A 68,759-nucleotide genomic window follows, 5' to 3' on the forward strand; every position below is an offset into this window, starting at 1 on the left:
TGATGCCGGGCTCGAACTCACGAACTGTGAGATTGTGACCTGAGCCGAGGTCAGTCACTCACCCGACCGAGCCAGCCAGGCGCCCCTCGTCTACACTCATCATACAAGTCGCTATATTTTCGGAGGCCTTTGGACATTTTGGGGACATGGACTCATGGACTCAGTGTGGCCACAGCTAAAGCTGTCCCGTCATCTCCTCCCCACCCCTGCCCCACCCCTGCCCCACCCGTTCACTCCTCAGCTCCCAAGTTCTGTTTGTTTTACTTCCTCAGCAACTCTTAAACCTGCCTGCTTCTCTCCGTCTCCCCTGCCACCTCCCAAATCCAGGCCACCGTCAGGCTGCTGTGGATGGCTGCCGTGGCCGCCTCCCCTATGGTCCTGTGTTCACCCCTGCTGCCTGAGTCCATCGTCCACGCAGCAGCCAGAGAGAGAGCTTTTCAAAATGGAATTGAGGGGCGCCTGGGTGGCTTAGTCGGTTAAGAGTCCGACTTTGGCTCAGGTCACCATCTCACAGTTCATGGGTTCAAGCCCCGCGTCAGGCTCTGTGCTGACAGCTTGGAGCCTGGAGCCTGTTTCAGATTCTGTCTCCCTCTCTCTCTCTGCCCCTCTCCCTGTTCATGCTCTCTCTCTCTCTGTCTCTCTCTTTCTCAAAAACAGACATTAAAAAAGTTTTTTTTTTTTTTTAAATAAAGGAGAATCGGGGCGCCTAGGTGGCTCAGTCAGTTAAGTGTCTGATTTGGGCTCAGGTCATGATCTCGTGGTTTGTGGGTTCCAGCCCCGCGTCGGGCTCTGTGCTGACAGCTTGGAGCCTGGAGCTGCTTCCGATTCTGTGTCTCCCTCTCTGTCTGCCCCTCCTCTGCTCATGCTCTGTCTCTCAAAAATAAATAAACATTAAATAATAAATAAATAAATAAAAGAGTGTGAAAACATTTATGGAGGGACACTTAGGTGTCTCAGTTGGTTAAGTGTCTGACTCTACTTCAGCTCAGGTCACGATCTCCCAGTTTATGAGTTCGAGCCCCAAGCCGGGCTCCGTGCTGACCGTGTGGAGCCTGCTTGGGATTCTCTCTCCCTCTCTCTCAAAGTAAGTAGCCTTAAAAGAGAAAACATTTGTAGATTTTGTTTGTTTGTTTGTTGTTGTTGTTGTTTTACTTTAAGTAAGCTCAACACCCAACATGGGACCTAAAGTCATGACCTGAAGCTCGAGAGTCACATGCTCTACAGACCGAGCCAGCCAGGCACCCCTTGTGGGTGTATTTTTAAAAACCGCATTTTCCCCCAGGGACGCCTGGGTGGCTCAGTGGGTTAAGCGTCCAACTTCAGCTCAGGTCATGATCTCTCAGTTCGTGGGTTCAAGCCCCGCATCGGGCTCTGTGCTGACAGCTCAGAGCCTGGAGCCTGCTTAAAATTCTGTGTGTCCCTCTCTCTCTGCCCCTCCCCTGCTCACACTGTCTCTCTCTCTCTGTCTCTCAGAAATAAATAAAAAAGAAAAAGAAAAAAAGAAAAAAAATCACAACACATTCCCCAGCCAATCGCTTGACGAATCCCACTGGGTCCACGGTTAATGTCCTTGCAGACTCTTACTCTGTCCGTCATCACCACCCTGGTCCACCAGCTGGAGACCCGGCCGATGGACGAGCTGGTGTGGTCCATTCACACGGCGGAGGATCACTCAGCCTTACAAAGAAAGGAAACCCGAATACACGGTACAACATAAGCATGGAGAACATTGTGCCACATGAAGTAGGTCAATCAAAACGGACAGGTCCTGGGGCGCCCGGGGGGCTCAGTCAGTTAAGCGTCCAACTCTTGGTTTCAGCTCAGGTCATGATCTTGAGGTTCCTGAGCTTGAGCCCCAAGTCAGGCTCTGTGCTAAAGGCTCAGAGCCTGTTTGGGATTCTCTCTCTGTCCCTCCCCCACTTACGCTCTCCCTCTCTCTCTCTCTCTCTCTCTCTCAAAAATAAATAAACCTTTTTTTTAAAAGGACAAATCCTGCATGATCTCACTCACAGGGGTCCCTAGAGGAATCTGATCCACAGAGAGAGTACATGGTGGGAGCCCAGGGTGGGGTGGGGGCGGGGAGGCAGTGTTTCAGGGGGACAGAGTCTCAGTCTTCATTTTTAATCTTTGTTGTTGAGAGAGAGAGAGAGAGAGAGAGAATGGGGGAGGGGCAAGGAGAGGGAGACCCAGAAAATGAAGCAGCTCCAGGCTCTGAGCCGTCAGCACAGAGCCCGACGCGGGGCTCGAACCCACGAACCGTGAGATCATGACTGGAGCCTAACCGACGGGGCCCCCCAGGCGCCCCTATAATACCCAAGCCTACACGGTCCCTACTGCGGCGCAGGCACCGAGCCGAGCTGTGGGCGCCTTGCTGGATCCTCTCCGTCATCTGTGAATCAGAACAACAGTCACCAGTGTCATCACTGCCCCCATTTCACAGATGAGGCAGCAGAGGCTCAGAGAAGTGTGGGGGGTGGGAGGGCGGCCAGGCTCACAGAACCAGGCTGGGCGCCCCTAACCGCCCCTCTGGGCCCCGCAATCCACAGGGACTCTTATTTTTATGGCTGCAGATAAGGAGGAAGGGACCCCTCTGAGAGCAGCCGAGCTGGGGCAGGTGACCAGCTGGCCAGGCTGAAATGGGGACCCAGGGGTGTGAGTCCCCATCTACATCTCCCCGCCTGGTAAAGCTTACAGGGCATGATGGAAGCGGCCAGGAATAATGGGGCCCAAGAAGGGCTGGGAGTCTGAACCACAGACATCAGTTTTCTCATCTGTACAATCTGTAAATAATTATTATACTTAAAATAATGTGACGACTGATAATAGCCATGACTGCTATTAAATATTCATTATTATCACTCACCTCGGCACCACTTGACCTGTGGGGCTGGCTCCCTCTCTGTGAGGGCTTCCCCGGGGACGGTGGGGGCTGGGCAGCCTCCCTGCCCCCCCATGCCAGGAGCGCCCCTAGTCAGAACAACCACAAATGTCTCCAGACACCCCAAGTGGAGGCAGAAGCCCTGAGGGCTGTGCTGTGCGGGCAGCATCACCCCAGGGGGTAACTCCCACCCCCCACCCCCCTCCGAGTTATGGGGTCGGAAGTCTGTGAGGAGTTAGTGTATCTGATATAGTCAACGCTAGTGAGATTTCCAGCTCTGCTACTTACATGCTGTGTGACCTTGAGCAAGTCACTTCCGTCTCTGCGCCTCAGTATCCCCACCTGTAAAACACAGAGTCATCATTCGACCCCCCTTTCCCAAGGATGTGGCTTAAACAGCCCGTGCTTGTAAGCGCACCGGCCGAAGCAAGCGCTCACTCCCACACGCCGCAGCTGGGGGCTTCTGGAAGATCCTGATGCACAATCGCGATGGGGCCCCTGCCCCCCGCCCCACTGGCTGCCTCCCCTCCGGGCCCCAGATTTGAGAGACCACAGGGGCGGGCGTTGGGAGCACTTCCTGTGCGGTGCCCACTGGGACAGGTGGGCCAACGGGAGCACGCAGCTGGGGCCACCCCACTTCCTGCCCCGGGGGAGGCGCCCCTTGCGTTCCTTCGCCCCCAGCCCAGAAATAACACCCTCCCCCCCCCCAGGAACCAAAGCCGCTCCACCAGCTGCAGCCTCCAACTCAGGGGACACAGGACAGGCGGCCCCAGCAGCTGCCCGCGGGGAATGTCCACCCCCCTGCAGCCACCTCCGGCATTCCAGTCCCACGGGGTGACCTGGCCTCCGCGTGGTCCAGGACACATGAGCTCTGAGCCGGCAGGGAGGGCCAGCGGGGGGAGGTGACGGGGGACCCTCCCCGGCCGGAGCCCCCAGATCCGAGGTGCCTCCAATCCTCACCCCAAGGGACTGTTTGAGGGGGAAGGGGCTGGTCACCAGGACAACGGCCCCCCACCTCTTGCTGTGAACAAAGGGGCGGCCGGGAGCACCAGGAGCGGGCTGACCTTTCCCCGCCAACGTGACTGGCACAACCCGGCAGCTGGCACTTGGCGGGCCGCGCCCTGGCCACCCCAGACAAGGCCACTCAGTGTGGGAGCAGTCGGGGGGGGGGGTGGCTGTGGCCCTGAGGGATCTAGTTCCTGGTCAACCGCCCCTAGGCCTCTGTCCTTCCGGCACATTCTGACGAGGAAGTCAGCCGGCTCTGCCTGCAGGACTTCACAGAAAGGCCAGGGGGCCTCAGATGTCTGGCTCTGAGCTGGACGGGCCACCAGAGCCGGCGGGGGTGGGGGTGGGGGGGCAAAGAGGCCATGCGGAGCCCTTCCCGCGGCCGGGCCCCCTGGCCTGGGGCTGGTGGTGCCCAGTGGGGCCCGACTGGCCCGGGAGGGGCTGGCCCAGGGGCCAGTGGGTCTCAGAGCCACTCCCCTCCCCCAAGCCTGCACCTCCGTGCAGGGGACAGCGGGCAGCTGGCGCCATGAGGCCGGGGGGCGGGGACAGGCCAGGGCCTGCATGTTAAAGGCCCCCCGGTTTCCCGCAGTGAGCCAGCACCAGGAGACAAACTGGGCCTTCCGGCCACCGGGCCACCGCTGGTCAGACCATCCAGCCACCAGCGGGAGCCGCGTCCCTGGGGAAGACGGAGGCGGGCCTGCGGCAGCGGGGACACAACTCCCAGAAAGAAATACAGGACTCGCAGCTTAGCTAACGTTTCTTAGCATAAGTCTATCCCTTGCAATACTGGGGACATACTTGTGCTAAAAACTATTATTCACTGTGTGTCTGGAATTCACATTTAACTGGGAAGCCCGTCATTTTATTCGATAAATCTGCAACCTACGGGCTTTCGAAGAGGCAAAATGAAGCTCCCCAATCGGCCTCCCAAACTCATTCCGCACTGGTCCCAGTCCTGGGGACGGGCTGGGCAGCCTCCCCCTCCGTGGTGGGTCCCTCGCCAGAGTGCGACTCAGCCTCACCTTCTGAACCGTGGCATCTCCCCTCCCTCTTGCGGACCTGGTCATGGGCCATCAGCTCCCGCCTGCCCTGCCCTCACCCCTGCCTTTCTCTGCCTCTTGAAGACTCCACCCCCTCCCCAGAGACCTCAACAGGGCCTCCCTCCTCCCAGTCCCCTGCTTCCACAATAACGGCCAAAAGTCTCCACCTGATGAAGCCCCTTCCTCAGCAGGGCTCCAAGCCACCCCTGCCCCTGGTTCCCAGCCGCCTCTCCCAGGAGCCATGGTTGCCCAAAAGCTCCCTGATCTTTCAAGACCCCAGGTATGCGCCCACCTGAGTCAGGTACTCCCCTCCTCTGCTCACAGCCCACAGGGCTCCCCTCACCCTTCCCCCCAGGCATAAGCCCAGGCTCTCCCCTAGCCCACCTGCCTTGTCCCCTCCCCCCCATCACTCTGCTCCGGCCACTTGGACGGGTGTCTTCACTCTTCCAATACTGCAGGTCCAGTGCTGCCCCAGGACCTTTACACAGGCATTCCCGTTGCCTGGAGCACACCTCGTCCAGAGGGCCATTTTCTGTTTCACCACTATTCAGCAAAGCACACAAGAGGTGTTTAATAAATACCTCCTGAGTGACTAATTCATCACGGTGCCTGGAATGTGCTCCCATAGCGCCCTTCCCACCTTTCTCTGACGTTCTCACCTTTTCTGTAAGACTTCCCTGAAGCAGGGGAGCTCATTTTCCCCGTCCTGATTTCCTTTATCCACAGGGGCAGCCCAAGACATTTTCCGATGCTCCCACCGGCCCTTGCTGACCAGGCTTCAGAACCTTCTGTGGCTCCCTAACATCCTAGGGCTCTTATCAGCCTGGCCCCGACTCGGTCTCTCTTCCCTGACATCCTGCCCTCACCACATTCTACCCTCCAGCCTCTCACTCTGCACCATCACACTCTCTGTTCCTCCTGCCTGGAATGCCTCTCGAGGGCCTTCACCTGCCTGACGCGGACTCCTCTCTCTCAGGCCTCAGCGTGGACATTACTTGCTCCTGGAGGCTTCCCAGAGACAGAGAGAGACAGAGAAAGAGAGAGAGAGAGAGAGAGGAGAATCCCAAATAGGATATGCACTGTCAGTGCAAAGCCAGACATGGGGCTCAAACCCATGATTCAGATCAAGACCTGAGCTGAAATCAAAAGCCAAACGCTTAACCAACCGAGCCGCCCCAGCGCCCCAGTGCTGTGGAGACCTTAACTAGCCCTGCGAGTCTCATGCAAGTGCCTTCCTACTGGGTTATAAGTGCCTTGAAGGTGGCAGAGATGGAGGCTGAATCCCCAGGGCTGCCTAGCCTGAGCCTGGTACACTGCAGGTGCTTAATAATTGTTTGCTGAATGACTGCATATGCAGTCAGGTCCTCACGGCCAGGCCTGCCCTAGCTGCCACATAACAGGAGATGGTTGATAAATAGACGGTTGGATGGAAGGAGGGAAGGGTCAGAGTGTAGATGGAGGGGACACCTGGGCCAGGCAGAAACCAATCTGGGACCAGCAGCGCCACCTTGTGGCACAAGCTGGTCTGTCTCTCTTTCCTCCGGGCTCCGTGCAAAAGAACTGGGGAGGTTTCGGAGCCCTTCCACTCGGAAGTGTGGAATGGAGGAGGAGGAAAGGCAGAAGAGGAAGGAGAGGCGGGGAGGAGGAGGAGGCTACATTGTGATCTCCAAGGAATTCAGACTGCCCATTTCTGGCTGTTTGGCCCAGAGCACATTACATCACCTCTTTGACCCTCAGCGTGCCCATCCAGAAAATGGGGGAAATTAAAATCGGGCCTTTGAACGATGTAATAAAATAGCTCTCAGAAAACAGTATGTTTCTCACCTCCCACCCTGGGAACCCTGGACAGGTGTCGCCCTCAAGGAGCCCACCCGGGCTAGGAGGTGACAGAGGTAGGACACGGCTGGGGCAGAGAAAGGGATGTGAGTTTGGAGGTAGAGTTGTCGGAGTTAGCAAAAACAAAAACAGAAAAATAAAAAGGATGCCCAGCTCAATTGGAATTTCCAGGCAACAAGGAATGACTTTTGCATGTTAAGTCTATCCCAAAGAGTGCACGGGACATACTTACACCCCCAAAATGTATTCCTGGTTGAGCAGAAATTCAAATTGAGGTGGACATCCTCTGTTTTGTCCGACAGCCTTTGCCTGCGGGAGACTGCTGAGGTAGGCAGGAAGACTTCCCGGAGGAGGGGGCAGTGGTGCCGAAAAGGGAGTGCTAAGCGCTGGTAGTGCAGTCCCCTCCCCCACACACATGTGCACATGTGCAATGGCCAACGCCCTGGATTGCACCCGCAGGAAATGAACGTGGGGGTTGAGCACCACGCTAGGGAAGAAGGCGAGCATGGCTACTGTCTTTTTGTTCAAAAGGTGTGCTACCAGACATTTCTCCCACTGACTCTTAAGCTGTGTGACCTCGGACAACTCATTTAACCTCTCTGAGCTTTATACGTTCCAGAACTCTTCTCCTCTAGCTCTACCTCTTTCTCACTCCACTCCCCCCACATTGACTTCCTGGATGGAGCGCCAGCTCACCAAGCACAGTCTGCCTCAGGGCCTTTGAACGTGCTGTTTTCCCAGATCTCTAGCAGGTTCTCTCCTTTTCTTCCTCACTTCCGCGTCAAGATCCCAAATGGGAGGCTCCTTTGATCAGCTTGTTAAAAACCACACCCCACATTCTCCATCTCCAATCCTTTGGCTTCTCAGTAACACCACCATGCGGTATTTCACTCATTTCTCATTGATTGTCCGTCTCTGCCACTGGGTGGTAAGCGCCACAAGGCTGGGCTCTGTTTTCCTCACTGTCCCCAGCACCCAGCACGGCAGCTTGGCAGCTCGAGGAAAACTGCTGAGCGAAATGGGTGGGAGCATGAATGGGTCGGAAAAAAGGCCAGCAGCCAATGTGAAACGTGTAACTGTTGAGGCTGATTGCTTTCATCCTTCTGGTGTCTCAGACTCCCTTGAGAATCTGACTGGCTGCATGTGCTTACGGAAATGTGAATATTCAGCTCCTTGATGTGCAAAAGCCATAAGGTGCTAGTGGCCGCCATATTGAATGCCACAGAATTCTAGAGAATTCCCGGCATCTCAGAAAGCTCTGCGGCATGGCGCTAGTGTAGTCACTGTCGAAAAACACAGTCGCGGACACCAATTTTCTTTCTTGTTCTTCCCAAGGCTTCAGAGGGACACACCCCCATAATTTAGCAGAAGTAGCAAACTCGCGGTTCCTGAGGTGAACACAACCCCAGTTGGGTTTTATTTGGCCCAACGGTTTTTGTAAAAGGCAGAGCACTTTCTTGAGTCTAAAATCTGCATGGATGTGGCAATCTCTGGATGGGTCTCCCCTAGGGCAACTCTTTGCCATGATGCCGACACTTTAGCGGAGGGATTTGCCTCCCTTTGGCCCTTGGGACCATGTGAGTTTTGAGACTCTGGTTTATAGACCAAGAGCATAAAGGATTGGGGGGGGGGTGCAAAAAAATCCAAGTGGCTGCTGCTTTAGGGAGGAGTTGATCCAGGAATCTGAGATCTGGGAATTGATTCCCCTGCGCTACCCTTGATCGACCGTCTCTGGGCCTCAGTTTTCTCATCTGTAAAATGGGGATGATACAGGACCAGTTTGGGGGGGATTAAATGGTGCCATGCAGGTCAGAACCGGCAGAAGGCATTCTGTAGGTTCACCTATGTGGTGAAGGCTGCTCATGTTGCTGGGTCGAGCTTGGCTCCATCGCCTTCTCGCTCAGGGTTGGGGCTCGGTTCCTGACGCCAGGGGCCATCAGGTAACGATCTCTGGGTTCTCACGGCTCCTGGAGAAAAGGGGTCCGCGGAGGGGGACGGGTCCGCGGAAGGGGACAGAAGCCGTATCGCACCTCCCTGCCCCGAATTCACAGAATCCCTAGGTCGGGAGGGGCGCCCTTTGCTGGATCAGGCGCCTTGCAGGGGTCGCCCGACTCCGGAAGCAGGGCGGATCGCGCGCGCGGGTCCCGCAAAAGTCCGGCCCTTCCTGGGCTTCACTTGTGGCTCCAAAGTCCCGGACCAAGCGGGGGCGTGGCCTGGCGGCGGCAGCCTCCCAACACAATTGGTCCTCTGGCCCGTCACTCCCGAGCGCCCGCCTCCCTGGAGTATAAAAGCCTCCCCAGGGGGTGGCCCAAGACAGTTTCCGAGCTGTCCGTCGCGCTCTGCACGTCCCGCTGACCGCGGTGAGAGCCGGGGGGGGCCCCATAGAGGGGTGGGGGGCGAGGTTCGCCGAGTCCCGGGGCGTCCCAGGGGAGGAAGGAGCGGGGAGGACCTTCCTGGGGACCCGGCTGGTCTCTGCGGCCTGGGGAGGGGTCTCCAGCCCGGGCTGAGCTTTCTTGTCTCATTCACCGCCCCACCCCCCACTCAAAATATCCAATTCTGGAAGAGAATCACTTTCAAACTTTCCCCTCTCAGTTCCTGAGACTTTTTTGGGGAAGGCGCGAAAGAGCCCCCTAGAAGTGGCAGTATCAGGCGGGGGGCGGGGGGTAGGTCCCCATTATAAAACACATCCTCTCTAAATTTAAAAGAAGTGTGTTTGCTTTGCAAACGCAGTTCGCAGGCGAGCAGCGGCAGCCTGCCCCGCACAGGAAATCGGCCCTCCCCCGGTCTTCTGGGCGCCCCTACCCCTCCTCCCCACCACCCACCCCAACCAGGGGGCTGTCTTTTTGCCTAGCAAATGGCTTTGCCTCCTGGGGGCTTAGCTCCTCCCTCACCCTGGTTTCTGGGTCGCCCAGCTGACCCTGAGGAGCTGGCACGCTGCCCCCGCCCGCCCCCCCCCCCCCCCCCCCCCCCCCCCCCCCCCCCGTCTCCACTGGGTGGGTGTGGCCAGTGGATGGCTCTAGGCGTCCGCGAAGCCTTACCCCTTATCTGAGTCCTTGGGACCTCTGTCAGGGTTGAGTCCAAGGGCCGGGCCTGGGACCTCGGTGTCTGGGAACTTTGGAAGTTGTATCTTAGCGGTCCCTGGCCGCTGGCAGACCCCAAGGATTTCCCGGGGGGTCACTGACCTCTGCAGTGGCCGCCCTTGGTTAAACCCGCCCCAGGGGGGATCGCTGGGCAAAGGGAATGGGAGAATGGGCCTCCAAGGTGCCCAGGTGAGCTCAGGCACCAGGGAAGGAGGGGGAGTAACTGAACTCGTGATGATCACCAGGGGCCAGTGCGCCTTCTCACCCCGCTTCTCAGCTGGGGACCTTAGTAACCAGCAGAAGCTCGTCCCAGACTGGTTTCACATGTGTGTGAGGTGGTTCTGTTTATTGACTACCTACTATGTGCCAGGCACTGAGCTAAGGGCCATACATGCAGTCACTCTGGCAGTCTCCAGGGACTCTGAGCTGGGAATGCTTATCCCCATTTTACAGATAGGCCAAGCAAGGCTCTGAGAGGGGCTGCTGCTTTCACCGGCTCCCACCACTAGTGAGTTCCAAAGCGGAGATTAGAACCAGCATGGACTCCAGAACTGGTGTCCTCAGGACATCGGTTTGCTGGCTTCTGCCTGGGGAATGGGGTGGTGCTGCAGCCGGTGGCTGGGCCCCCTTTCTCTAGAAGGAAATGCTCAGAATCAGAGTCGGGGACTCACCACAGGCTCATCCCAGAAATACCAGAGGAACCAGCCTCCAAGGCAGGTTCTACCTTTAGCTCCGTTTTGCAGGGGAGAGGGCTGAGAGCCGGAGGGGAGGAGGCTCCTTGCTCAACCGAGTATTGCACGGGCCCAGGTAGGACTCCTGCCACCTAGTCTGATGCGGGTTTCCCCACCTCCTCTCACCTGGCCAGGACACGGAGCGCACCTGTGGCTCCCACTGTACCCTGCAGATGTGCGCATTAGACCCCGGGGCGCTCTTGGCCCTGCCTTCCCTCCTGAGCCTGACTTGGTTGGTCTTGCTAATCTGGTTTGTGGGTTGTTGTTTTTTTTTTTATGTTTATTTACTTTTGAGAGAGTCCAAGTAGGGGAGGGGTAGAGAGAAGGGGGCACAGAGGATCCGAAGCGGGCTCTGCGCTGACAGATCTCGTGAACTCTGAACTCGCCACCGGAGCCGAAGTCGGGTGCGCAACCCACTGAGCCACCCAGGTGCCCCCTTTTTTCTTTTTCTAATGCTTAGCTTTTTTTTTTTTTTTTTGAACTGGTAATATTATCCACCTGGCTCAAAAGCCAGAGGCCTGCCCCAGCCGCCGGATCTTCCCTGAAAGGTGGCCACTGCTAGCAGTTTCCTGTGGCCAGAGGTCCCGTGCCAGCAAAGGTCTCCGCCGCCCCGTCCACACCTTCTGTCCCAGGGGGCTCCGGCTGGTCAGCTGCGCACAGGTCTCTGCGGCAGCTACATGAGGCTGTGCCCTTGGTCTCTCCAGGCCCCTGCTCCTGGGGAACCGGGCTGTTCCCAGTGTCCTGCTGGGCCACACGGCAGTGCGGGCGTGGGGCCAGCCCCTGAAGGTTTCTGGGGCAAAGGGAAGATGGTGGCTCCTGAAAGCAGGCGGCCGCTGGCAGGTTGCTGTCCACCGAGGTGTCGCACCGCAGCTGCCTGCCCCAAGTACTGACAAAGCGGAGCCTTGGAGTTGGCCTTGAAGGTGTGGCCCCGGGAACAGCCGCTGCACAGCACCTGAGCGCCTGTGAGAAGTGCAGACTCGGGCCCCCCCGGGCCTGCCCAGGTCCTCAGGTGCCACGGGTGAATGAGACGCAGGGCCCTAAGAAATGGGGGGAGGGGGTCGCAGGGCGGACGTGGCCCGGACTTCCTCCTGACTAACCCGCCTGTCTGCCGCAGTGCCTGCTTCTGAGAAATGGCTCACAACGGGACGGAAGGCGCTGACGCCCCGGTGACTGCGGGAGAACCGGTCTCGCAGGTGAGGGAGGTCCGGCCCCGTGGGACCTGGCGGGACCTGCTGGCGGCTCGAGGGGGTCAACAGAGATCGATGTGCGGGTGATGGACAGCCCTCCCATGACCCCCAAACCGCGTCTGACGGGCAGGGGTGGGGGCAGAACCGGGGACCCCAAATGCGGGGGTGGGAGGGGAGCAGGGCCACGCTCTGACGCTGCCCACCGGCCTGGCTTTGCCTGTTGTGGGCGCGCCGACTGCACGGAGTCCTACGGTCGAAACCCCTTCGTGGGCACCACGTTTCCGGGGGAATGTCCACGTTGTAGCGGGTCGTCTGTGCGTCAGTCCTTTCTTAAAGTCCTTTCTTAAGTCGGTTAAGTGTCCAGTGTTAGCTCAGGTCAGGATCTCACGGTCCGTGGGTTCGAGCCCCGTGTCGGGCTCTGTGCTGACAGCTCAGAGCCTGGAGCTGCTTCGGATTCTTGTCTCCCTCTCTCTCTGACCCTCCCCTGCTCGCGTGCGCGCTCGCTCTCTCTCTCAGAAATAAATAAAACATTTTTTAAAAATAAAAAAAAAAACCCTGAGGTAAAACAGCATGTAACTGCACAAATACCGCTTTGAAGTGTATGCGGTGCAGCAGCATTAAGTACATTCGATACGTACATATGCCACCATCGAGTTCCGGAAGGTTCTTTGTCCCCCAGATGGAAACCCCTTCCCCAACCGCAGTGATTCCCCAGCCTCCCCCTCCCCCCCCAGCCCCTGGCACCCACTAATCTGAGTTTACCTACTCTGGACATTTCATAGACTTGGGAACATAAATTCACTTTCATAAAAGTAGAACTTTTTATGGTCGGTACCCCGTGAGTGAAATCCTACAGGATTTGTCTTTTTGATTTCCTTTGTTTAAAAAAAAATTTTGTTTTGCGGAGGGGGGGGCAGGCTCCACGCCGTGAATACAGAGCGAGTCACGGGACTCGAATTCACAAAACACAGATGCTGATCTGAGTCGAAACCAAGAGTCGGACGCTTAACCCACTGAGCCCCTCAGGCGCCCCCCTTCCTTTCTAACGCCGTCGGGACGAGGCGACTCGGGATGAGGCGGGTCGCCGGCTCCGTGTTTACCCGTCCCCCCTCCCTTCACTGAATAACGCCGCTCTGAGCACGGTGTACAAATCTCTTTGAGACTGTTTTCAGCCCTCTGTCTGCGTGCACAGACGGGGCTGTGAGGGCTCTCGCCGTCCCTCCCCCTCCTCCGCGAAGTTCTCCAGAGCGGCCGTACTTTACGTCCCCACCAACAGCGCAGGACAGTTCCGATTCTTAATTCAGTTTTGAGAGAGAGAGAGAGACCGAGCGTGAGCGGGGGAGGGGCAGGGAGAGAGGGAGACACAGAACACAGCTCCCCGCAGAGCCTGAAGCGGGGCTCGAACCCACAAAATCCACAAACCCGCGAAATCATGACCTGAGCTGAAGTCAGCCGACCAACCCACTGAGCCCCCTGGTGCCCCAGATTTTTTTTTTTTAAGTAAACTCTTCTCCCAACATGGAGCTCGAATTCACGACCCCGAAATCGAGAGTCACATGGTCCCCAGGAGCCAGCCAGGTGCCCTGAGACTGAACTTTTAAAAACAAACTTTATACCATACTTTTTTTTCTTTAAACATTTTTTTTAAATGTTTTTTTTTATTTATTTCTAGGAGCGAGAGAGAGAGACAGCATGAGCAGGGGAGGGTCAGAGAGAGAGGGAGTCACAGACCGAAACAGGCTCCAGGCTCTGAGCTGGCAGTCAGCACAGAGCCCGACGCGGGGCTCGAACCCACACACCGCGAGATCATGACCCAAGCAAAAGTCGGACGCCCAACCGACTAAGCCACCCAGGCGCCCCAATAGTTTTTTTTTCTTTAATCCACTCACCAAATGATGGACACGGGGGCTGTTTCCACCCACCTGGCCATCACGATGCGGTGAGCCTTCATGGACGAGTGTCCTGTGGTGTGTGTGTCTTGTCCCTTGGGTGGGGTCCTGAAAGCTGGGGTGCCCCGGAGATCGGTGACTAGGTCCGGACAATACCCTGAGGCAGCCGCTCCAACGGCTTTTGTGACCTTGGGTGACTTCCTCAACCCCTCCTTGCCTCAGTTAACCATGCCGTAAAATGGAACAACGCTCCCCATGTCCTGGGACTGGCGGTTAGGTGCGTTCGCACACGAGTCCACGCAGTGCCCATGGGTCTTCCGCCAGCGTCTTCACAAGAGTGATCTTTGCAGCTCCCACCAAACAGGAATGACCCTCCACCCATGTTGTGGGTGCGGCACTGAGCCTCTGTCCCAACAACTTGCTTCTGCCCTTGCAGGGTGACAGCAGCCATAGTCAATATGCAAATGGACAGGGGTGTGGCTGTCAATAAAACTTTATTTACAAAACCAGCCAGCAATGGAATATTATCCACATAAAGAAATGAAGCACAGGCACGTGCCCTCACGTGGACGGACCTGGAGGACACTTTGCCAGTGACAGAAGGCAGTCACAGAAGGACACGTCCAGCATGACCCCACTCACAGGGGTCCCTAGAGGAGTCTCGTCCACAGAGAGAGTAGATGCTGGGAATCAGGTGGGGCAGGGGCAGAGTCCCTGCCTCATGGGGACAGAGTCTCAGTCTGGGGAGAAGTTCTAGGGACGGATGGCTGGGGACAACTGCATGACAGTGTGAGTGTGCTTGACGCCACCGAGCTGTGAGCTTGGAAACTGTTAAGATGGGGGCACCTGGGTGGTTCAGTCGGTTGAGCGTCCGGCTTCGGCTCAGGTCATGATCTCCTGGTTTGTGGGTTCAAGCCCCATGTCTGACTCTATGCTGACAGCTTGGAGCCTGGAGCTGCTTCAGATTCTGTGTCTCCCTCTCTCTCTGCCCCTCCCCCACTTGCTGTCTGTCTCTCTCTCTCAAAAATAAAGAATAAAAAAAAAAAGACAATCAGGTGCAGGGTGCCCCACGGCTGTAGTCCGCCGACCCCAGCTGCAGACCTCCTGTGCCTGGCGCAGAGCAGGGTGTCAAGTGCAGGTTCAAATGGATGGGAGAGGGGCTAAGATAAAGGAGATGCGGAGCGGAACCCCAAGCCCTGGTTTGTGCAACCACATGGGCACGAAGCGAGCGCGGGCTGGGCCGTCTCCCGGCCGGGAGGGACGGGGAACTTCAGGGCACCCGAGTGCCAGGCCCAGCCCCCTGACCTGTTCGCCCCTGCAGCCCAGCGTCGTGGGCCGCGTGGCCAGCATGCCCCTCATCAGCTCCACCTGCGACATGGTGTCAGCCGTCTACGCCTCCACCAAGGAGAGCCACCCCCACGTCAAGACCGTGTGCGACGCGGCTGAGAAGGGCGTGAAGACCCTCACGGCGGCCGCCGTCAGCGGGGCCCAGCCCATCCTCTCCAAGCTGGAGCCCCAGAGTAAGCGACACCGCTTGTCTGTTTTGGGGGGGGTGTCTTCCCCGCCCAGCCCTGCCCCTGCCCAGCACCGGCAGGCCCCGCCTCCTCCCCATCCCCCACCCCAGGCCGAGCCTGTGCCCTAACCATGGACTCCTGCCTCGCCCTGTGTCTTGCAGTCACATCAGCCAGCGAGTACGCCCACAGGGGGCTGGACAAGCTGGAGGAGAATCTGCCCATCCTGCAGCAGCACACGGAGAAGGTACCAGACCTCCGCCCACGGGGGCCCTGGGGCACCCGGTTTGTGGTCCCATCTCAGCTAGTATAGATGCCGTGACCACTTCCTCCCCACCCCCTCTTCGGTCTGTTCCCCTCACCGGGCAGCCTGGAGGAATGCTCTGAACCGCAGCCAGCACCATCCAAAGCTCCCCCCGCCCCCGCACCTCTCACTCTGCCTGGGGCAAGGGCCAAGGCCGCCCCACGTAACACCAGCCTCTGTACTCCGTGTTCGGTAACGTTAGTGCCCGTGGTGGGCACCGGACACAGTGCTAGAAAGAGTGCTTCCCCTTGTGGAACTTTCATCCAGCGGAGAGCAGGGGCAGGGAAGCAAAGACAGTGAACCCATCAGTCGCAACCCTACCCCAGGACCTTTGCATGTGCGCTTCCTTCTTCATGAACCAGCCTTTCAGGTCTTGTTCTAATCCCACCTCTTCAGAGGCCTTCCCTTCCCTCTTAAAGAGGGTCCCTCTAGCCCAGCTCAGTCCAAAACCGTCTGAGGTACCTGTTCGTTCTCTACACCGGCCGATGTGGAAACCACCAGCCGCGTGTGGCTCCCGGGCCCTTGGAACGTGGCTGACGTGACTGGGACACTCAATTACTCATTTAATTGGAAAGCGCTGCAGGTGGCCAGCAGCCAGCATCGTCCTGGCGCGCGAGCACCGCCTGCCTGAGCTCTGAGTCACGCGCTGCACAATGAGCTCCTTTAAAGCCTCGAGTTCAGGGGTTCTAGTGTGTTCGCCCCGCGAAACCAGCGCCACCCATTTTAGAACCTTGCGTCACCCAGAGAGAAACCTCACATCCCTTAGCTGTTCCTCTCCTTCCTGCCGAACACCCCCCCGCCCCCGTCTCCCACAAGCCCCCTCCCGTCTGCCTGTTCTGGACGCATCACACATGTGGACTCACACCCACGTGGCCTCCCGTGTCTGGTTCCCTCCCTGAGCGTCGTGGGTTCAGGGTCCGTCTGCGGGGCGGCGGGTGGGGGCGCCTCGCGCCTGCTCGTGGCCGAGGGACGTGCGCGTGCGCGGTGGATGCACCTAGGGGACGTGCGCGTGCGCGGTGGATGCACCTGAGGGATGTGCGCGTGCGCGGTGGACACGGACATGTGTGGCCGTGCGCATGCGCGGTGGACACGTTCATCTGTGGACGTGCACGTGCGTGGTAGACACGTTGTGTTTATTCCTCCATCTATTCTGGAGTTTTAGGTTGTTCCCACTTGGCTATTATGTGGATATTTGTGTACGTTAGTTTTTTTTACAACATAAAATTTATCATCTTTAGCTCTTTCTAAGTGCAGAGCGGCGTCAAGCACGCTCACGCTGTCATGCAGCGCCCCCCCCCATCCATCTCCAGAACTTTCCATATTTTCCAAACTGACAAACTGAGACTCTGTCCCCATGGAGCACGGACTCGCCGCCCCCGGCTCCCACCATCTACGCTGTCTCTGCGGACGGGACTCCTCTGGGGACCCCCTGGGAGTGGGTCACGCAGGACGTGACCTTCTGTGTCTGGCTTTTGGCTCTGCGCACGGTGTCCCCGGCGCCCGTCCACGTGGTGGCAGGTGGCGGGACGTCTTTCCTGGGCTGAACGATATTCCAGCGTGTGGAGGCACCACGTTTATTTTTTCATCTGTCAGTGGGCCGCTTCCACCTTTTGGCGATTGTGAATCGTGTGTCCACGTTGTGTTAGCTTGTATGTTGCCCGCCGTCTGAAGGGCATTTTGCCTGCTGCTCCGTCTCCCCAGGCGGGGGAAGGGCACAGACTGCTTGTTGCTGTCTGGTGCCCCTCACATAGCCTGGCACGGAGTGGCTGCTTAGTCTTCACTTTTGCCGTGTGGGACCGACAGCCACTCTCAGGCCCACCTGTCCTGGGCTTCTCTTGGGACCACGTGGTCCCCGGAGGGGCAGCGGGGCAAGCCCGCCACCGCTGCCTTTGTGCTGCGCTCTGCCCTGAGGCCACCTGCCTCCGCTGGAAGCTGTGCGCCGCCTCGCCGTGGAGCGCCGCCTGGCGGCCAGAGGCTGCTCTACGCCAGGTTGGGCTGAGGAGGCCCCACCCCTTTACTCGGAACCCAGTGCAGATAGGGAGGAGTTGAACCCGCGTGTCACGGGCAGAGGCCATTAGCGGGGAGGAGGGGGAGGCACTGAAGGTGGAAATTGCCCAGTTCACGGAAGAATGGGGAGCCACCTCCTTAGGGCTGCGCCCTGGTGTTCTCCTTCCGTCCTGCTGGTGCCACAGGAGGCCAACATACCTTCCGTTTATAGAAAGGATGAGCTCAGGGTGACATTCTACAAGGTCATCCAGCAGAGCGCCTCCCAGCTCTTAGAGGCACAGCGGTGTCCAGACTCCAGGCCCTATGAGGTCATCCCCTAACACACACACCCAAGGAAGAGGTATCGTTCCCTGGTTCTGTGGGACGTGATGTTATCACAGCTGGAGTTTGAACTTGGACTGCCATGAGCTACGTGACCGTCACAGTGGACACCTGTCTCCACCCAAAAGAAACTAATTCCAGGGCACCTGGGTGACTAAGTTAAGTGTCGGACTTGGGCTCAGGTCATGATCTCACGGTTCGTGGGTTCGAGCCCCGCGTCGGGCTCTGTGATGACAGCTCGGAGCCTGGAGCTGCTTCGGATTCTGTGACTCCCTCTCTCTCTGACCCTCCCCTGCTCATCCTCTGTCTCAAGGACAGACATCCAAAAACCAAAAACAAAAAACTAATTCCCATGGACCTGAAGAGGGCTAGTTGTTTGGCAGGATGCCAACTTAAAAGAGTACGAATGGGAGTGGTGGGTTGTTAACTTCCCAGAGAGCCATGTGCATAGAGATCTGCTTAAAGACTTAGATTCCAGGAGATTAACACGCACTGATCCATGAACGCCCACTGTGTGCCGGAGCTGCTTCTCCTCCTGGGATACATGAGCAGGGGAGGATCAGAGAGAGAGGGAGACACAGAATCCAAAGCAGGTTCCAGGCTCCAAGCTGCTAGCACAGAGCCCAACACGGGGCTCAAACCCACGAACCGTGAGATCATGACCTGAGCCAAAGTCGGACGCTTAACCGACTGAGCCCCCCAGGCGCCCCCTTAATTACCTCTTTAAGTATCACATTCTGAGGTTGTTGGGATTAGGGTTCACACTGCGGCCCATAACACTGTGGATGAAGAAACGGAAGCACAGAGACGTGGAGTGAGTTACCAAAGGCCGCACAGCTAGGACATATCAAACCAGGGTTCAACCCAGGCTCCAGAGCTCGGGTCCTTCACTGCCAGAGTCAGTGTTTTGGGGTTCACCCAGGAGCTGGAACTCCTGCCTTTGACCCCCCTGGAGGTTGGGGCGTGGGGCTGGGGGGACCCAGGCAGGAAGAGAGGGAGGACAGAGGTGCTGACGCCGGCTTGTGTCGTAGGTGCTGGCAGACACCAAGGAGCTCGTCTCGTCCAAGGTGTCGGGGGCCCGAGAAGCCGTGTCCAACACGGTGTCCAGCGCCAAGGACACAGTGGCCACCCGAGTGACGGAGGCAGTCGGCGTGACCCGGGGCGCCGTGCAGACTGGTGTGGACGCCACCAAGTCTGTGGTGGCCAGCGGCGTCCAGTCGGTCATGGGCTCCCGGGTGGGCCAGATGGTGCTGAGCGGGGTGGACACGATGCTGGGCAAGTCCGAGGAATGGATGGACAACCACCTGCCCATGACAGACGCTGAGCTGGGTGAGTGCAGCCCTCGGGCCTGGACCCCTCCCCCCCGGGGCTCCCCCTTCCTCGCAGCCACCTAGAGGCTGTCCCTCAGTGCCAACCCTGCTGCACCCTGGACCAGTGCAGCAGCCTCCACCCTGGCCCCCAACATCTGTTCTCTTTGAAGCCACCACCAGAGGCCCCTGAGAGCACCCCAGTCAGGTTCTGACCTCTGCTGACAGCCTTTTGGGGCTCCCACCTCCCTCGGGGTAAAAACCTAAGCCCTCTTCATAAAGCCTCCTTTGTGCCCATCCACGCTCCCCTCATTCATTCCACTCCAGCCGTGCTGACTCCTTGCTGATCCTTGAGCATGCTTCCACCCCAGGACCTTTGCACCAGCTATCCTCTCTACCGGAAACATCCTTCCCCTAGACATCAGGAAGGCTTGTTCCCTTCCACCTGCAGCTCTGTGTTCAAATGCCACCTTCCCAGTGAAGCCTCTAAAATTGCAGCCTCCCTCGGCCATACTGCGTTCTGAACCCTGCCCCCACCCCTCCTCACCGGGCTCTGGCCCTGGTGCTCATCATCGGTTCCACGAAGCAGAAGCTTCTGACTTGGTCTCACTGCTGTGCTTTGTCTGGAACGGGCTGGTGCTGGGCAGGCATTCAAACCCATGGGTAAAATCACTCTCCTCTGTCGTCACCCCGCCGCCCCCCCAGATGTTCCTTGAGCCCCTGCTGTGTGACACTCTTCCAAGTCCTGGGGGGACAGAATTCCGCCTTCCTGGAGCTCACAGTATAAAGTATAAGGAAATCAAGGTGGAAGGGGAGAAGTTGTGGGGGTGGACGGGGTAGATGTTTCCTTCGGAGGAGGTGAATGGAGGGAGGGAGGGAGCAGAGTGGCTGTCAGGGCAGAGAGAAGTGTAGAAAACAAAGTCCTGGGGTAGAGCCTGCCCGGTGTGTGTTTGAGAAACAGTGAGGGGGGAGAGGGAGCAGGGGAGGGCCGGGGGAGGGGCCAGGGCAGGTCTGCAGGGCCTTTGGGGACATGGGGGGGGACTTGGGACTTTACCCTTTGGAGGTGGGAACCCTGGAGGGCTGGGTGTGGGCAGAGGAAGAGGAACCGACTTGGGTGCTCAGGAGCGCCCCCTGGTGGCTGCTGTGGGGAGGACCCATGGGGCTGCATGTCAATTAGACACCACGTGCCATCGGACTTTGGCCAGGGTTGGTTTGTGTGAATAAGGAGCCAGACATTTGCAACTGCAGGAAAAAGCTGCAGACAGACCAGATCAGGGGCTCCCAGCGGAGGTGCCGTGCGCATTCTGGGCCAGGTCGTTCTCCGTGGGGGTGTCTGGGTCACTGTTGGGGGTAGGGGGGGCCGAACAGCATCCCTTACCCCATCCACTCAGTGCCAGAGGCACCCCCCCCAAGCACTGCATCAGGCACAGGTGCCCACACCCCACGCAGTGTCCCCTGTGGGGCAGACTCACCTTCCCTGCTTCCCCTGTTCCAGAACATTCACGCACAGGGAATCATGTGGTTCCCCAGTGGGGTAGCACCTCTGTTGGCGATTGGGATTGCAAAATCCTTTTGCAATCTGAGGATCCCTTCTTTCTCTGTTAGCTGGAAAACTTCCCCCGAGAAAGTGCCCTGTGGCCGTTTTCATCAGCCCAGGGCCTGCCCGTGGAGGGCACAGGGGTAACTGGTTTGAACGCTCAGGCTTGTGTGACATGTTCCGATCCTGTGCGTTTGCCGTATGGCCGTTTCACTTGTCCCTCTGCTGCAGAGCTGTTCAGATCTAATGGGCATGCACGCCACGCCCTGAACCTGTGAGAGGCTGGCCGTATAATCTGTGCTGGGTCCTCATACAGGCTTGGCCAGCTTTTTTCTGCAAAGGACCAGAGGGTGAATATTTCAGTCTCTCAGGGGCCAGGAGGCCGCAAAGTCCACCACTACAGTTTGAAAGCAGCCATAGACATAAACCAACGTGCCTGGTGGTGTTCACACATGGTACAAGGCGGGAGGCCGGGCGGATGGCGCCCTAGGGCCGAGGTTTGCAGAGCCTCCTGAAGTCCAGCGCCTCCTAATCCTGCGAAGTGTGTTTCTCATCATACCCGTTTTGCAGATGGGGAAAAGCAAGGCCGGGGGGGAGCTACTCCGCTCCAAGGCTCCGCAGCGTGTGAGCAGCACGTGCAAGCCCGAGGGCCGCTCGCAAAAGCCTGAGCCGGGCGCTCTGCTGGGTAGTGGGCTTCACGGTGCCTCTCCCGACTTCCTCCCTGCAGCCCGCCTCGCCACGTCCCTGGAGGGCTTCGACATCGCCTCGGTGCAGCAGCAGCGGCAGGAGCAGAGCTACTTCGTGCGCCTGGGCTCCCTGTCGGAGCGGCTGCGCCAGCGGGCCTACGCGCACTCGCTGGGCAAACTGCAGCAGACGCGGCAGCGGGCGCAGGAGGCCCTGACGCAGCTGGCGCAGGCGCTCAGCCTGGTGAGGCCCCCGCGGCGCCCCCCAATCCCCCGGTCCCGCTCTGCGCTGCCCCCACCCTGACCCCCGGGGCTGCGGACCTGGGGGCCGCAGGCGGGAGATGGGGGGTGAGATCCAGGATCCTCCCGAGGCCGCGCCCTTGGCCGTCTTCCCTCCGCGTCCTCGCCCGCCCGGCGTCTAACCGCATACGGACCCCGCAACGACCCAGGTGCTCGGCTTAGGCGGTTTGAGGAGACTTACAAACAGAAGCACAGCACCGCCACCACCAGCAAGAGGCGGAACATTTGTTTCCGTCGCCCCAGAAAGGCCCCCACCCCAGACTTTGTGGTCACGTCCTGCCCCTCCCCCCCGTGGGGTTTTTTTCTGTCTGTTCTCTACAGAGCTAAATTCTATTGTTTTCTTCTCTTTGCGTAGCTGCCTGTACTGAGCGCCAGCTCCTCCCTCATTTTTTTTCCTTTTTTGGAGAGAGAGCAAGTGGGGGGGGGGGGCAGAGAGAGAATCCCACGCAGGCTCTGCACCGTCAGCTCAGAGCCGTGAGCTGAGCGGAAGTCAAGAGTGGACACTTAACCCACTGAGCCATCGGGGCACCCCTCCTCCCTCTTCTTTAACTTTTGATTGGGGTAAACTGCACCTTCTTTAACCATTTCCAAGCGCACAGCTCAGTGGCATCAACACACCCACACTGTCTTGCAGCCGCCCCCACCATCCGTCTCCAAAACTGTCCATCTCCCCAAACCAAGACTCTCCCCATGAAACAAACACTGACTCCCCACCCCCGGCTCCCACCATCTACTCTTTGTGTCTGTGGACGGGACGCCTCTAGGGACCTGCTGTGAGGGGGGTCACGCAGGACGTGTCCTCTGTGACTGGCTTCCGTCACTGCGCACAGCGTCCTCCGGGCCCGTCCACGTGGGGGCAGGTGGCAGCACGTCCTTCCTTTTTAAGGCTGAATGATATTCCATTGAAGCAGTTTTTAAGGCTCTGCTTCTGTTCCTTTGGCCGAAGCCACGCTCGAGGCCGGGCCGGTTACAGGGAGAAGCAGACGACACAGGAGGAGGTGCCGGGAATGTGCGGGCGCTCCCTCCCTTTGCAAGCAGCACGTGGTGCGTGCACCTGGCGGGGATGAGACCACAGGCGTGGGGAGGATCCCTCCCGCTTTCCTCCCCTTCACAGGCCATCCCATCCTGGATTAAAGGAGGACCTCGAGGGCCTCTCTCTGGACTCCGGCCTCTCCCGGGACGCGGGCCTTGCTCAGGCGCTGGAGGCAGCCTCTCTCTCACTCTCTCTCCTCCCTCGCTCTCTTGCTCCAGATGGAAACCGTCAAGCATGGAGTTGATCAGAAGCTGGTGGAGGGTCAGGAGAAACTGCACCAGATGTGGCTCAGCTGGACCCAGAAGCAGCTCCAGGGCACGGAGGAGAACCCGGCCAAGCCAGAGGTACCAACGTGGGGTGCGCGGGGGACGCTTCGGGCCCTGACTTCCTTCTTCACACTTCTGTCGGACAGGCCTACCTGCCTAGAATGCCTTCCCCAGCCTTTTCTCCCATTAACTGCCTTCTGGGCATAACAGCACCTCTTCCAGGAAGCCCGCCTTGATTTCCTCCTTTAGGTGTGGGTGTCACTTCTGAACCGCAGGACACTTGAGAGTGAAGCCTCTCAACCTGCTGGACTCTAAGCCATGCCTGTGTGCCTTCTCCCCTATCCCAGCGCCAGCGAGCCCTGTATACTCCCCTGCCTGGCTCCCTGGTGACTGGCGACCTCACGTCCCTCCCAGCCATCCCAGGCATTGGCCTTCCCTGCTCTGCTCTGACCAGCACTGCCTGTACCTTCGCTCATGTCAGCTCTCCTTGAACCAGCGCCTTCCCTCATTCTCACGCCCCATCCTGAACATCCCTCAGTCTCAGGCTGGCCTAGCGCTATAGCTTCTCAGCTTAACCTCTCTGGGCCTCAGTGTCCCCATCTGTAAATGGGACGTAGGGTTTTCCAGGGTTCTTCGGGCCACGTGGAGACAGTCCAGGTGTCCACTGATGGATGAATGGATCAGCACAACGTATCCACCGTGCACGGGAATGTCCCCCGGCCGCGAGCAGGAGCGAGGTGCCCTCACCCCATCCCGAGGCCGGACCCTGAACACATGACGCTCAGGGAACCAGACACAGGAGGCCACGCGGGGTATGAGTCCACGTGCGTGAAACGTCCAAAACAGGCTCATGCACAGACAGGAAGGGAGTTCGAGGTTGTCAGAGGCTTGGGGAGGGGGTCCAGACTGACTCCTTCATGCGGAGATTTCTTTGGTGGGTGTTGGAATGTTCTAGAGTTCGAGGCAGTGGGTGCACAACCTCGTGAATGTACTGAAAACCACGGAACTATACACTTAAAAGGGTGTATTTTCTGGTCCGTGAGTTATAGATGTTTATAAAGAACACTGAGTTACTACGTGAGGCACACAGCGAGCCCTACAAGAGTGGTATTTATGAAGATCTCACCCTCTGTGTCTGCAGATGCAAGTTAGCATTCAGACCCAAATCACCTACATCTGCCTCCCTCTCCCTTCCCCCCACCGCTGACCACGGCAACCAGAGGATGCGGGTGTTGACTCTGGTCGGCACCTCCCTGCCAGGTTCAAGTCCAGAGCCCTCTGATGGTAGGTTGGGGGCAAAGTCCTGCCTCCCAGCTTGTTCTCACCCCCCTGTGCTGGGGGTGGGGTGTTAAGGTCCCGATTCACACGTTTACACTTTAGTCTCCTCCACTGCTTACAGCTCCTGCCTGGAAAGTTCTTCCAGACCTCCTCTTAAAAAAAAAACCTTGAAAAAGTCTTGATTTATTAAAGTTCTACTGAGATACAATTCACATGCGATCCAGTGGTTTTTAGCCTATTCACAGGGCTGTGCAGACTTCACCAGGATGCATTTACAACCTTCCTACTAACCCCGAGGGAGATCTTCTCCCCTTTCTAGCACACGCTCCTTCTCCCCAGCACCCACGAGCCCCTTCCTGTCTGGAGGAGCCTGTTCTGGACGTTTCACACCCCGCGTGGCCTCTGGTGTCTGGTTCCCTCCCTGCGGGTCGTGTGTTTAGGGTCCCCGGTGCAGGGCGGCGGGTGTCGACGCTTCTCTCCTGCTTGAGCCGGAGTGACATCCTGTGTGGGTCATGTGTGGGTCGTGTTTGTTATTACAAGTTGATGGACTTCTGGAGTGTCTCCACTTCTCTGGGGTAGATACCTAGAAATGGAATGAATCGCTGGTCATGTGGAAACTCTTAACATTAAAAAAAATTTTTTTTTAACGTTTATTTTGAGAGAGAAAGAGAGAGCGCGCGCGCGTGCGCATGAAAGGGGGAGGGGCAGAGAAAGGGAGACACAGAATCTGAAGCAGCTCCAGGCTCTTAGCCGTCAGCACAGAGCCCGCCGCGGGGCTCGAACTCACTGACCGTGAGATCACGACCTGAGCTGAAGTCTGACGCTCAACCAACGGAGCACCCCAGGAGCCTGGGAAACTAACATTTGCAGGATCCGCCAGACCGTTTTCCAAAGTGACTGTGCCTCTTTTTCATTTTGGGGTCCGTGTCACATGGCTCAGAACTCAAAAAGAGTTGGCATCCCAAACCACCGTGCTGGGCGGGCTCTCCTCGGGAAAGGTTTTCCGGAAGGTCGGCGGGAGAACCCTCTCTTTCCGTCGGCTTTGGATCCCGAAGCACATGGCCCTGACGGTCCTGATCCCTTCCCAGCAGGTGGAGTCCCAGACGCTCGCCATGTGCCGTGACGTTGCACACCAGCTGCGGGACACCTGTGTCTCGCTGGGGTCCAGCGTCCAGGGGCTGCCGACCCACGTGAAGGACCAAGTGCAGCAGGCTCGCCACCAGGTGGAGGACCTCCAGGCCACCTTCTCCGGCATCCACTCCTTCCAGGACCTGTCCGGCGCCATCCTGACGCAGAGCCGAGAGCGGGTGGCCAAGGCCCGAGAGGCCCTTGACCACATGGTGGAGTACGTGGCCCAGAACGCGCCCATCATGTGGCTGGTCGGACCCTTTGCGCCAGGTGTCGTGGAGAAAGCTCCGGAAGTCGTGGGGAACGCCCCGGAAGTCGTGGAGAACGCTCCGGAAGCTGTGGAGAACGCCCCGGAAGTTGTGGAGAACGCCCCGGAAGGGAAGAAATAGGACCACCAGAAGGGGCCTCAAGGGACTTAGTCTCTCCCTGAGGGGTCAGCACGAGCACTGCACCCCTCGCCCCGTCACCCCTCTCCCCTTTGCCCCGCTTGGAACGTGTGTTACTTCCTTTCCTCCCAGCGTATCTCCGCTACCACCTCGGGGAGCCCCCTCCGCGAGCTCGGAGGACGCACGTTCTGAGCCTTACTTCCATCAGTCATTAGGGGAAGGTTTCCAGAAACAAATTTTTTCTAGAAGGTCCTCAACTCCCCCCACCCCATTTTTTTTTTCCTTAGAAACAAAGGGTAGATTCCTTAGATCCCGTCTGTCCTGTTCAAGGCCCCTGGATATCCGCCTTTGGCTAACGGACTTGGACTTCTGGCCCGCGAAGTGGCCCTTCTGGGGTCTGGGGTGGAGGCAGAACGGCTGAGACCCATTCTAGAGCAGACGGGGGCCGGGGTCGGCCTGGCCAGTCGTGGGTGCGTGGAGTTTCGCTGTTGCCTTAATAAATTTCACCTGCAGCTAAGTACAGGCTGTGTGCGCACGCGCGTGTGTGTTCCCCGGAGCTGAGCGACGCGGGGTGTCCCTGTGGCCGCCTCGGCGCGTTTCCCTGCTCTGCTTGCACGGATGTGACCAGGACAGGGCCAGGTCTGCGGTGGGGCTGACAGTTCTCGCCCACCACCTGGGACAGGAGAAGAGCAGGGTGGGAGGGTCCTTTACCTCCCCGCCCCCAATGCCATGCGGTGTTGGACACTTAAGTGACCGAGCCACTCAGGCGCCACGAAAACCTGTTTGTTTCTTTTAAGAGGAGATCTGAACACTTCTCATTAGAAAAATAACTAGTAATGGCAGACATTAACTTCTTGTGCTCATTTTGCAATATATACACATACCAAATCAGTATGTTATATACCTAACAGGTACTGTGCTCTCTGTCAGCTGTATCTCAATTTTTAAGGAAGATTAAACATTTGGGGGCAATATAAGAGAAAGAACATGCAATAACATTCAAAATTAGATACAACAGAAACCCTGTCTCTCACACTTAATATTTCCTCTACTCAAATCACCATACAAAATGATTTAGACTAAAAGTGCAAATTTTCACATTCCCCCCCAAAAGCGCCGTGTGTTTGCTTGTGTGTCGGCTTGGCTTGTGAGCTAAGAACAGTTTACCTTTTTCTTTAATTACTTAAGTAAGCTCTACCCCCAACATGGGGCTCGAACCCATGACCCTGAGAGTCATAGGCTCCATCCACTGAGCCAGCCAGGCAACCCAGCGTAGTTTCCGTTTTTAAAAAAAATTTTAATGTTTATTTTATTTTTGAGAGACAGAGCCTGAGCAGGGAAAGGGCAGAGAGAGGAGACACAGAATCCGAAGCAGGCTCCAGGCTCTGAGCTGTCAGCACAGAGCCCGATGAGGGGCTCGAACCCATGAACCGTGAGACCGTGACCTGAGCTGAAGTCGGATGCTTAACCGACTGAGCCACCCAGGTGCCCTGTAGTTTCCATTTTTAAAGCAAACAAAAATATGCAACAGAGACCGCCTGCGGCCCACAAAACCTGAAATAGTCACTCTCTGACCCTTTACAGGGAAGGTTGCCATGCAGGGCCTGACACCTTCCTGTTGTCTTACTGCTTAGAAGCACTTCTCTGTACTTGAGAGCTGCGGTGTGTTTCGCCGCAGAAACTGCACATCACCACGTCCCGCTTATGAGACTAGGCCTAAGGGTGTCAGCACATCTCCAGCAGAAGGTAAGGATGCAGGTTTGGGAGGCAGGGAAGCAAATGATCGGTGCTGCAGCGATGAGCTGGGCCAGTCCAGTATCTGTCCCCAACCAAGACACAGGCGTGAGGAGGGGGATTTGGGGTCCCTCTGTAGCCCTACCAGAGAATTAATATGACCCTGTATACTTTCTCATCAGCCACAGCAGGACGTCACCTTCTCCTGGGGGCTCTGGTCTATGGACAAAGGCTTACTTAAACTTAAAACTTACTTTACTTAAAGCCTGGGTGGCTCAGTCGGAGGAGCGTCCAATTTTGATTTTGGCTCATGAATGCAAGGTCACGGGATCAACCCGCATCGGGCTCCTTGCTGAGCATGGAGTCTGCTTAAGATTCTCTCTCTCGCTCCCTCTGCTCCTCCACACACACCCCCCCTTGCACTTGCTTATGCTCTCTAAAAAAATTTTTTTTAATTTTTTTTTTTTATTTCCAGGAGAGAGAGAGAGAGAGACAGCATGAGCAGGGGAGGGTCAGAGAGAGAGGGAGTCACAGACTGAAACAGGCTCCAGGCTCTGAGCTGACAGCACAGAGCCCGACGCGGGGCTCGAACCCACAAACCGCGAGATCATGACCTAAGCGAAAGTCGGACACTTAACCGACTAAGCCACCCAGGTGCCCTTAAAAAAATTTTTTTAAGTTATTTGTGGGGTGCCTGGGTGGCTCCATTGGTTGAGCACCTGAGTTTTGACTTTGGCTGGGGTCACGGTCTCACTGTTCGTGAGTTGGAACCCCACGTCGGGCTCTGCACTGGTGGTGTGGAGCCTGCTTGGGTTTCTCTCTCTCTTGTTCTTGCTCTTCCTTTGTCTCTGCCCCTCCCCAGCTCGTGCTCTATAAAAATAAATAATAGACATAAAAGGTCATTTCTAAAAGCAAACAAAAAGCAATCTGGGGCATCTCCATGTGTTCTAGCACTCCTGTATCTTAGTTTATACCCAAGTGTGACCATGTGTCTGCACTAAGGCCCCCAAATGTTCATGGCTGCTGTATTCTCTTTTTAAAAAAATGGTTATTGGGGCACCTGGGTGGCTCAGTCTGTTGGGTGTCTGACTTCAGCTTAGGTCATGATCTTACGGGCTCACCTCTGTGCTAACAGCACGGAGCCTGCTTCTAATTCTGTGTCTCCCTCTCTGCCTACTCTTAAAAAAAAAAATTTTTTTTTTCTTAATATTTATTTTGACAGAGTGCAAGCAGGGATGGGGCAGATAGGGAGAGAGAGATTCCCAGGTAGGCTGGGTGCTGTCAGTGCAGAGCCTGACTTGGGGCCTGAATTTGCAAGCTGTGAGATCATGACCTGAGCTGAGATCAAGGGGCAGTCGCTTAGCCAAGTGAGCCACCCAGACGACCTCTCATTATTCTTAATAGCCCCCAACTGCAACAACCCAAGTTTACATCCAACAGAGAAGAGACCAGTAAATTGGGAGAGAGTCAGAATAGCAGAGGGATTGCAATGTGGGACGAGCAAGACAGGGCAAATCACAGTCAAGTCCAGAGAACAAAGGGGAGAACTATTGCTTTCTTGAAAAAAGTGAATTATTATGCAGCAAAGAACAAGGATAAGTTACTGACATGCACAATGTGAAAATTAATAAAGGAGCACCTGACTGGCTCAGTTAGTGAAGAAAGGTGACTTTTGATCTTGGGGTGGTGAGTTCAAGCCCCACGTGGAGTGTGGAGGTTACTTTAAATTAATTGATTGACTAAAATATTAAAAATAAATCAAGAAACACTTTCTTTTACTAAATAAAAAAAGAAAAGAAAGAGAAAACCTCATTTAGAATGGAGTCAGGAACCCCAGAAAGGGGGAGCTCTCACACTTAAACTTTGGGCAGAAGATTTTCTCCTGCCCAGAAACAGCCCAGCCAATGAAAAACCACTGTAACTCAGCCAATGAGAAGCTACCACAAGTCAGCCAATGAGAAGCCACCATAACTCAGCCAATGAGAAGCCATCCTCTTCCCGAGCTCTTCCTCTCCTGCAATGGACTTTGCTTCCAAGCAGCTCTTCCCAGCTTCCTCCTTTTTTTCTAGAAAGCAGTGGTCCTCCCCTTTGTTCTCTGCACTTGGCTACGATTTGCCCTGTCTCGTGCCTCCCAAATTGCAGTTCCTCCGCTCTTCTGAATAAGCTCATTTTGCTGATAAAATAACCGGCTGTTTTATTTTTAAGGTGGAGAGCGGCCACATAGGTGAGGATCCCAGTCACCATGTTGAGCAAAAGAAACCAGACACGAAAGGATCCACACTCAGAGTCCGTTTCGGTGAAGTGTTGGAGCACAAACTCAACTATGGCGACAGACCTCAGAGCAGCACTGCCCGCGGCGCCCGGGGCATTCCAGGGGCTGGAAGTGACGTATACATACACGTCTTGATCCGGGTGTGGGCTGTTGGGATTGTGGACACATGCAAAAGCCCTCTGAGCTGTCCGTGTAAGAGTCACATTTTTTAGGGCCTATAAATTATCCTTCAACACAAATCAAGAAAGAGAAAGTAAGATACGGTGGTGATGGAGGAAATGAGTCCTTTCCCTTTCCGGTGGGAGTTGAACCAGGGGCCCTAATTTGGAGAACAGTCGTTCAGTATTTAGTAAAAGCGAGAATCTATATTCTCCACGTCTGAGGAGAAGTCTCAGAAGTTCCCCTTTTTCCACAGCTGCCTTAGAGAAACGCTGTCCACTAAGTTCCCAAAGCATCTCCAGGTAACAAGGAGGGGGGAAACTGAGGCACAAATCAGAGCGTTCATCCTAGGCTCCACCTCACAGCTACTAAGTGTAAGAGTAGGGATTTGAACGCATCACTCAGTCATCCCCGACATCGTATTTACAGCCACCACCACATAAGGTAATGATGGCTGGTTTGGGTGGGGAAGGTGTGGGGGGACCCAAGAGGCACGGGAAGATGGGCTTAATGACCTGTCCATCTCCAGCTGCAGAAGTTCCAAAGGTAGGGATCACTTCTTTCTCCCGCGCCCCCAGTGGATTCCCAGAGCCTAGACATACCTGGCACACAGTAGGTGCTCAATAAAATCCCTCCCCAACCAGAGACTGAAGCTAAGTAAGGCACACTAAGTGGGGAGGACTTAGCATCCGTATAACTTCCATTGATTCCCCTCCCATGACTTTCCATGAACTTCAGACTGGAGTCCACAGACCTCTTCAGAGCCTGATGATGGAATTCGTAAGTCGTGGTGAAAAAAATTAACAACTTTGTTTCCACTGACTCTAACCGATATTTACCATTTCCTCAATTGTGAATGAAGCCATCAGCAGGACCTGTGACTTTGTCCCCAATGGAAAACCACAGGGATTTTTCTATCAGATTTCATGGCCACAACTGGAAATTCGGCAGACACTCAACACCACTATAAAATCACCCGGGTTATTAGATCTTGTCAGTTAATGTGGTGGTAAATAGAAAGGTAGGGCCCTGAGCGTGTTTGTTTTAGTATAGCTCTATTTCAAAAGTGTTTTCAAGTGATTATCTTACAAGTATTAAACACAATTTATTTTTTTTTAATTAGAGAGAGAGAGCAAGAGTGCGAACAAGGGAGAGGAGCAGAGGGAGAGAGACAGACAGAATCTTAAGCAGTCTCCAGCCTCAGCGTGGAGCCCAACTGGGGGGTCGACCCCATGACCTTGGCATCAAGATGTGAGCTAAAATCAAAAGTCGGAGGCTCAACAGACTGAACCACCCAGGCACCTCTAAACACAATGAAAAAAAATTTTTTAATGTTTATTTATTTTTGAGAGAGAGAGAGAGCCTGTGAGCAGGGGAGGGACAGACAGAGAGGGAGTCACAGAATTCAAAGCAGGCTCCAGGCTCTGAGCTGGCTGTCAACACAGAGCCCGATGCGGGGCTCAAACCCACAAACCGTGAGATCATGACCTGAGCCGAAGTCGGACGCTTAACCGACTGAGCCACCCAGGCACCCCCAACAATTTTTCAAATTGTGGTGAAATATACTTAACAGGAAATTTACCTTCTAGCCACTCTTAGGTGCAGGGCTCAGGGCCATCGAGCACTCTCACAGTGTCATGGAGCTGCCCCCACCATCCGTCTCCAGAACTTTCCATCTTCCCAAATCGAACCTCTGTCCCCATGAAACACTGACTTCCCACCCTCTGCCCCCACTGCTGGCTCCCACCATCTACTTCCTGTTTCTATAAATTGGACTCCTCTAGGGACTTCCTATGAGTGGAATCAGACAAGACTTTGCCTTTTGTGTCTGGCTTATTCCACGGGGCATAATGTACTCACGGTCCATCTAAGCTGTAGCAGATGTCAGATTTCCTTCCTTCTAAAGCTGCATAATATTCCCATGCGTGGATGGCCCACAGTTTGTTTATCCATTTAGTGACAATGAATCACTAAGCTGCTTTTTAAAACTATTTTAATAAATGGATTTCAACATAGCTACTTCCTTGTAAACCTCTTGCTTTTTGTTTTCTGTATCTACAATGGTATTTTGAGAAGGGGCTCTGAGTGTCTCCAAACTTACAAAGAAACCTGGCCAGACGCAGTAGGACTTTCGTCGGCCCTTCGTCCATTAAAATAAATAGTCAGAAATTACATTTTACAACTGTGGTGATATAAAGACAAATCTAATCCAGGATGAGCTATATTCATTGTTGTTGTTTTTTCTTTCTGATTTTAAAAGAAATGGAAACCTTTTAGGGGGAGGCTACAAGTATGATGGTCCCACCTCTTAACTCTGCCCAACGGATATGTGTACTGGGTCCAGGACCCCCCCCCCAAAAAAAAAGGTTAGGACTCCTTATGAATGTTTAAATGTTGTGTCTGCAGTTTCGAAATATGCCATCTTGCTGCCTTTCTTCTAGCCACCCGTGGATCCCCACCCCCCCTTCCGCCCCAGGGTGCCCAGAACCCGCCTTCCGCCCAATTTTGGGTAGCCCTCCGCCGATATTACTCTAGCCCCCTGTTTGGGGCAGTGGAAAGCACGATCCATTGACATGATCTATTTTTTTAAGCCGTCGTTACTCTCTCCCCGGACTGTGGGCGCCCCGAAGGCGAGGCTCTGGCCAAGTCGTGGCCCCCAGCGCCGGCGCCGGGAGGTGCCCGAACCGGCCGAAGGCGGGAGACCGCGGGGAGGAGGGGGCACGGCGGCGCTGCGGGGCGTCTCGGGGACTTTCCCTGTGGCGCGGGAAAGTGTGACCTCACCTTCCTGCTCCGCGCCCTGAGGGACGCGGAAGGGGCGGGCGGAGGCCAGGGGTGGAGCCGTCTGCGCGCCGTCCGCGCTGCGCCAGCCGCGGGCCCTGTCGCCGCGCAGAGGACCGAGCGGGACCCCGGGTAGGTGGCGAGGGGACGAAGGGGTTCGCGTCGGCGGGGGTGGCAGGTGTGGCCGGGCGCCCTCGATGCCTGCGGCTCCTCCCGGGGTTCGTGACTGGCTGCACCCGCGCCCCCCCCCGCTCATGGCGCCGGGGCGCCCCTTATTCGGTGTCCCCCTCCTTTCCCGGGTGGCTCTGGCCTTCCCCGACCCCCGGATCCCGCCTTACCCCCCATTGCTCCTCAACACCCCAGATCTTTTCCCAACACCCCGAATTCCTTCCCAACACCTCGAAGTCCACCCCACCCTCCCGGACCCGTCCCCGACACCCCCGTTCCTCCCCAGCGATCTCCCTCCGGCTGCCTGGACTCCTCCCAACACCCAGCAGCCCTCCCGACAACCTGGATTTCTCCCCTACATCTGGTACCTCCCCCCCCCACCCTCCCGCTAATTCCTGCCCAGTACCACCCCCTTTCCCCACCCCCTCCCCATGCTTCTGATTTCCTCGGAGAGCTTGGAGCCCCCTTCCCCAGCCGCGGTCCTTCCTGCCCCGCAAGCCCCGCCTCTCCCGCTCGCCCCGCCCCTTCGGGCCCTGAAGCTACTTTTCCCAGGGGCTCCAGGAACCCCCTCCCACGGGGGTTCCCTGCCTCCCCAGCCCGGCGCCGGCGCCCCCGCCCCTTCCCATGGGGTACGGGGTGGCCGGGTGGGTCCTCACCTCGGAGCCCCTGCGGGTGGGCCGGGTAGTGGCTGCGGGCACCGTTCTGACCTGGGGGGTCCCGGGTCCCTGTGGCTGAAGTAAGAGGTCGGGAAGGGGCCACCGCGGGACACCCACCCGAGCTGGAGGCCTGGGGCGGGTGGGATGGGGCCTCAACCTGCCTGCGCCCGGCTCCTCCTCCGAATGGGGGGCGGTGGGGGGGGGGTTCGTCCTTGAACGGGCATTTCCGGCGAAGCTGCCGCGTGCAAGGACAGCTGGCCAGTGTGCTGGGCACGTAGTAGGGGCAAAGCAGTGCCCTCACGGAGCCCTTAGTCAAGACAAGCCAGCCAAGCAAGGTGACGTTTGCCCAGTGCAGAGAATGGATTTCTAGCGGCTTCTCCACTGGCCTGGCGTGCGGGTTCCTCAGTTCCAGGCTTCCAAGGCGCCGGCACATAGTAGGTCCTCAGGGCATAAGGGCAGGAACCCTGGAGCCAGGCTTCTGGTTTCAGTCCCTGTCCCTTTACTTTCCACCTGTGTGACCCAGGGCAAGGAGCTCTGCCTCTCTGGGTGTAAACAGGCAGCCAACACAGCCCTCACTTCCAGGGCTGTCATGGGCTTTTCAGTATCTGCTCCCTAGTAGGTGATCAGGAAACACGTGTTGAACAAATGCCCCTTCAGTCTCCTGCACGTTTTTCAGGAACATTCTAGATACATTTTGCCTTCCGTGTCTTGTCACATTTCTTTTTTTTAATAACATTTTTTAACGTTCATTCCATTTTGAAGGACAGAGAGACACAGAGTGCAAGCAGGAGAGCGGCAGAGAGAGAGACACACACACACAGAATCGGAAGCAGCTCCAGGCTCCGAGCTGTCAGCACAGAGCCTGACACAGGGCTTGAACCCACAGACTGTGAGATCATGACCTGAGCCGAGTTGGACACTTAACTGACTGAGCCACCCAGCCACCCCTATAAATTTTTTTAAAAATTTTATTCATTTATTTTGAGAGAGAGAGTGGGAGAAGGGCAGAGAGGGAGAGAGAGAGAATTCCAAGCAGGCTCCGCACAGTCAGCATGGAGCTGGATGCGGGGCTCCAACTCATGAACCATGAGATCATGACCTGAGCCGAAATCAAGGTGCCACCCAGGGGCCCCTGTAACATTTCTTAATTAGCCCGAAGGAGCGAATCACGCCTCTACTGTGTGTCAGTCCCGGGGAGAGCAGATTAGACTTTTTGTCCTGCTGGGGAGAGGAGTCAGCAGGAAGCATTTATTGAGCACCTACTGTGTGCCAGGTGCTGTTCCGTCCAGTCACTATTAAGTACCTACTGTGTACCAGTCCTTAGATAGCTGTGTAACCAGACAATTGCATGTCCCTGTCTTGCGGTGCTCACTCAGTGATGCGTGTTCCACAAAGTAGGTAAAAGCTGTAGTGTCGGGTAAGGCAAAGAACCAAGCAGGGAGTGTGGGGGATGGGCTTCAGGTTTAGGCAGGGGCGCCAAGGTTGACCTTGACGAGGCAGTGACGTTTGAGCTGAGATCTGAAGGCGACAAGGGAGCCCGCCATGCGGGTATCTGGGGAAGGGTGTCCTAGGCCGAGGAACAGCTCATGCAAAGGCCCTGACACAGGATCAGGGAGGCGTGTTTAAGGAACAGTGTGGCCGGATCCGAGGGAGCAAGGGGGAGTGGAAGGAGGTGAGGTCAGGGAAGGGACCGGGGATGGGGGTGGGGGAGGGGGACTTGGTCCAAGGAGCCACGCCTGAGATGCCTGATTTCTCCCTCCTGACCACCAAGCAGCCCCTTATTTTCTGTCTAGAACATTCAGGACAAAAGCCCAGGTACCCTCCTTGCCTCCCCTGCTCCTCTCCCTTTCTCCAGATTGTCCACAACCGCCCCCCTCACATCCTTGAGACCCCCCACCTGGTCCAGCCCCCATCATTGCTGGGCGGGGCCAGTGGTCAGCGCCACCCCGACCCAGGCTCCTCCCCCTGCTCCCCACAGTCATTCTTCCGGAAGCGGCCACTGGAGGGCGCCTCTGAGCCCCTGAGCCAGGTCCCCCTCCCCTCTGCCCACAGGCCTCCGGAGCCCCCACCCCATTCAGGGAGCCCAAGTTCAAGGCCCGGAAGGGCCTGCGCCCCTTTCTTTTCTCTCCCGCTCATACACTCTGCTCCAGGCACACGGGCCGCCGCCCTGCTGCTGCAACACGCCGGACTCTGCACCAGGACCTTTGCACTTGCTGCTGCTTTCGCCTGAAACTCTTTGCCCCCAGATCTTCGCCTGAGTCGCTCTCTTACCTCCTTCAGGTCTCCACCAGCGTGTCCTTTCCCGCCAGCGGCCTCCCTTGCTCTTCAGTCTCCTATTCCTCCCAGCCGCGCCCCGGGTGCGTTTTCTTCGGCACTTTTCCATTCTCTGCAGCTTATCATTGGTCTCCCCCACCTAGACTGCGAGCGCTGCCCCCCTGGGGCCGCAAGGGCAGCCCTTTGTCCATACGAGGTGCTCCAGAGAGATTTGCCCAGTGCGTGAAGAGACATCTAGGACTGCGGGGGAGGAGAGGAGGCGATGGGCAGGAGCCACGTGTGGGTAAAAATGTTTTAAAAGAGGAAGAGGAAAGGGGCACCCGGTGGTTCGGTCAGTTTAGTGTCAGACTTGGGCTCAGGTCATGATTGCGGTGTGTGGGGTGTGGGTTCGAGCCCCGCCGTCCGCCCTGTGCTGACAGCTCGGAGCCTGGAGCTGCTTCCCATTCTGTCTCCCTCTCTCTGCCCCTCTCCCGCTCACACTCTGTCTCTCAAAAATAAAGAAACATTAAGAAAATTCTTTTTTAAAAAAGGTTGGAAACATCGGTGCCCCGTAGCTGTCCTGCCAGCCATTAGTCACGTTTGTCCCTCTGCGGAGTAGGGGGAAGTCACATCCCCGGTTCTGGTCAAACTGTGTCTGTAAAGGGCCAGAGAGCGGGTGTTTTCAGCTCGCAGGCAGGCCACGCGGTCACTGCCACTGCCGCAGCCACTCGACTCCGCAGCCGTAGTTTGAAGGCGGCCACGCGCTGTGTGTACCTCGGTGGGCGTGGCTGTGTGGCAAGAACGTGATTTACTGAAACAGCCAGTGACCCCTGGCCTGGGCAGTTATCCGTAGTGTCAGGAGAGCAAGCCTTTGTTTGTTTAAACTAATCTCTGCCTGACTTGGGGCTTGAACTCAGTCGCACACTGTACCGCCTGAGCCAGCCAGATGCCCCCATCATCAGGCCAGTCTTGATTTTTACAATCTGCAGAAGGGTAGGGAGTGAGCTGTGGGGATTCTCAGGAAAAGTGTTGCAGGCAGAGAGGGCAGCCAGTGTAAAGGTCCTGAGGCAGGACTGTGCCTGGCAAGTTTGAGATCAGTGGCCTTCAGAGGAGGCACTAGATTGGGGGCATCTGGGTGGCTCGGTCGGTTAAGCTCCCGACTTCGGCTCAGGACATGATCTCGCGGTTCGTGGGTTCGAGCCCTGCGGTGGGCTCTGTGCTGACAGCTCGGAGCCTGGAGATGCTTTGGATTCTGTGTCTCCCTCTCTCTCTGCCCCTCCCCTGCTTGCACGCTGTCTCTATCTCTCCCTCTCTCAAAAATAAACATTAAACAATTTTTAAAAATATTTGAATCGATTGCCAACTTGACAAAACTTAGCAGTTTCCTGAAACTGCATTTCTGGCTTCTCTTGAAATATTAGCCAACATGGTCCCATGGAGTCCCTTTTCCTCACGGCAGCACACCTAAGTTGCGGCCACCACATTTAGACAGGTGTAAGGTGGTTCTAACTTTTTAGGTCCCGCCTCCCTCAGTGTGAAAGTTCAAGTCCTCCCCACGACTCGCCTGTCTCCTCCCCTTCTCCGACTCTCCCCCTCTCCCCCTCCCTCACTCAGCCCTGAGGGCCTCCTCCCTGCTCCTCCATCAAGCTGGGCTGGTCCTGCCCCAGGGCCTTTGCATATGCAGCTCCCGCTGCCAGGACCACTCTTTCCTCAGATGTCCCTGTGGGTCACTGGCTCCATTTTTCTATCCTGTTGAAATCTCTGTCATCGTTGAAGCTTTCTTGAATCACGTTTAAGACTTCGAACACCCACCCCCGACTCATGGGGTTCGAGACCCTCCTTCCCGCCTGCTGTTTCTCCGTGGCATTTATCCCCGGCCCCAAGCTGTGAATGTCAGTCGCTGGCACTTGGGGAGGGGAGTAGTCTGTGCTGTTTCAACTCCCCCCCAGGCAGCATTTCAGCATGTCAGGCCGCTTCTGTTTCTGAAACAGCCAGACAGCCACTCTCCTCTTTACCTTCTTCCCCCCAGCTGCCCCCTCCTCTTCTGCCCTGGCCCCCCTTGCGCCTCTGCCCCCAGTGCTGGCTACCCCCGTGCTCTCTCTGGCCTGCGTCTGACCTTCCTGGGATCTTTGACCTTGGCCCTGGAGCCCCAGAGTGGCCTGCATCGACTCAAAGCAAACTTCTTAAAACTCGTGAATCGTTGGTGCAGTGAGGTCTGTGATTGACCAGCGAAGGGGGGTGGTTCCAGGGTCAGCTGTTGGCCTGTGTGCCAGGACCACTCAGTGTCAGCACCCAGCAACACCCGGGGCTGGATCATTCTCGGGGGCGGGGGGGGGGCGTCCTGGGCACCATGCGGCCCGGGCGGGGTGAGCAGCATCCCTGACCACCTGCTCAACGCCTGGACCACCATGACACCCACAGACGTCCTAGACATGGCCAAGCGTCCGGGGCGGGGGGTCAGGACTGTTGTCAGTGGAGGGCTTCTGTACCTTAGGGCTGTCATCGTGGCCACGAGGCTGGACCAGGCCAAAGGGCATGTAAAGTGTTCTCAGTCTCCTGGGATAGATCTGAAGTGGGACTTTTTCTAGGTCTGAATATGACCTGCTTTGAGCTCTCGGCGACCTAAGTCCCGGGGCTCGGAGCCACCACCCCACCCCCCGCAAGCGTCTGTCACGTGCACTTGGGAAAGGCCTTTTTCCGTGCCTGTGTTTCATCCACAACATTGGGATGACAGGAGTTCTGGCCTCATTCATTCATTCACCCCACAAGTATTTGTGAGGTCCCTGCTCCGTGCCAGGGAGACCCAGGCCCCTCCTCAGTGCCCCCGGGGGTCAGGAAACAGATGACAAATGCGAAAAGTCTAACAGACAAGGCAGGCTCACCCGTGATGCCGTGGGGGCGGGGACAAGGTGGCGTGGGGGAGGCAGACTGGGAAGGACAGCGGCGGACGTGCAGGCGGCTCCGGGCCTGAGAATGACGATGGGAATAGGTGGCTCAGGCCAAGGGCCGAGGAAGGAACCAGCTTGGCCGCCTTGCTCTGTTACGCACAGAGCCGGCTCTCGGTGATGGCCGGCGCCTCCTACTAACAGCACGGCCTGTATCATTAGCCAGTGCTGCGGAAGGTACCCCAGAACTCGTGGTGTAAAAACCGCAGACATCGGGGGCACCTGGGTGGCTTAGTCGGTTAAGTGTCCGACTTTCGCTTAGGTCATGATCTCGCGGTTCGTGGGTTCGGGCCCCGCATCGGGCTCTGTGCTGACTGCCAGCTCAGAGCCTGGAGCCTGTTTCAGTCTGTGACTCCCTCTCTCTCTGACCCTCCCCTGCTCATGCTGTCTCTCTCTCTCTCTCCTAGAAATACATTAAAAAAAAAAAAAAAACACGCAGACATCGGGGCACCTGGGTGGCTCAGTGTGTGTTGAGGGTCTGACTCTTGATTTCAGCTCAGGTCACGATCCCGGGGTGGTGGGATTGAACCCTGCGTTGGGCTCTGTGCTGAGTGTGAAGCCTGCTTGAGGTTCTCTCTCTTTCTCTCTCCCTCTGCCCCTCTCCCCTGCTTGTACTCTCTCTCTCTCTCTCATAAATAACATAAAATAAAAAGTGAAATGACAACCCACAGAATAGGATAAAATATTTAAACATAAATTAAAACAACAAACAGTTATCATCTCACACAGAGAGAGGCCAGGTGTCAGGAATCTGCAAGGAGATGAGTTGGGGGGCTCTGGCTGGATCTCTGCTGAGGCCACGGTCGAGCTGTGGGCGGGGGGCCCCTCCTATGAAGGCTCGACTGGGGCTGGAGTTGCTGGGTGTCCAGGATGAACCCTCGTGGCTCTGGCCTTGGGTTCCTCACCGAACAGGCCTCTCCAGAGGCACTTGCCACGTGGCTTACCCCCAACAGGGTGCCAGAGAGGGACCAAGAAGAACGCCAGTGTTTTATGTCACCAGTGTGGCCCATCGCTCGATTCTGCTGTGACCCGTTGGCCCCGGGGCTGGATCCCGGCTTCCGGCTGCAGGCCCCGCCCTGGGCTGTGAGCACCAGTACCAGGATGGTGGTCAGTGCGGGCTGCCTGGGAGCCGGATTCCCTCCCTGGGGAGCACGTATCGGGTGCCTACTGACTTCTGGTCCTCGGGGCCCAGAACATTCCATGTGCCATGGCAGCACAACTCTCTGAGACGATCCCATAAGTGAGCTTATTATTATCCCCAACAGGCAGTGTGGTTTTGTGGTCGGGCACCCAGCCTATACCCATGGGCTGTGTCCTCTGGGCAAGTAACTCCACGTCTCTGGACACATTTCTTCTTCTTCCTTTTTTTTTTTCATGTCTATTTATTTTGAGAGAGAGAGAGACAGACAGTGTGAGCAGGGGAGGGGCAGAGAGAGAGGGAGACACAGAATCCGAAGCAGCTCCAGGCTCCGAGCTGTCAGCACAGAGCCTGACGCGGGGCTCGAACCCATGAACCGTGAGATCATGACCTGAGCCTAAGTCGGACACTTAACCAACTGAGCCCCTGGGCGCCCCGTCCGGATGCATCACTGTCCTTTGCAAATGGGGAGAATCAAAGCATCTCCCTCTTGGGTGAGGCCAGGCAACTGCTGGCCGCTCTCAACTTGCAGGGAGGGAAATGCAGGTGGGAGTGGAGGTGGGTAGAGGGGAGGGGACACGCCTTTCCCAAGGTCACCCTGATAGGTCCTGCTGGCACTGAAGGCAGGTGGGGGGGGGGGTTCTGGGCCACCTCCCAAAGCGGCTCCCTTCTGGAGGTGAACGTGTTTTTCTCGCCCCCCAGGTCTGCCCCAGCGCCCCCCATGGGATCGGTGTGGTGAGCACGCGGGGTGCACCGAGCATGTGGGAAGGCAGGTGCCGTGGATCATGCCACCAGCACCCAGTGCTGCTGCCGGCGGCCGCACCCACCCGCGCCCATGGCCCGAACGGGCCCGTCGCTCTCCAGCGCCTTCGACATTCTAGGTGCCGCAGGCCAGGACAAGCTGCTGTATCTTAAGCACAAGCTGAGGAGCCTGCACCCGGGCTGCCGGGGGGCGGGCCTCCTACACGCCATGGTGCTCCTGAAGCTGGGCCAGGAGACGGAGGCCAGGATCTCCCTGGAGGCGCTGAAGGCGGACGCGGTGGCCCGGCTCGTGGCCCACCAGTGGGCGGGCGCGGACAGCGCCGAGGCCCCGGAGGAGCCCCCGGACTTGCCCTGGGCCGTTGCCAGGGTCTACCACCTGCTGGCCGAGGAGAAGCTGTGCCCGGCCTCCATGCGGGACTCAGCCTACCAGGCAGCCCTCCAGACCTTCAGCTCCAGGGACGACCAGCGGCTGCCGGAGCTCCAGGGCGAGGCCCGGGATCGCTGTGGCTGGGGGATCGCCGGGGCCCCCGGGGTCTTCCAGCCCCTTCGCTCCGATCAGGGCTGCCTCCCGCCATCCTCGGCATCCCCCTCGGGCACCCGCAGCCTCCCGAAGCCCATTGAGAGCCCCTCGGGCTGGAGCAGAGGGTGTTCCCTGAGATCCACCGGCAGTCCCGCCTCCTTGGCCAGCAATCTGGAAATTAGCCAGTCGCCCACCGTGCCCCTTCTCAGCCAGCCCCGCACCGGTCACGTGCCCAGCAGGCTGTGTGAGGAGACCCAGGCGGGCCCGGAGCCCGAACCTGCCTCCATGGGCTGCCAGGAACCTGAGGAGGTGAGCTGGCCGCCATCGGACGACGCTGTCAACCCTTCGCCTGGGGAGATAGCCAGCCCTCCGTCTGGGGAGACGGAAGGCCCCTCACCGGAAGGCCCCTCGCTAGAGGGCCCCTCATCCGGGGAGACTGCCAGCCCCCAGATGCCACCAGACAGCCCGGCCCCTAGACTTCCCGAGGTGGTCCCAGATGTGAGCCCTGTGGGCCAGCCGGACCCCCCGAAAGCTCTGGAAACGGGCAGCCACTACCCGGTGGAGTGCAGCGATAGGCTGGGAGCCCCCACGTCTCTCCCGGTGCCTTCCAGAAACACGTGTCCTGACAAGGACCCGACCCCACTCTCACGCCCTGTAGAAGACACTGCTTCCCAGAGCCCACTCCCCTGCCCACCGCCCCCCTCGGCCCCAAGGACGTCGGCGCCCTGCCCATCCCCATCCCCGTCCATCCCTTCGTCGGCTTCCCCTGCCGCCTGGAGCCCCTGTCCCCCGCCCCCTGAGCTGGAGTCGGAGCAGAAATTCTACAACTTTGTGATCCTGCACGCCGGAGCCGATGAGGACATTGCCCTGCGCGTCCGAGAGAGGCTGGAGGCCCTGGGCGTCCCCGACGGGGCCACCTTCTGCGAGGACTTCCAGGTGCCCGGGCGCGGGCATCTGCACTGCCTGCAGGACGCCATCGACCACTCGGCCTTCACGCTGCTGCTGCTCACCCCCAACTTCGACTGCCAGCTGGGCCTGCACCAGGCCGGCCAGTCGCTGATGAACAGCCTCACGCGGCGCGAGCGCCAGGACTGCGTGATCCCCTTCCTGCCGCGGGAGAGCTCGCTGGAGCAGCTCAGCGCGCACACGCGCGGCCTGCTCACCAGCCTGGTGTGGCTGGACGAGCGCTCCCAGATCTTCGCCAGGAAGGTGGCCAACACCTTCAAGCCGCAGAGGCTGCGGGCCCGCAGGGAGCACTGGCGGAGGGAGCAGCACCTGCGCGCGCTGCAGGAGGAGCGCCAGCAGCTGGAGGGCGAGCGGCAGCGGGTCTCAGCGCTCAACGCCGCCTACTCGGCCTATTTCCAGAGCCACTCGGCCTGGCAGGCGCAGATGGAGACGCTCCGGGTGGCCTTCGGGAGCCATATGCCCTTCGGGACCCCGGGGCCTCTGGGAGCGCCCCCGCCCTTTCCCTCCTGGCTGGGCCAGCAGCCGCCGCCGCCCCCCGCGCCTCCGTGGCCGGGCGGCGCCCCCGCAGCCGCCTTCCCGCAGCCCCCCGCGCCCCCCCAGAGCCCGGGGCTGCAGCCCCTCATCATCCACCACGCGCAGATGGTGCAGCTGGGCCTCAACAACCACATGTGGAACCAGAGGGGGACCCAGGCGCCCGAGGACAAGACGCAGGGCGCCGAGTGACCGACGACCCCGGCCTGGGGGGGGGGGGCGCCCCCTCCGCCCCCCACCGTGCCCAGGGAGGGCGGAGGAGCGCGACGTCATCTGCAACTTTCAGGACATCGCTGGGGCGACCTTCATCTCTCCGGAAATCGTGCAAAATGGGCCCCGATGACTTTCTGGGGCGCAAGGGGGGACCCGGAATTGGAGGTGGCATTTACAGATTCTCACCTGGGTGCTGGTGGCGGTGGGGAGCGGGCTGGGGGACGTGGGCACTGTGCTTCAACGTTAATAAATATTTATTGAACGCTTCTCCACGGCGGTTCCACTCTGGGAGACTGGCCACTGGTCCCAAAAAAGGGAACCGGAAGAGAGGGGCTCGCTTCGCCCCGGGCGGGGCATGGGTCGGAAGTTGCGCGCAGTTTCTCTCATTTCATTGGTCGGAGCGTAGTCACGTGGGTCCTTCGGCTGCAAGGGAAGTCGGGAAATGTAGTCTTCTGCGGGACAGGCTGGACCGTGTACTTAGCTAGAAGTTTTGATTCCTATATACCAGAGAACGTGGAGAGAAAAGATACTGGGAGATATTTATTGCTGGTGCCGTCTCTCTCTCTTTTTTTTTTTTTTGCCTGGAAGGGGTCCTGCCTTGATGCCCCTCCCGCCCAGTACCCCATTCTGGACTCAGATCCCACCATGTGATCTTAGGCGAGAGCCTTTGGCTTGCTCAGCCTCAGGCTCTCATCTGAGAAGTGGGTTCATGATGCCGGTGTTTCAGGGTTGTCAGCAGATCCTTTGCGATACACTGACACTCCAGTGTTAAGTGCTCATTAACTGCAGGCCCAGAGAGGAGAGGGTGAATCTTTTTCAGCACACACCTTTGAGAAGGAATAGAATGAACATTTGTTGGACACTCACATGTACGGATCCCGGAGGCTTTAAATATCTCCACGTATTTTGTTTTATTTTTTAATCTTTTTTATTTTTTTTAAAGTAAGCTCTGTGCCCAATGTGGGGCTCAAAGTCATGAACCCAACATCGAGTCACATGCTGCACTACTGAGCCTGCCAGGCGGCCTTGAACCTATTTGAATCCCCAAAATTGAACCCCCTCGGGGAAGAAGCTTATAGCATTGGGCAAATTTTACAGAAAAGAAAAACAGGCTCAAAGAGGTGAATTCTGGTCCCCGAGGTCACACAGGTCGGGAGTGGGAGACTGTAATTTCCAAGGGCCAGAACACAGAAAGGGCAAATTCGACCTGGTTGAGCCAAGAAGCTGCTGGCTCCTCCCACCCAACTGCCTCCTGCAAACATGAACTCTTTCCTCCGTTTCTCGGGGCCCAGGAGGGCGGGCAGGCTGACTCACCCAGGCAGCCAGATACCACTTGCTATTCTAGTCGCTGACTTAGATTTTGTCAGGGCTCTGCCCGGGCCTCCATAGCGCTGACGTCAAGCCTGGGGAGGAGCCCCTGAAATCAGCTTCCAGGGTGCTGCAAGGTGGGGTGGGTTTGTGGGCAGACTATTTCTGATCATCGAGGAGGGAGCTAGCCACAAATCACCGGACAGCTGCAGTGAACAGGCTCATTTGAATAACATTTATGGAGTGCCTACTGTGTGCCTGGATTGCCCTGGGCATGGGAGTACAGTAGGGGCACTCAGTACATCCCTGGAGTGGAGTCAGAGGGGAGGGAACAATGAATGAATCATCAAATGAAGCAGCAATAATTTCTGAAAGTGAAGAGCTATCAGAAGAAATGAACAGTGAAACGGGAGTGTCCCAGGAGGGAAGACTTTGGACTGAGCAGCCAGGAGGCTAAGGAGCTGGTGTTACAGCCAAGACCTGTCGAAAGAGGAGCTGGCTGGGATGAGAGGAGCTTGAGGACTGGGTGATTTTCTGGAAGGAGGGAAACATGGGGCGCCTGGGTGGCTTGGTTAAGCGTCTGACTTTCGCTTAGGTCATGATCTCGTGGTTCGTGGGTTCGAGCCCTGCGTCGGGCTCTGTGCTGACTGCCAGCTCAGAGCCTGGAGCCTATTTCAGAGACTGTAAAACCCACTCTCTCTGACCCTCCCCTGCTCACGCTGTCTCTCTCTCTCTCTCCTAGAAATAAATAAAATATTAAAAATATATATATATAAAAAGAGGGAAACAGCTCATGCAAAGGCCCTGGGGTAGAGCCCTGCCTGGCATGTTGTTGGAGGAACTGGAAGAAGACCTTGTGGCTACAGCAGAGTGGGGAACGGGGAGAGAGTGTGGAGGGCAGGAAAGGGAGGGGACGCATGACTTTGTGGGCCTGGGGAAGGGCTTGGGCTTTTCCCGCAGGGAGGTGGAAATTCTGGGGCCCCTTAGCAGGCGGGGGAGGGGAGGGGGAATCGGATTCCAGTTCTCACAGGCGTCCTCTGGTGGCTTCTCTGGAAAGGACAGACTAGAAGGGCGATGCAGGCCTGAGTGAGCCTGGGACCAGAGGAGTGGCAACAGACCTGGCCCAGGCCAGCTACTGCGGGGGGCTGGACCCATGCTGGGTGCAGAGGAAGGACAAGCGGCCACATTAAGAGCTTGAACCCCTATTAACCCCTGAGAAATCGTGAGACGTGGAACAAGTCACAGCCCTTTTCTGGGCCTCATCTTTCCCATAGGTATGTGGTCCTAGTGACTTCCGGTCTGGAATTCCAATACTTCGCACGACCCTGTGCTGCCCCAGCGTATTTAAAGGACAATCATTCTGAACCCCCTGGGCTGAGGGTTTTACAGGCCACATGAGCTTATTTCGTCTTCCCAGTAGCCCAGGGGCTAGAGACCATCACTGCCCCAATTTACAGATGAAGAAACCGAGGCCCAGAGAGGTGAAGTCATTTACCCGGGGTCACACAGCACACAAGTAGACTTTAGGGGCAGAAGAAGGAGCCGGGTGTTCTCTGCGGGATTCTCGCCCATGCAGAGATTGTGCACGCTGTTGATTCATTGCCTACATTTTTCCTTCTTAATCTGGGAAATAGTTTTGTTGCTGTCTCTGCTTGTTAATTCCTGGTTTCTCCGCCACACCGTGCGTACCCTGAGACCGCCGGGGTGGGTCTGTCTGGGTCCAGGTAGTGTTTTCAGAAGCCAGCACAGGAAGTGGCGCACAGTAATTGCTCAGTGAGTCCGTTGACAAACACTGTAAGGAGCACCTGCTGGGTGCAGCCCTGCGCTGGGCGCCGCTCTCCACCCCCACGGAGTTCACCGGTCGCTGAGTGGAAGGGATATGGATTCCTCCATCTGTTTATCCAACCCGCATTTATTGAGCTCCTTCCGGGTGCAGGCCCTTTGGGCACAGTGGTGACTCAGTGGTCACCATGCCCCCAGCGTGACGCAGGACGACCCCAATCTGTTCTGCGAGGGATCGGGGTCCACTGCTGGAGACAGAGACGATGTTGGGCGATGAGGCCCGTGAAGGAGACGTATAGGGGGCTCCGGAGGCCCAAAGGGGGCCGTTGAGGAGCCCGGGGGGATTAAGAAAAGCTTCTGGAAGGAGGAAGTAAGCTGAGACCTGAAGCCTGAGTTGGAACGAGCCTTGGGTTGGGAAGAGACTTCCTGGAGGTGGGCACAGCATGGACAAAGGTACCGGGGCGAGAAGAGCTCGGGGCTTGGGCTATGGCCACGCGCCACGGCCACGGTTCCCCAGTGGACACTCAGCCACACGTCCTGCCGCCTTGGCGCCCCCTGGTGGCCGCCACCGCCCCTAGGCCAGTGCGCCCCAGCGGCCCCGTCTGGGGTGTTTCCGGGGAAACCCCCTCTCCCCGCTAAGACAAACAGCCTTAAGGAAAAATAAGGGGCAAGTTTTTGAAAATTTCCCCTCCTTTAAAAACTGCGAGACATGGGGGCGCGGGGTGGGGCGGTGCTCAGTCAGTGAAGCTTCCAACTTCGGCTCAGGTCATGATCCCACGGTCACGAGTTCGTGCCCCACATCGGGCTCTGGGCTGGCAGCTCGGAGCCTGGAGCCTGCTTCGGATTCTGTCTCCCTCTCTCTCTGCCCCTCCCCTGCTCGTTCTCTGTCTCTCAAAAAAATGAATAAACGCTAAAAAAATTTTTTAATAAAATATAAAAATTGTGAAACATGAATCAATAACATGATTTCTTTTCGGAGGTTAATAGCTGTGTCCCTGCTTGGATGTCTTTCCGAGGTGGTTAGATCTTGTACACACTTCTCCCGCTCTCTGGGCCCAGAGAGGGCAATGCATTGCCCAGTGTCACACAGTGCATGCGTGGCTGCCCCTGGGCCCGGGCAGAAAGAACTTGAGCGACTTGGAGTTTGAATCCCGCAAGTCTTCTGCATCTCCAGCGCATGCCCACCAGAGGGCGCCCGTGAGCACCCCTAATGCTCCCACCGGCGCTGGGCTCCCACTTCCCTCGGGAAAAGCCTAAGTCCTCCGCAGGGCCCCAAGGCTCTGCACACCTTGCCCTCTCCTCCTCGCTCGCTCCCCCTCCCCTAGTCTGTATGAGGCCATGCGGGCCTCGACACGCCGGTGTGGCCCTGCCCCAGGACCTTCACATGGGCTGCTCCCGCAGCTTGGAACGCCCTTCCTACATAGCTCCCTGCTTAGCACTTTTAGACGAATAAGTAATAATGTCACTTATTATCCATTGAGCACCTTGTTTATCAGCTGCCTTCCCCATGAGGATGCGAATTTTATCTGTTGATTTCTCTGCTGGACCCCAGTAGCTGCCACATAGCAGAGGCTCAATTAATGAATTTGAATTAATGTGCAAAGCTTTTTACCCTTAACATAATCTCTTTGTTCCATGTTCCCCACGGGGCTCACAGCTCTGTGGGGAAGACAGACGCGCCACTAGGTGGTTGCAGCCAGGGTGGTCCTGGGTGTGATGGGGGACGCAGAGGCCACTGCGGGGTCCCTGGGGTTGGGGGTGGTCATGGGAGGCTTCCTGGAGGTGGCATTGCAAGAAGGAAAGGCTACTGCAGGCGGAGGGTACAGTCCCTGCAGACTCCGCAGGACGGGGAGCAGCCAGTGCGGCCGACCTGAGTACAGAACCCGAGTCATGTATGTGCTTCCCTCTCCCCCCGGAACAGCATGCTGCGTTTATGTGTGGGGCCCCGGAAGGCGCTGCACTGAGCCCTCTGCGCCACCAGGGGTCGCCATGGGACAGTGATTTCAGACTCCGGGCTTCCTGGGGCCAGGAGAGCATTCCTCCTCGGAGAGGCTGGAGGGACAGACACCCCACCCCCACCTCCACCCCGAGAGCGCCAAGTTCCAGGTCATGTCCGAGGCCCCTTTCCTCGCTTATCGCCTCCGTAAGTAACAGCAGCAGCTGTATAAACATCCTCATTAACGGGAAGCTGTTTAGCCTAAGGCTGTTGGGGACCAAAGCCCAGAGAGGGCAGACACCTGCTTCAAGTCACACAGCAACAAGCCCTGCCCCAGCCCGGCCCACACAGCGCCCCCTCCCCCCCACCCCAAGTGCCTCTGGGCAGGGACCTTTTATTTTTAACTTGGTCAGTGGATATACCGCCTTTTTATAGCCCTGGGAAGTGCCCAGGGTTTCCAATTTCCAAGGGAAGTTCTAAAAAAAAAATTGTACTCTTCCCAAGAAAAGGAGCTTCCTGACCTCTCAGAGGGAGCCTGGCCCAATCTCCTGTCCTCCCTGATGGTACCCCAGGGTCCCTCAGACCCCTTCCGGGGCTCCGTGCCTGTCCCCACCCTGCGAACCCCACGCCCCTCCTCTGCGGGGCCCTGGGCACTGGGAGCTGGCAGGCCCGGTGGCCCCACGTGCCCCCCCATCCCTTGCTGGGTCGCTGGGTCCCGGAGCCCTTTTGTCACATGGGACATGATAAGCCCGGGCATCGACCCGCCCATCCCCCTTGCTCACCTGTCTCCTTTCCTCGGGTTCTCTGCTGGCCATCTGCCTTCTTCGTTATTTAATGTCTTTTCTATTTCTTGAGTCATCTAGTATTTTTTCTTTATTTATTTTTTAAAAATGTTTTTATTCATTTCTGAGAGAGAGAGAGAGAGAGAGAGACAGCCAGAGTAGGGGAGGGTCAGAGAGAGAGGGAGACACAGAATCCGAAGCAGGCTCCAGGCTCTGAGCTGTCAGCAGAGCCCCACGCAGGGTTTGAACCCACGAACCGTGAGATCATGACCTGAGCTGAAGTCGGACGCTTAACCGACTGAGCCACCCAGGCGCCCCTAGTATTTTTCTTTAAACGACTTTAAAATTACCCTCCCCCTCCCTTTTTAATTTCTGGAATTAGGTCGTGGTGATGGTTGCCCAAGCTTGTGACTACCGTAAAAGCCACCAAGCTGTACGCTTCAAAATGGTGGATTTCATCTCAGTAAAAAATTGTAACAAACTCATCTTTATTTTTAAAACTTGGGTCATTTTCGGTATTAACATCTGTAAACACACACGTTGGGGACACTGGGGGGAGGCTCGCTATGCTTTGTCCCCTAAGACACGTTCAAATAAATATTTAAAATTTTCCAAGCTCATCCATGCATCAGATGTAGAAATGTGTGCACATAGTATGCGCCCTGTAACGACACAGCTCTCTGTGCATTTACTATGCACCAGGGTGTTGCTGGGGACAAACCCACTTATTTCTTCCTGCAATGCCAGCAGGCAGCTGTTCCTGTTAACCCCATTTTACAGACGAGAAAACTGAGACTTGAGGAAGGGCGGTAACATTTCCAAGGTCACGTGGCTGCAGTTCCAGGGCCAGATTCAGAGCTACCCCCACCACACACGTTTCGTTCCATTTTATTTAGCTTTCTTTTAAATAAAATATTTTTTATTAAGTGTCTTAATTAAGGTTTTACTTTAATTCCAGCCTCAGGCCATGATGTCAGGGTTCCTGGGTTCCAGCCCCATGTTGGGTTTTGCTCTGACAGCACAGAACCTGCTTGGGATTCTCTCTCTCTCCCTCTCTCGGCCCCTCCACTTTCTCTCTCAAAATAAGCCTGAAAAAAGAACCAGCTTTTGTTTCATTGATTTTTCTCTATTGTTTGTGCATTAAAAAAAAAAATTTAAGTTTTATTTAGGTAAGTAATCTCTACACCTGACTTCAGGCTCGACCTTGCGACCTTGAGAACTAGAGTCGCCGGCTCCCCCCACGGAGCCAGGCCAGTGGCCTCATTTGTGCATTTCCGCTCACTGATTTCCACGGTTTCCACGTACTTTGGGTTTACTTTGTGCTTGTACGTCCAGCTTCCTATGCTGGGACCCTGGACCAGGGCCTGGGATGCTCCTGCTGCGAAGGGCCCAGTAAGTCCCTTGACCCGGGGGGCGGACACCTCCGTGGGGACCGCCCGGGTCCATCACAGCAGCGTGAAAGCGGCACCGGGCCCCCCACCCCCAGCCTCCCTCCAGCCTCTTCCTGCAGCCGCAGCCAGGGGCCTCCAGGCTACACAGGCGGCATCATCTCTCCTTGGCTTGAAACCGCAGCGGCTGCCGACAGCCCCGAGTCCGAGCCGCCCGCCGCCTGCTTGTGCTACCCCGGGGCCCCCGCAACTTCCTCCCTCACTCCATCGGGCCACATGGGCCTCCTCGTGAGTTCCTTTATTCATGCAACAAACTACCGGGGGCCAGACTCTCCTCTGGGCACCGGGGACACAACAGGGACGAGCTGGTGTGGCTGACACTCTAGGGAAGGGGACACAGGAACAAATAAGGAGGCAAATAAAGGTCATCTTGGGGGTTAAAGTTATACATGAGGGTGAGGGTGGGGAAGGGAACGCACAGGGGGAGGTGGATGGCTGAGATGCTTTTAATGATCCGAGAGGGCTTCGTGGAGGAGGGGACATCTGATCAAAATTACTGCTTGAGGAGCTTTTAATCAAGGACATTAAGGGCGGGGGGGACTGCACTGGAGGATCTCAATGTCCCACTCAACACCGATGTTCAGACTCTCCCACAACCCACCGAGGGCACAGGCGCGGGGCAGGGAGGGACCCCCGCCTCCCCCCAGGAGTGCCGGCGGGGCCCAGATTTGAGCTGGGTCTTCCCTAACACCCGTGGCAACACGGGGCCGCCATCTTTGTCCAGTCCCCACCGACCTAACTCCGGAGTCCACACCCCCTTCTCCAGGGACACGCGGTTAGTGCCAGAGGTCCCCGGGACGGTCACGTCCCCTTTCCAGCCTGTGACGATTCCAAGCAGGGCTATCTTTAACCCGGGACCGGGACGCTCTGCTCCCCTCCCTGTAAACACTGCTCGGATGACACCCCTGGAATCCGGGGGGGTGGGGGCCCCAGGCGAGCTTGGCCCAAGTATCTGGGGAGGGCCTGCAGTCGCCCTTGCGTGATTCACCCACCCCGCCACCTGCTCCCTCAACACGTGGCACCGAGGACACGGCAGTGACCCACACACAGTCACTGGGCTCCGGAAGGTCTGAGCTAGGCGGGTACCCAGCTCTGCGCGGCAGGCAGCGGCTCCCACTGGTGGGGGCGGGGGAGGCCCACGCTTTCCAACACCTCGACCTTGGGCTTCAGCTTCAATCCTGGGCTCCCAGCCGGGGGAGCCTGGGGAGCCCCCCCCCCCCGCATCGCCTGCTAGGGTCTAAGGTCTTCCCACCGGTAGAGCAGCCTCAGGCAGCTTTTACGCTTTTACCCACGTTACACAACCCACCCTCACTCAGGCTCTGGGGACGTGGGCCCCCAATAACCCTCACAAGCCGACACAGGGGCATTGAGGAGCCAGCTCACCCCTCGCCAAGACCCCTGTGACTGGTCGGACCAGGAAGTGGGGCCCTGGCCTGCATTCTGCGGCCTGCCACCGGGGACCCCCCTCCTCCCAACGCCCCAGATTGTCCGGAGCCATGTGCAGGTGGGATCACCTCTCACTGGAAATCTGTTTTAAGGGTCTCCGCCCGCGGGGGCGAAGTCACACTTCTCAGCTGGGAGCTTAGAAAGAAAACCGTTTGGCCCAGAACAGCTTTCCTCTCCGCTAACACCCCAGTCGCGGGCTCCCCCCACCTGCAAAACAGGAATAAGGGCACCTACTTCAGGGGTGCCTGGGGGGCTCAGCGGGTTAAGCTTTCCACTTCGGCTCAGGTCATGACCTCGAGGTTAGTGGGTTCGAGCCCCGCCTCCGGTTCTGTGCTGATAGCTCAGAGCCTGGAGCCTGCTTCTGATTCGGTCTCCCTCTCTCTCTGCCCCTCTCCTGCGCGTTCTCTCTTAAAAATAAGTGTAAAAAAAAAAAAAAAGAACACCTACTTGATAGGGCTGCTGTGAGCAGCCGCTGAGGCAGCACATGGAACCGCGTGGAATGGTGACTGGCATACAGCAAGGGCCCAATAAATGCTCTGACGGGTGTTGTGTCCCCTGAGACCACTCTCCGGCACCTGCTGATTCAACACCCACTCCTTCCAGGCAACCACGTGTCCACAGCACAGCGGATGGGGTGCTGTTAGTGGTCGGACCCCCGTGAAACCAGGAGACGGAGCAGCAGCCTGCCCTTCCCCGCTGTCGGGCGAGGGGACCACACGGAATAATCAGCCCCCGGCCGGCCGGCCAATCCGGACCCGAGGGGGCCCGGACCGTGTGCCCGGCGCCCAGGGGCCGGCGGGAACTACTCAGCGCGCAGGACCACGGAGCAGTGCTCTCACTGTGCAACCGTGCCGAGAGCCGCAACTACACGAGGAGCCGGCAGGAAGAGGAGGCACCAGATTTTCCTCCTCGGCCGGAACCGGAGAGAGCTACCGAGTTCCCGGACGGCCTCCTGGGCCCTGCCTCGCCTTCCGGGAAGGCCAAGCCTCCTCTTCGGAGGTGGGGTTTGGGAGAAGTCAGCGGCTTTCCCTCCTTTTCCGCCACTTCCCGGTGAAATCCCACACAAGGTCCCGGGACACAGACAGAAACTGCCCCGGCGAGGCGGTGGCCTGGGGCTGGGCTCTGCGCCCCCCCCCCCCATCACGACCTTTGCGCTCAGCACCACCCTCCCCCAGCCATCTTCCCGCCCACCCCCTCCACTGCGGCCTCGGAAATGACCGGGGCACCGGCGCGGAGACGCACGACTTCTACGCCTCATTGCTTTATTCCGTGCTTCCCGCCTCGACGGAGGGTGAAACCCGGCCTTGCCAATAAATAACGTCCTAACTAACACTGCAAACGCGGGCGAGGCCCAGGGGCCCCGCTCGGGCTTCTCGAGGCCTCCGTGCAGCTGCTCCGAGACGAGGCTGGAGGCTGCGGGAGGGAGGGGCGTCGGGGGAAGGGCCCCTCCCCCGGCCGGGCCGCCCCTGCTCCCGGGCCCGGGGCGACACCGCGGCGGCTCGCGCACGCGCGCTGTGCGCCCGGATCGATGGGACACCGAGATTTTGTATCGCCCTGGCTGGGAACCTGTGGACACCGCCGTCTCCTCCAGTGCTGTCAGCGCGCGGGGCACCGGCCCAGGAACACCTACGTTCAGGCTTTCAAGCAGCTTTCAAAAAAAAAAAAAAAAAAAGCTTAGAGCCGCGGGGAGCTGCGCACAGCCACACTGCGCATGCGCGCGGGGCCGGGGAGTGTCCACTGAGGCCCGAACGCCCCGCGGTTCTCGCCGGGTCGGGGAGTGACGGCTCCGCCAGCTCCTTCGGCTTCTGGCCCGACCGTTGTTTGAAAATTGCTTCTCTTTCTAATTTGAGTGGAAAGTCGGGCGGCCCAAGTAGAAGGCGAACGAGGGAGGTTCTAGAAAACGGAGAGTCGCCTGGCTTTTGGGACCGACCCCGTGGACTCGCACCAAATTCCCCGCCACCGAGCTCACTCCTGAGAGCCTCGCCATCTCGGACACGGAAAACTCTCCCCGCGTGGCTTCAGCGCATGACATCTGACCAAAACTTCTTTAAAAAAAGAAAAAACAGGGCAGCACAACTTCTGGCGGCGCGCGCCCCGCGCGTAACCTGCCCGCTCGCTGACACAGCAACACCACACCCGCGGAAGCGAGGCGAGCGGCAGGCGCCGAAGAGCCGAGGGTGGCCTCGCTTCTCCGACTTTCCACGTCCTGACGCTGGGCTTTGCCAGCCACGTGGGGACGACGAAGCGTGGGCCCGATTCTCAGCTTCTTCCTGGTTCTCGGAAAAGAAGGCAAAAAGCTTCGATCACTCTGGCCCGAGGCAAGAAGGCAAAAAATCCTCCGGAACCCAGGCAGCGGGGACGTGCAGACGCGCGTGCATCTTCTCCCCCATTGAAGACGGGCTCGCGGGCTCCCGGAGAAGAGTGGGGCTTCGAGCACCAACAACTTGCCAATTCCTCTCCCCTCTCGGCAGAGCAGAGGCGACAGGGGCTCTGGAGGCCGTAGAGCCCTCGATCCACGATCCTCGATCCTGAGCCTAAGGGCTCAGGGTGTCTGGGGGGAGACAGTGTGGGCTCCGCCCTTCCCGGTTCCTCCGTTCTCAGGGCCCCCTCAGTGAAGCTCAATGAACGCCTCCAGCTCCTCGGGGATGAAGCCCTTGTAGGGGATCTTGTTTTTGTCCAGGGCGCGGGCCGCAAGGCACTGCAGGGTTACATAGTTGAAGGGCTGAATGGTGCTCTTGGCCAGCAGCTTCTCATCCAGCAGCTCGTAGGCGGTCTTCTTGAAGGCATTGGTGGCGTCCATGTGGGCCCCCGCTTCGATCAGGGCGTTCATGATCCCCGGGCAGTTGTTCTGGGCGGCTATGTGCAGCGGGGTGTTGTTGTCAAAGTCCCGGCTGTCCGGGTCGGCCCCGCAGTCAAGCAGCACCTTGACCACCTGGAGGGAGGGGAACCTGCCCACCGGGTAGCGGCCGACGTTCGTGGTGTCCTTGTCCACGGCCATGTGCAAAGGCGTGAAGCCGTTCTTGCCGCGGGGGGCGCACTTCAGCAGCCGGTAGACGGTCTGGTGCTTCAGGTGCTCCTGGTCGGGCGTGCACTCCACTTTCTCCAGCAGGTACAGCAGGTGGAGAATGATGGCCAGGGCCTTGGTGAACTGGGCCGAGTCCCCGGGCTCCTTGGGCAGCTGCAGGGCCCGCTCCACCTCCCGCACTCCCTTGCAGAGCACCCCCATGAGGTCTGCAAAGCCGATCTGCGTGCCCAGGCTGCCCTTGGCCGCGCGGTCCTGGAGCACGTAGGAGAAGAGTTCGGCAAAGGACAGGAAGCTGCTGGCCGTCATGGGGCTCAGAGGCTCCAGGTTGCTCTGCTGCATGTCCAGGGCGTACTTCCACAGGCGGATGCAGCGCTCGAAATTGCCCGAGTCGGCGTACACCGCGCCCCTGTAGCGGATGTAATAGGAGGTGTCCGGGTGAGACGGGCCCAGGATGCGCTCCCGGATCAACAGGGCCTGCATGCGCATCTCATCCGGGTCGGTTATGAGCGCTTCCAGCTCCTCGGTGGTGTTCACCTCCCTGGAATAGTCATAGGCCAGGACCAGCTGCGGGGGCTCGGGTTTGGGCAGGTACGCGCCGCCCTGGTGGCGCAGCTCCATGGCCCGCCTCCAGTGCTTCAGGGCCCCGAGCAGATCCCGCTTCTTATCCACGTACGTGGCTCCCAGCAGCTCGAGGGCTTCCACGGCGGCCTCCCGGCTCGTGGGGCAGCAGCTCTCGTAAGGCTCTCCGGGCGGCTCCTCTGCGGGGGAACCGCCGCAGCAGCCGGCGCCCTGGGGCCGCACGCACCCCGGGCCGGCGGAGGGGCCCTCGGCGCCGGCAGGCTGCTCCTGGATGAGGTACTCCACGATGTTGGTGTGGCCCGTGACGCTGGCCGCCAGCAGCGGGGTCATGCCGTAGCCGTCGCGCTCCATGCGCGCGTTGCACCCGAGCAGCAGCTGCAGGATCTCCAGGCTGCCGGACTCGGCGCAGTCGTGCAGCGCCGTGTTGCCCTTGGCGCTGCGCCGGTTCACCTGGGCGCCCTGCTCCAGCAGGTAGCGGGCGATCTCGCGGTGGCCCTTGTAACAGGAGATCATGAGGCACGTGTGGCCGTGCCGGTTGGCCACCTCCAGGTCGGCCTGGTGCTCGCCCACCAGGTAGCGCACCACCTCCAGGTGCCCGTCGAAGCAGGCGGCGCGCAGCGGCGTCGAGTTGGTGCGCGTGGTGCGGTTCACCGACGCCCCGCGCCGCAGCAGGCTGCGCACCACGTCCAGGTGGCCGGCGGCCGAGGCGGCCCACAGCGGCGGCGCGCCCTCGATGGTCTCGCCGTCGAAGTGCACCGAGCCGCCCGCCTCCACGCTCGCGCCGCACCGGTCCACCAGGTACTCGACCACGTCCAGGTGGCCGTAGCGGGCGGCGATGAGCAGCGGCGTCCCCCCGCCGGCCACCTCACCCGTCAGCTCGTCCAGCTCCTCCCGGCTCCGGCCGCTGAGCAGCTTCTGAAGCAGCTGCAGCTTGCCGTCGCGGGCGGCGTTGTACACGGCGGTGCGGAGGTCCATGGTCCGGGCTTCCGCCAGGCCATGGGCCGGCCGCCGGGGGACGCGGAGGGCGCGAGCTAACGCCCGGAAGGGCGGGCGGCAACCTTCACCGTCTCCCCCGCCGCCATCTTAGGGGCTTCTCCGGCGGAACAAAATGGCTGCCGCGTCCTGGCGCCGCGGGCTAAGGGGGGCGCGCCGGGAAATGTAGTCCTGGGAGCCGGCCTCCTCCGTAAGACAGAAGAGGGACGTGGAGGGTCAAGACTACGACTCCTAGAAGGACGCAGGCCGGCCGAGGCGACCTGGGAGCACGGTGCATGGTGGGGATTGTGGTTCTGAGCGCAGAGGGTTGAGGCGGAAACGTCCGGGCGTGGACTACAATTCCCATCGTGCCATGCTCTCACGACGACTTCGGGGACCCGGGCAAGTTTGAGTACGTACTTCCTGTGGCGCTCTCCGCGGCCCCGCCCACAGGAAACGCGGGTGTGGGCCGAGAGACTACATTTCCCGAGAGGCATCGCGAGCTACTCGGAGCCAATCGGGAGCGAGAATGAGGGCTACGCCGGCCAAACGGCCGGCTGTGATGATCAGGATTCGGCGTGGCGGAGCCGCTGGCCGGCAGGGGGCGCTCGGGAGAGGCGGGAAGGCTGGCGGCTCCTAGGCCGCCAGGGGACGACGCGTGTGGCCCTAAGGGCGCTTCTCCAGCGCTCAGCTCTCTTCTCAGTCATTCACACGCACGCATACATTTATTTACTCCCTCATTAATACACTATTGAACATTTAATGGTGCTTCCTTCAACACTCGACACCCCGAATACAAAATCTACACTTGATTTAGACCGCCCAAGCCCTCGGTCTTCGGACCTAGGACTTCTCGAGTATCCTTCAGAGCACAACCTCTCGGGTTTGGGGCTTCGAGAATTTCGGTCACTCGCCCAAGGACACGGAGCACGTAAATGGCAGGGTCGGGATTTGAACACGGGGGAAGGGGCTACGTTATTTGTAGGACCCCGTGCAAAATGCAAATGGGGCCTCCCTTGTCTCAAATTGATTCAGAATTTCCCTCCCGGTGGTGACAGCAGAGCCTCAAACCAAATGTGGGGCCCTTCTCAGCCTGGGGGCCCGGGTGACCGCACACATAAGTCCACGCCCACGAAGCGCGAACTGCACGCCCGAAGGCAGACCCTGACCCCCAACACTCTCCCCCCTGTACTTTGCCGCCACCTGCCCCCCAGGGTTATTGAGAAGTAGGAAAGATGAAGGATGTGGGCATGCTCAGGAGTGCTGGAGAAACACACAGGGTTCTCTCACACCTCCTGACTTCACCTGCCCTTCCCTCTTCCTGGAACACTGTTCCACACCCTCTTCACTTGCTTACCTCTTGGGCCCCCTTCAGGTATCCGCGGAGACTCCCAAGCTTTCCTGCGTCCTTGACCTGGTGGTGCTCCCCTGGATGCCCTCCTGGGCACCACTGCTGTTCTCCAGGAATCTTCGGGAAAGAGTCAGCTCGGGATGCTATAACAAACACCACATGCAGGGTGGCGGGTTAGTCCGGGTTCCCAGAGAAAGAGAACCCAATGGTACACACGGAATTGGCTCACGAAATTACGGAGCCCAGGAAGTTCTCTGATGGCCACCTGCAAACTGCAGACACAGGAAAGCTAGTGGTGTGATTCAGTCCGGGCCCAAAGGGCTGAGGATCAGGAGGGGGTCTGATTCCCAGGAACAGGAGATGTGGGCATCCCAGCGCCCGCAGGGACAGCAAATCCTCCCTCCCTACCCCCCCTTTTTTTAAGTTTATTTATTTATTTTGAGAGAGAGAGAGAGAGAACACAGGAGCAGGGGAGAGGGAGGAGAGAATCCCAAGGAGGTTTCATGCTGTCAGCACAGAGCCCGATGCAGGGTTCAAACCCACGAACCGCGAGATCATGAGCTGAGCCGAAACCAAGAGTCCATCGCTTCATCGACTGAGCCCCCCAGGCGCCCCAACCTCCTTTTTGGTCTATCCAGACCCTCAACGGATTAGATGAGGCCCACCCTCGCCAGTGAGGGCATTGTGTCTATTCCATCTACTGATATAAATGCTAGGCTCTTCTGCAGACACCCTCACAGGATTCCCCCCTGCCCCCCCCCCCCCCNTCGCCAGTGAGGGCATTGTGTCTATTCCATCTACTGATATAAATGCTAGGCTCTTCTGCAGACACCCTCACAGGATTCCCCCCCGCCCCCCCCCCCCCCGCCCAGAGTAGTGAGTGTTTTACCTGCTGCCTCTTAGCCCAGGCAAGTTGGCACATAAAATAAACCATCACAGGGGCAGACCGACAAGCATTTATTTCCCACAGTTTGGGAGGCTACAAGTTGTAGATCACGATGTCAGTGTGGCTGGGCTCCCGGAGCCCTTTTCCTGGGCGTCTGCACGGAGGAGAGCCAGCTCTGGTCCCTTGGTCCCTAGGGTCCCTATCAAGGGCCCTAAAATCTCACCAGGGAGGGCCCACCCTGTGACTTCATCTGCCTGTGTTGTGCTCGCCTCAGGAAGGCACCACCTCCCCGAGCCATCCCCCTGGGGTTTGGGCTTTGACATGTTGATTTGGGGGACACAGATGTTCAGGGCACAGAGTGCTCCAAAATGGTTTCCTGATATTTGAGGGCTGTTGGTGGAATTTCTGGACTGATGCACAAAAGCAGGAGGGAATAAAAGCTGCCTGAGGAAGGAGGGGTGAGGACAGAGCCCCTCACCTGGGCTTGGTGGGGTTTCAAATGCAAGGACCAGAGACAAAGGCAGCTATGAATGCTGCTGGGGCAGGGTCGGGGGAGGGGGTTTGATCCCAGGCCTCCGGCTTGAGGCAGAGCCTGGACCCTTAGCCACAGCAACATAAGTTCCAGCAAACCGTGGCATCTTTTATGTCCTCGGCCGCATGCAGTTTCTCCAGTCTTTCCTGTTGCACAAATGTTATACACTCTCTACAGGGTAAAAAAATAAATAAATAAAAGTCAGGAAAAACAGACGAGCAAATGAGAGAGAAAAGCTGAAAAATCTGCACCATATCCCCTGACCAGAAACAAAACTGTGAGTGACCTACAAATATTTCTTTAAAGTAAAAAGGGGGCGGGGGTCGCCTGACTGCCTCAGTTGGTTAAGCGTCTGACTATTGGTCTTGGCTCAGGTCATCATCTCTCAGTTTGGTTCATGAGATGGAGCCCTGCATGGGGCTCTGTGCTCACAGTGTGAGGCCTGCTAGGGACTCTCTCTCTGCCCCTCCTCTGCTCGTGTTTTCCCTCTTCTCTCTCTCTCTCTCAAAATAAATAAATAAATAAATAAGCTTTTTAAAAAAGAGGAAAAAATAAAATTTTTTTTAAAAGATTGGAAGTCATCTTTACATCTAACGTAGGGTTCGAACCCACAACCCTGAGATCAAGAGTTATACGCGCTCCCAAGCTCTCCCTACTGAGCCAGCCTGGTGCCCTGACCTACGGACATCTCTCTTGCATTTCCTGTTCTGTGCCCAGGTCTGAATCTCTTTCATTCTTGAGTGCCATTGAGTGTTGAAAACAACACCTTCATTTTTTTTTTTAAGTAGGCGCCCCCTGCCCCACCCCCAGCTCCCACCATCCACTCTCTGTCTCTGTGGATGGGACGCCTCTGGGGACCCCCTGTGAGTGGGGTCACGCAGGACGTGTCCTATGTCTGGCTTCTGTCACTGCGCACAGTGTCCTCTGTTACGTCCACGTGGTGGCGGGTGATGGGATTTCCTAACCCGCTTCCTGTCAATGATTTGCCTGTTCTGGACATTTCACATAAATGGAGGCACACACCGTGTGACCTTTCGTGTCTGGTTCCCTCCCTGAGCGTCGTGTGCTTGAGTCCACCCACATTGCGGATCCTATCTTCTTGAAGTCACTGTAATTCTGGATTTTCTGACCCATGGTGGGGATGCATCATCTTATTTTTAAAAATTCTTTAATAGTTTATTTATTTTTGAGACAGAGAGGGACAGAGCATGAGTTAGGGAGGGTCAGAGAGAGAGGGAGACACAGAATCTGAAGCAGGCTCTAGGCTCCGAGCTGTCGGCACAGAGCCCGACGCGGGGCTTGAACCCACGGACTGTGATTTCATGACCTGAGCCGAAGTTGGAACCTTAACCGACTGGGCCACCCAGGCGCCCCGGGATGCATCTTCCTAACTTGTCCCCTTTAGGGGGAGAGCCGGGGACCAGGGGAGGAAGTTCACACAAGATTGGGGGTAACCGGGCAGGATAGCAGAAGAACGGCGGGGATCCATAAAGTGGCTTGAACTGACCCTGGATGCATCTGCCCTCCAGAAGGAAGACTGAGAACAGAATGTGGGCGCAGCAGTGGAGAGATCTGGGGGAACCCAGTCCCTGAGCCCCGCTCCCTTCCGTTGCCCCAGGGCAGAGTAAGGACACGCCCACAGGGACATTGACTTCTGTGGTCCCTGCTTCCAACTGTGCGTCTGTCTTCCCTCCAGGCTGAGCTGGAATGCTGCCCCCGGTATGGCCTTCCAAGACTTGATTGTCAAATTTTCAGCATTTTTGACAATTAGATGTTAAACCTAGCCAGTATTGAAAACTAGATTCCGGGGGCGCCTGAGTGGCTTAGTCGGTTAAGCGTCCGACTTTCGCTTAGGTCATGATCTCGCGGTTGGTGGGTTCGAGCCCCGCGTCAGGCTCTGTGCTGACCGCCAGCTCAGAGCCTGGAGCCTGTTTCAGAGTCTGTGTCTCCCTCTCTCTCTGACCCTCCCCTGCTCACGCTGTCTCTCTCTCCTAGAAATAAATAAAAATATTAAAAAAAAAGAAAAAAAAAACCCTAAATTCCGGGTGCCTAAAAGTTAACAAATCATGGAAACCAAAACAAAAATAAAACAAAACAAACAAAAAACCAGAGGTGATAAACTCTGAAAACGCATCACAGCCTCATTACTTTACTACTTACTGGTTTTAGCCATGCTCTCTGGTGATTCGTGCCTGCCGCCTCCGCAGGGTGGAAATCCTCTGCGACCCTGACCGAGACTCGGTGATGCTACCCATCTCTTCCCAATTCCCGCTTGGTGACTCCACTCCCCAAAGCTAGAAACCATCTGTGGTGGAAGTGCCTACCCTCTGGAAACGGGCTCACGATGAAAATAAGCTACCCATGGGGGCGCCTGGGGGGGCTCAGTCGGTTGAACATCCAACTTCAGGTCATGATCTCACAGTTTGTGAGTTCGAACCCCGCATTGGGCTCTATGCTGACAGCTCAGAGCCTGGAGCTGCTTCAGATTCTGTGTCTCCCCCTCTCTCTGCCCCTCCCCTGCTCATGTTCTCTCTCTCTCCCTCAAAATAAATAAAATCAACCACCCTTCCCCCCAGGGCCCCCGACTTTGCTCTATTCCCCTCCCCCCTCTGCCACATGTCACTTTGCCTCCTAATCTGCTACAGAACTTATGTATTTAAGACATTATTCTCAGTCTGCCGCCCGCAGTGCGAGCTGGGACTAGCAGCGATTTGGGCCTGTGGGTGCTCACTACTGTGTGTTTGTACAACAGAGCCTGGCATACAGCAGGCGCTCCATATACGATGTCGAACGGATAAAGGAATGACGCCAGGAAACACCGCCCTGCCTGAGAACGACGGCTGGGATTCCCTGATGCTGGCGCGATCCGCCTCCTCTTCGCTTCCCTTTCTGAGTTTTCCCTGCCGCCCTCGGGCTCCGGGGAGGCAGCCGCCAGAAGACGGGGGGGGGGGGGGCGTTGTCTGGCCGTGACTGTGCCCCCCGCCGGGGGACTGCCTGCTCCCCCGCCCCTCCGCCCCCGGGAGTCGGCTGTCCCGCCACCTGCCCGTCGCTGCCGCACCTGGGGCTGCCGGCCAGGTGCGCGGGCGGGGCCGCCCTAGCGCCCCACGTGGTAGCCACCTGCGCGGGCCGCGCTCCCGGCCAGGCGACCGCTAGGGGCGCCCCAAACCTCAGCGGGGGTGGGGTGGGGCTTTCATCCCAGCGCGCCTTAAAGTCTCTTTAACGAGAACACATTTTAAGCATTCAGAAAAATCGCAAAAACGGATATAATAGACGTCAAATAGCAAAGGCAAAGCTTAGGAGGACACATTCGTTCCGTCACTACTCGGGCTACCAGGGTGCTGGGATCTGGGGCACGGGGGGGGGGCGGGGAGGGGCAGGACCCGTGTAGTTTAAGGCCGGACTCGGCGGGAGGTCGGGGAGGCTGGTAAGAGAGTCTACGGGTAACAAGCCTCCCACCCTGTGCCCGAATCCTAGCCTGTAAAAGGCAGAGGTGTCGGCAGGTGGGGCCTCCGGGAGGGGCGAGGTCAGAGGGAGGGGCCCCCACGAATGAGATGAGCGCCCTCGGAAGAGGGGCTCCGGAGAGCGCCCCGTCCCTTCCTCCGCGTCCGGACACAGCGAGGCGCCCGCCGGCCGTGAACCTGGAAGGGGGTCCGTCACCCAGGGGAGCGGCGCCCTGGTTTCCTGGAGCCGCCGCCGCCTCAGCGGAAGGAAACACAGATGTGCTGTTTACGGGCTCCCCGGACTGGGATTTTGTCCTATAGCAGCCAGGACGGGCCACGACAGGCTGCTGCGACAACGTGTCCCAGACAGAAATGTGCCCTCTCGGCTAGATGCCAGAGATCAAAGTGTCAGCACATGGGGCGCCCGGGGCCTCAGTGGGTTCAGTGTCTGACTCGCGCTTTCAGCTCAGGTCATGACCCCGTGGTTTGTGGGTTCGTGGGGTCGTGCCCCACATCTGCCCCTGTGCTGGCAGCGGAGCCTGCTTGGGGTTCTCTCGCTCCCTCTCTCTCTGCCCCTCCCCCACTCACGCTGTCTCTCAAAATAAATAAGCGTTAAAAAAAATTGTAAAAAATGTTGGCAGGGCTGGTTCCTCCTGAGTCCTGTCTCCTTCCACCTCCCCTCCCCCTCCTCCCCTCCCCCTCCTCCCCCCCTTCCCCCCACCCCCCTCCTCCTCTCCCTCTCCCTCTGCCTCCTCCCCCTCCTCCTCCTCCTTTGCTTATTTAATAGGTATTTGTGGCACTTTTAAAGCACGGCCCCCACGTTCTCTGACGCTTCTCCCAAGAGTCCCCTCTAATGTGTGTGGTCACGTGTCTGCTTCACCCATAGAGTAAAGTCAAAGTAGCTCTGGGATTTCGGAGGCGAGGGCGTAGCATGGCAAGCCTCCACCTGGCTCTCCTGAGCTGCCCACCGCCTGAAGATCATCCCGCCGGGCAGGCCCCTAGCCAAGCCCCCCCAACCCCCAAACCCCAACCACCATCCCAGCAGGGCTCAGCCTCTGACCGCCCGCCCCCAGCTGCCCCCCCCCCCCGGAGAGTGAAGCCGTCCTGGACCTTCCAGACCAGCCATCCACTGGCTGCCACCACCACGGGTTAACAGACCCCCTCCAGCCCCCTCTCCCCTCCCCCCTCCCTCCACCCCCCCCCCCAGACCTGCCCAGGTTCCTCACCTACAGAATCACTGAGATTTAAACACAATGATTGTTTTAAGCCTGTGTGCTCTGGGGCGGTTGGGGAGGCAGCAGTATAAGGGGGACTGTGTTAAATGCAGCTCTGAGGCTGGAATTTGCATGTCTGTAATTACTAAGCAAGTCACACGGTTCCCCAAAGAGTTTGTTTACTATGTCTGTCTCCTCCCAGGGACGCCTGCCTGCTCAGCTGGGGGAAACCTGCCTCGGTTTAGTTCCTAAGGCACAGTGTCGACGCGTTTCTTCAGGGCGGGACAGAGCTGCGTTGCTGCTCCATTCGCCCCTCCAGCCGGGGTTCTTGACGTTCTGCGTACCTACTGTGTGCAGGGTCAGGTGCTAGAGGCTGGGGGCACAGCGCTGAGAAGCCAGACGCCAATCTCAGGAGCCTGGAATGTGGCAGAGGAGTCAGTCAAGCCCTGCTGTGTGGTTAGAGGCGCAGGAGCCCAGGGGGTAGACGGACAGACGGACAGACCGTCCCTGGCTGGGGAGGGAAGGAGGAAGCAGGGACATCCTTCTTTCACAGACACGGATTTTCCGGGGTAGCTGTTACAAGAAGCGGGTCCCACATCATTCTGGTTGTCTGTTTGGGGCTAACAAACTACCCAAGCTTAGTGACTTCTGTGCAGTGCCTGTGTCCTCCCCAAATCCATAAGCTGACGCCCCGAGCCCTAGTGCCACCACGTCTGGAGATTGTGTGTAGGAGGGATCCCACAGCCCTGGAAGCCACACTCTGCTGTCACCGGGGCGGGAAGGCAGTCACAAAGTCTGGTCCACTTCAAAGGGAGGGAATCAGACATCCCCCTCTCAAGGGAAGGGGATTCAACGTGAGAGGGGTATCCAAAAGTTTGTGTCTGTTTCTAAACCGCACACTTGAGCAGGGACCGAGAGGAGGGACCGCAGGGCAGGCAGAACCCAGTCGGTGCCTCCTTGAATCACCCCATGCCTACCGGGCAGCGTTTTGGAGGAGACCCTCCAACAGAGATGAGAGGGAAACAGCCCCCTCGCTTTCAAAGCCCCCGAACTAAGTATATGGTTCTTTTTATGATAATGGGTGAGAGAGTTGAACCTAACGTCAATCAAAAGGACGGTTCAACAAGCCCCTCTTAATTTTTCCCTCAAGACAAGACACCTTGCCGGGTAGTAGCTAGACATCGTCCACACTGCCTTCTTAGCCGTGTGTGAAGTGTCTTTCTCGTGTATTGCAGGAGTGCGGACTGTGAAGACGCCCCCACACTCACATATACCTGGAGTTTGGAGAAAGAGACAGGGCTCTCCTGCAGGGACCCTCCAGCCTCCTTCAGTCTCTAGCAGAAATGTCACCGAGTGACAGGCATGCATGCCTCCTGATGACAACAAGCAAGAGAGAAGCCTTGTGTTTGCAACTTTTAAAAATTGAAATAAACTAACCATGTTCAAGTGTATAATGAAACATGAAAATAACCATCTTGAAATGTACGAGCCAGTGGCACTTGGAACATTCTAAGTGCTGTACAAGCACTGCCTCTGTCTAGTTCCAAAATATGTCCATTAGCCCCAAAGGAAACCCCATCGCCGCAGAAGGTCTCCAGCCAACTTCTTTGGATCTGCCTCTTCTGGACAATTCACATAAATGGAATCACGCCCCAGGCGGCATTTTGTGTCTGGCTTCTCTCTCTGAGCATCATGTTTCCAAGGTTTACCTACATTGTATCGTGTGTCCCTGCTTTCTGCATTCCTGTGGCTGAATAATATCCCAGCATAGGGATGGACCACATTTTGTTTATCCATTCATCTGTTCATTCCACTTTTTGCCTGTTACGATTAATGCTGCAATGAACATTGGTGTGTAAGTATTTGTTTGAGTCTGTTTTCAATTTTTTTAAGAAAGTAGGCTTCATGCCCAGCATGGAGCCCAACACAGGGCTTGACATCATAACCCTGAGATCAAGACCTGAGCTGAGATCAAGAGTGAGATGCTTAATCCAGGTGCCCCTCAGTTCTCTTGGGGATAAATCTAGGTGTGGAATTGCCTGGTTATATGCTAATTCTACGTTTAACTCTTTGAGGAAACATCAAGCTGTTTGCATGTATTGGTGATTTTTTAAAAATACAGCTTTATGGAGGTATAGTTGGTATATAATAAGCTATGCACATTTAAACGGCACAATCACATCAGACACGCATAAAGACAGTTTTTTTCCCCTTCACTTCCTTTCAAGGTAAATGCTTTTGTTTCTTTGTCTCACTGCTCTCGTTAAAGCCTCCAGCACACTGTCGCACAGGTGTGACGGGGCAGGACTGTTCTGGTCCTGGTCTTGTAGGGAAGCACTTAGTCTTGTGCCATGAAGTATGCCGTTCACTGCGGGGTTTCATAGGTGTCCTTTGTTGGGTCAAGAAAACTCCCCTCGGGGCGCCTGGGGGGCTCAGTCGGTTAAGCCTCTGATTTCAGCTCAGGTCGCGATCTCGGGGTTTGTGAGTTGGAGCCCCATGTCAGATTCTGTGCTGACAGCTCAGAGCCTGGAGCCTTCTTCAGATTCTGTGTCTCCCCCTCTTTCTGCCCCTCCCCTGCTCATGCTCTGTCTCTCAATAATAAATACAAATGTTAAAAAAATTTCCTTAAAAAAAAAAAAGAAAACTCCCCTCTATTGCTCTTATCTGGAGCCTTAAAAAAATTAAGAACAGATGTTGGATTTTGCCAAACGCTCTTTCTGCATTTTTTGAGATGATCGTGTGGTTTTCTTTTGGTTGCTTATATCGTGAATGACATGGACTGATTTTCAATTTTTTTAAAGATTTTTTAAATGTTTTATTCATTTCTAGGAGAGAGAGAGAGAGACAGCGTGAGCAGGGGAGGGCCAGAGAGAGAGGGAGTCACAGACTCTGAAACAGGCTCCAGGCTCTGAGCTGTCAGCACAGAGCCCGACGTGGGGCTCGAACCCATGAACCATGAGATCATGACCTAAGCGAAAGTTGGACGCTTAACCGACTAAGCCACCCAGGCGCCCCTGATTTTCAAATGTTACACCACCCCTGTATCGTTTGTTAGTTCTTGTTGTGGTATAATTTCAAGCTTATAGAAAAGTTGTAAGAAGAGGCAAAGGATGTTTGCTTATCCCAGATTCCTCATTCATTTGCATTTTATCATGTTTGCTTTATCTCTCTCTAGTAGTATACATATACTATTGTATAGTCTAATGATATATTTTATTGTCTGTATAACATGCTTCTTATATAGGAGCATATAAATATGACACAGGGGCGCCTGGGGGGCTCAGTTGGTTGAGCGTCCAACTTCAGCTCAGGTCATGATCTCACAGTTCGTGGGCTCGAGCCCCACATCAGGCTCTGTGCTGACAGCTCAGAGCCTGGAGCCTGTTTCAGATTCTGTGTCTCCCCCTCTCTCTGACCCTCCCCTGCTCACATGCTTGCTCTCTCTCTCTCTCAGAAATAAACAAAAAACATTAAAAAATATATGATACATAATATTTATATTTTATTTTTAAAATATGTGTATATAAATATGATAAATAATCTTTATATTATATTTTATTTTTTAAAGTGTATTTATTTTGAGACAGAGAGCAGGGGAGGGGCAGAGAGAGAATCCCAAACAGTCTCCATGCTGTCAGCTCAGAGCTGGAGCCCAGTATGGGGCTCGAACCCACGAACTGGGAGATCATGTCCTGAGTCAAAACTGAGAATCGGACATTTAACTGACCGAGCCACCTAGGTGCCCCCATATCATAATTTATAACAAAATTTAATAAGGTGTTATAAATATTACATACTTGTATAAAACATAAAATAATGCGCAATGTATAACATATAAATTCATATGAGATAAACTAAAATGTGATGCATAATGTATATATGGATTCTGAACAATTTGAGTCAGTAGGTTGGGGTTCTGACCACTTTTACTCTTTTTTTTTTTTTTTTTTTTGAGAAAGAGAGAGGCACGAATGAGAAGAGGGGCAGAGAAAGAGAGAATCCCAAGCAGGCTCCATGTTCAGCTCGGAGCCCAACTCGGGGCTCGATCTCATGACCCTGGGATCATGACCTGAGCTGAAACCAAGATTCGGATGCTCAACAGGCTGAGCCCCCTGGGCGCCCCACTGACTACTTTTACTCTTAAATACCTCGGTGGGCATTTCCTAGGATCCAGGACATTCTCTTATGGAACCAGAGTTCAATGATCAACATTGGGATATTTAACACCGATGAGCCTATAGGCTTTGCCATGCAGGTTCCAGTGTGTTTTGCTGTTCCAGTAGCTTCCTTCACAGCTGCTCTCCCTAGGAGTCAGGAGCATTCGTAAGCTGCTCATGCTTTCCTTCTCCCCACGACAGGTTTTACTCCGAGTCTGAACCAGATGGGCTGAAACAAGGATAATTTTTTTCCTCCAGCTGTTTCCTCCCCTGCTGTCTGTAAAACTTCTCTTCACTTCCCTGAGGGGCATGTTCTGTGCCCTGTCTGGTCATTGCCAGTTAAAAAAAGTCTTGGGGCACTTGGGTGGCTCAGTCAGTTGAGCATCCGACTTTGGGCTCAGGTCATGATCTCACAGTCCGTGGGTTCGAGCCCCGCGTCGGGCTCTGTGCTGACAGCTCAGAGCCTGGAGCTGCTTCAGATTCTGTGTCTCCCTCTCTCTCTGAACCCCCTTCCACTCATGCTCTGTCTCTGTCTCTCTCTCTCTCAAAAATAAATAAACATTAAAAACAAAACAAAACAAAACAAAACACCTTGCCCTGTCCAGCCCTGTGAACAGTTTCTGAGAGCTTTCTCCATCTCCTCCTTGGCTGGCTAAACATGTGCCTGGGCGTGGCATGGTGGCCCCCGGGACACCTCTCTGTGCCCTGTCCCTCCTGCGTCTCTTTGCTCCTGTGTCTGGCACGTGCTGCCTCTGCTCTTCCCTCTCTCACCAGGCTGGGTCAAGGCCAGGGAGCAGGAGAGTGGAGCAGGTGTGAGCGCTGACCCCCGCCCCCCTGGATGCCCTCTCTGGTCTGGACTGGCCACAGGCTGGGCTCCCAGGATCCAGAAAGGCAGGGATCGAAGGGGACAGATTCCAGAGCCAGATGTGGGTCAGAGAAAGAAACTCAGCCATCTCTCTGTGATGCCGCCTGCCTGTTGTCATGGAAACCGAAGCCACTCTCTTTTGAAGGACCCATTAAGGTACTGGATGGGACGTAATCAACCGTCTCCCCAGTGGGCCCCAACCGCCCTTGGGACCAACAGGAAAGGCAAGGGCCT

The 68,759-nt window shown here is 57.1% G+C and overlaps 3 protein-coding genes across 5 annotated transcripts; 2 read left to right on the plus strand and 1 right to left on the minus strand.

The window, feature by feature from the left end:
• Nucleotides 1-9,077: 9,077 nt before the first annotated feature.
• Nucleotides 9,078-26,227, plus strand: PLIN3 (perilipin 3). Of its 2 annotated transcripts, none has more exons than XM_039247580.1 (8): nt 9,078-9,119; nt 11,685-11,763; nt 14,968-15,166; nt 15,322-15,404; nt 18,821-19,118; nt 21,361-21,560; nt 22,868-22,993; nt 25,282-26,227. In XM_039247580.1, exons 2-8 carry the CDS (start codon nt 11,701-11,703, stop codon nt 25,708-25,710), a joined length of 1,398 nt encoding a protein of 465 aa, XP_039103511.1. In that variant the 5' UTR covers nt 9,078-9,119; nt 11,685-11,700; the 3' UTR covers nt 25,711-26,227. The 2 variants fall into 2 exon arrangements, with proteins under 2 accessions (XP_039103511.1, XP_039103512.1); XM_039247581.1 differs by having other exon boundaries at nt 25,285-26,227.
• Nucleotides 26,228-32,699: 6,472 nt separating this feature from the next.
• TICAM1 (toll like receptor adaptor molecule 1) lies at nt 32,700-43,014 on the plus strand. Of its 2 annotated transcripts, none has more exons than XM_039247577.1 (2): nt 32,700-32,782; nt 40,513-43,014. In XM_039247577.1, the coding sequence occupies exon 2, from the start codon at nt 40,646-40,648 to the stop codon at nt 42,779-42,781; it is 2,136 nt and encodes a 711-aa protein (XP_039103508.1). In that variant the 5' UTR covers nt 32,700-32,782; nt 40,513-40,645; the 3' UTR covers nt 42,782-43,014. The 2 variants fall into 2 exon arrangements, with proteins under 2 accessions (XP_039103508.1, XP_039103509.1); XM_039247578.1 differs by lacking the exon at nt 32,700-32,782 and adding an exon at nt 37,838-37,940.
• Nucleotides 43,015-52,749: 9,735 nt separating this feature from the next.
• Nucleotides 52,750-56,189, minus strand: FEM1A (fem-1 homolog A). The gene has a single exon (XM_039247579.1). It carries the CDS (start codon nt 56,081-56,083, stop codon nt 54,113-54,115), a length of 1,971 nt encoding a protein of 656 aa, XP_039103510.1. The 5' UTR covers nt 56,084-56,189; the 3' UTR covers nt 52,750-54,112.
• Between the last annotated feature and the right edge of the window lie 12,570 nt (nt 56,190-68,759).

This window comes from Hyaena hyaena, unplaced genomic scaffold (assembly GCF_003009895.1).
Source record: "Hyaena hyaena isolate Hyena2069 unplaced genomic scaffold, ASM300989v1 scaffold_296, whole genome shotgun sequence".
In the NCBI taxonomy this organism is placed as follows: Eukaryota; Metazoa; Chordata; class Mammalia; order Carnivora; family Hyaenidae; genus Hyaena; species Hyaena hyaena.

Excerpts from the sequence above, each read along its gene's own strand:
- PLIN3 (XM_039247580.1), top strand. The coding sequence starts at position 11,701 with ATGGCTCACAACGGGACGGAAGGCGCTGACGCCCCGGTGACTGCGGGA. Across the intron at positions 15,167-15,321 it reads CTCCAAGCTGGAGCCCCAGA|TCACATCAGCCAGCGAGTAC; the intron begins GTAAGCGACACC and ends TGTGTCTTGCAG. Across the intron at positions 19,119-21,360 it reads CATGACAGACGCTGAGCTGG|CCCGCCTCGCCACGTCCCTG; the intron begins GTGAGTGCAGCC and ends TCCTCCCTGCAG.
- TICAM1 (XM_039247577.1), top strand. The coding sequence starts at position 40,646 with ATGGCCCGAACGGGCCCGTCGCTCTCCAGCGCCTTCGACATTCTAGGT.
- FEM1A (XM_039247579.1), bottom strand. The coding sequence starts at position 56,083 with ATGGACCTCCGCACCGCCGTGTACAACGCCGCCCGCGACGGCAAGCTG.